Genomic DNA, 61,217 nt, shown 5'->3' with positions numbered 1-61,217 from the left:
CCATGAGAATCATAATACTGATGAAAATAGCATGTTGTTATACAGAATAAATTTCAAGAGAGGAGGAAAGTGTCTATAATTACCTTGTTCTAGAATAAGTACCACAAAAATAATTCTTTACATGTTATATCATAATAGGTTTGGATATCATAAATACACATAATAATGGCCAACACTGGTGTTTAGCCATTACTTCATGATCCTAAACTACAACAATTTATTATAAAAAAAATAAGGATAAGGAGCTTAACTATAACATATAACAGCTTCCCCAAAATAATTCCAATTCTTGGTTTGATTGCAATAATCATGGTCCCCAAAACTAATAGCTAATATTTAGGCTATGGTACTGAAAATAATTAGGTATCTGATTATGCCACGCAACATTGAAATTATGTTCCTAAATTTATTCTCAAAAGTGGTAGCGATCCAAATGAGAGAATAGGGTGATTCAATAAATCTGATTGGGACATCAGATAGAAATAGATAGTGGTAAGAATGAGTCTTGAAAACATGTCATTAAAATTAAGCAAATAACAGATCAGATTTTGATGTAAAAAGCTATAAGTATATACAATAAAAGGAAGCAAATGAAGGAATGTTTGGATTCAAGGATAATTGTGCGATTAAAGGTGGGGAATTTGGCAAAAACTGACATTTTTGCCAAAGAAGAAAAGAATTTTCTTTTCTTCTCTTCTTAAAATTTTGCTCAACTCTTCTACGCTGCTGTAAGTTGCAGTCCTAAAACTTTTTAAGGTCATTGGAATTCATTGTAAAAAAATAAGTCTTTTTATTCACTTTTCAAGTATTTCTTGGAATGCCAGCTTCCATGAAATAATATTTTGACATAAAAAACAAAAAGGAATGAATGGATGGATGAATGGATATCAGTCAAAAACCATGTGATATCAGTTGGCTGTTTTACCTGATACCTTATAATACAAAAGTGTGTTCTTTGTTAAAAGAAGCCTCCTTCATTCAAAAGAAGCCGTAAGGAACAGGGGGACTGAGCAACTTCTGGAAAAATCTCCACAATCAAGGCACCTCCTTATGAATTCTCATAAGTTCTTAAAGAGAATTTTATAAAGGCATCTGAACTGGGAATAGCAAAAACCAAGTCACTTTAAATAGTCTCTATGGAATTAAAAACTGTCTCTTAAAACCTAGATTGCAGCATTTTAAATCAAACCTCTTCCTCTTTTTAGTCCAAGCTGTCCATTTTCAAAACGTTGTATGTTAAGTCTTCTGCAAATCTGGGGAGAAAGAGCCAGGAGTGGAAGGCCCATCAATTCCCAACATAATGGATTTGTGGGCATTTGCACAGCTCTCTTGAAATCCTGCCACAGCGTTTCAGTTTAGTTGAGGTCTGGACTTTTACTGGGTCATTTCAACACCTTGATTATTTTCTTTTTTCAGCCATTCTGTTGTAGATTTGCTGTTGTGCTTGGGATCACGGTCCTGTTGCATGACCTAATGTCGGTCAAGCTTTAACTGTGGGACGGTTGGCCTCACATTTCACTTTAGAAAACTTTGGTATACAGTGGAGTTCTTGGTTGACTCAATGACTGCAAGGCGCCCAAGACCTGTGACTGCAAAACAAGCCCAAATCAGCCCTCCACAACCATGCTTGACATTTGGTCTGAGATGTTTGGGCTAATGCAGGGGTGAAATCCAGCAGGTTCTGGAGAACTTGTAGCGGTTATGGAGAACCAGTAGTGGAGTAGTTCGGAGAACCGGTAGCAGAAATTTTGAATAGTTTGGAGAACCGGCAAATGCCACCTCTGGCTGGCCCCAGAGTGGGGTGAGAATGGAGATTTTGCAGTATCCTTCCCCTGCCACGCCCACCAAGCCACACCCATCAAGCCACACCATGCCCACCAAGCCCTGCCCACAGAATGGGTAGTAAAAAAAAAAATTCACCACTGGGCTAATGTGCTGGGTATGATTTTCATCGAAAGTGGCACTGTGTATTATGGCCAAACATCGCCCCTATGATCTCATTTGTCCAAAGGACAATGTTACAGAAGTCTTGTGATTTGTTCAGATGCACTTTTGCAAACCTAAGCTGTGCTGCCATGTTATGTTTAGAGAAAAGAGGCTTTCTCCTGGCCACCCTTCCAAACAAACCACACTTGTTCAGTCTTTTGTACAGTTGTGAATGTCAACATTTAACGTGCTAACTGAGGCCTGTAGAGTCTGAGATGTAACTCTTGGATTTTTGCAACTACTTTTTTTGTACTAATATTTAGTTTATTCAAGGAAAGTTAAAATACAAATACCAAAATATTAAAAAAAGAGAAAAAATAATAAACAAGACATTAAAAGGGGAAAAAAATCTTAAAATAGATTAACATATACACACATAACATCCTCTCTAATTGAATGCTGGTTAATACAACAATAATAACTTCCTACCCCTTACAACACAGGTCAAAATAATTTTAAATTATTCAGCTACTGTATCTGTTTACAAATTGTTAGCCTGTCATCTACATACTATATTAACAACAAAATAATTAACAGGAAAAACAAAAATATGTAACAGTATAAGAAAATAAAAGTTAATAATATGGAAAAAAAATTGAAATTCCAAAATCTTTTGTTAACAAACTTATAATTAACTGGTAGAAAGTTTACTAAATTTCAATCTGAGATCATCCCAAAAAATTAACTCTAATTGGTCGCAGATCAAGTATCCACATTTGTTTCTTAATGCCATCCCTTGTCAATTGCCGATTGATGAAATACAATAAGTCTAATCTCCAAAGCCAATCTATTTCCCCCCAAAAAGTCAGATGGAATTGTTCCCCAATTAAATGAAAGGAATTGTTCCCCAATCCCCCACTTTCCTGATTTTTTTTTGCAATTTCTCAGCATTGTAGTTTGATCTCAGGGTAAATTTGCTGGGACATCCACTTCTGGGAAGATAGCTAATTGTCCTGAATGCTTTCCACTTATGAATAATCTTCCTCACTGTAGATCAATGTCCAGCCCCACTTAGACTGAATGGATGGTGTATAATTTTAACAATTGTATTTTTTATTTTTAAATTTTTAAATGCTTTTTTATCTGTCTGTAAGCTGCCCAGAGTCCCAAGGGAGTGGGCGGCATACAAATTTTATTAAATTGAAATTGAAATTCTGACCCTCATAATCGCTAAAAAAACACAGAACCTATATGGCTTCTTAGCTCAGACTGGGTTGGCAATGTATAACTCACTTTAAACCAATAGGTGATTTTCTCTAAAGATTTCAGTTAGATATTAAAGAACATAGAAGTCTCACGTGAATCAGGCAAAACAGTAGAATCCAAAGGGTATAATTGTACAAGTGAAGTTGTTGCAGGAGATGAAATTTTAGGAAACATTTCAGCTTCAAATGATATTAAATCACCCACCTTTATAAAGGTTCTTCTTCAGTATACAGTTCCACTTTTAAAATATCGATCGCCATATTTCCTTCATTTTTTGGAGCTGTGTAGTCAATATTGGGAACGGTTTTGTACCTCTCTGGATGAAAGCGATAATGTCATTGGTGTTTCACAGTAGTCACAAACATAAGCCTGTTTTGACCGAGTCTTTCCGAGAGCATGAAGCAAATTCCTGGTCCCAACAAAAAACCCTTTTATTAATTTACTGTGAATTCTGCTCATTCACACCCAGCAAAGTCTTTCACAGACCTTATCTGGTTTGGAGAGCTGCTAGGCCGATATCTGCAAAACTTGCCAATGAGTTTCGGAGAGTCACGAACCAATTAAGCGAACTAATTGTCTCCTGCAAACTCTACTCCCCGTTTGCTCCTCTTTTATTTCTTCTGAAGGACCATTCATCATCCACCTGTGGCCTTACTCCCAAGTGGACTCATGTTCTTTAGCTGTTCCCTTTGTCTGGCAATTCTATGCATGTGCACACTGGTAACAGGCTCCAGCTGTTCATCTGCCTCACTGATGTATGACTCCGAAAGCAGCTGAGAACTGCCAGTTGCCCTTGGCCCTGTCTCTGCCTCTGATGCAGAGCACTCGTCAGAGCCTTCCTCAGACTCCAGGACTGCCCATGTTCCTCCCCAACCTGCTCACTATCCGAATCTGCTGCCAGCTTCGCTGGCTGCTGGCAGGCCACAACAATGCCTCGGTCACATACCTCCAGCTGAATTCCTTAATGCTGAGCTTCAAATCTCCCCCCAAATGATTGCAGTGCCAAATCATTATTTCTGAGACTTGCTTTCCCCCTCTTTTAAGTAATTTTAAGTCATGGTTTTTTTTTATTTTTCCCATGTTTCATTGGATATGAAGACTTGAATAGTGTAATTTGCCTGAATAAAATAAAACTTTCTGTATCTTTTTGTTTTTTTAAAAAAACATATTAAATTAATAAAGTAATACTTCCAATAGTAATAGCAGTATAATGTAACTTCTAAAAAAGTGCAAGAAAGGCAGGTCTGGAAAATTAAATAATAACCAGAACAACTCTGTAAAAAAGGCTATATTGCTCTTTCTTGTTCCTTTGCTGAAAAGATTCTAATTCAAATGTAGCAAATCAGCCCACATGAAAAACGTTTTGTTTAAATAACAAATAGAGCCGTCCTTCCCATATTGTTTGATTTCCTTTAGTCAATCTTTACACCAAATGCTTAGTGCTTAATATATTGATAGATTCTGAATATTAGGGTTATAGTCAAGAAGAGCACATATCTCTTTAGCATTCAGTTCATGGTTACATGAACTGTCCTTTTGATTGCATTCCAAACTATGCGAATATTGCAATAGTCAATTCTGATATACTCATAATCAGACTGTATGCAAAATGTATTTATTAATGAGGTTAAATGTAGCATAACCATTTCTTATTCATTAACAAAACTAGAATTGTAAGCTGCCAAGAATCACTGTAGAAATTGAATAAATAAATAAAATGAAAAAACACATCTTTATTAATAGTTTTTATGTTCTCTCCCTTTACTTCATTCCCACTGTTGTCAACATTTCTAATTTTAGAAGCAGGAGGCTCTAAAGTCAAATTAGAAAAGAAAATTAAAAAGTGAAAGAAAACAAGGGCTTCTCCAAAGTTGGTGAAGGCAGTGGTCAGCCAGTAACCAATAGAACTGAGTCTGCCAAAGTAATGTCATCACCTCTGAGGTGAGTCTTGCTTTTTTAGACTCAGTTCGATCGGAACTGGCTGTGCTAATTGCTCTCTCCTCAACTTATTTACTTAAAAATACTAATTGGATACTCTAATTGGCTTTAATTGGACTTTTCTCTAAAATTTGAACTTCTAAATTACTGGAGGAAGACGGATCATCGCTGATAGCTCCCCTTGGAGCCAGGGCTCACTCCTAGCCCCAGGGCTTCTTGAGAGGGACTGCCAGGATTTCCAATATTTATACTATCATTCTGTGCTCTTTCTCGTGCTTGTATTAAAACCCACAACTCTGCCACTTGAACACTAATGCTCTTTGTATCTAATACTCCATGAATTGCATGACTAATAAATAAAGTAATTGGCTGCCTAAAAGTCAATTTATTAGTTTCCTTGATCAGAAGAACAGTTTGCAGCCTGGATTTTAAGACAATGAGGTAACCTCCCTTCTGCTAAGCTGCAGAGTGTGCCACTTCCCTTTTCTGGAGTCAGGACTCCAAGTGCTGTATTACTCCACCTACAAGTTGAAAGATTTCTCAAGGTTGGTAAGTTGAGACAATGCTTACTTTAAAATTTCAAATGCCTGTTTTTGTTCCTGCTAAATTTCTTACTTTTGCTCAAAGTTATGCCCGATGTTCTATCTCCTTAAGCACTAGATTGTTAATATCTGTCTCTGCCCTGGGGTGTTCCGTTTCTAATTTTGATCTGCCAGCAGCCCTGGCTAATTTTTAAAGGTCCAAATTCTTCTATCTTGATCCGCAGCCCGCGCTGGCATATTTTGAAAGTTCAAGATATATGGAGACTTTCATTAACACATCGTTTGCATTTGGGTGGGGCTCTTGATTCATCTGATGATGGCCAGAATCTGAGGTCCTACAGAAAGGCACCCCAAATCTTGGCACAATGTCTTTTAATACACACAAAACCAAGAGATCTCTAAATCCCAATTTCTGGGGAAATTGTGGAGAAATCTATTTGCCACCCAGCACCTGGGAGCCCTGTAGAAGGACTTCCAAAGGAAGTTTCCATCCTGTCTTTGGGTTGTTTTGTCACAACAGAGACAGGCTGGAGCAACCTGATTAACAACAGCATATGTGCCTCTAACTACCGATCCTGGCAAACAACCTCCTCGACAATTCTTCCGGCAGGTCCCCTGGCCTCCCACTCTGTCTAAGAGCCTTGGCGAGGAAAAAAATGTGTTTCCTCTCACCTTTTGAAGTTCCTTCTTCTCTGAGGTTTTGAGCCCTAAGTAATCTATGCTTTGTATGCTCATTCCACAAGTTTAGAGATGACTTTCCTTAATGTGGCCATCCTGTCTTAAAATTCTGTAGCATGCATCGTAAGGGTGTAAGGGGCACACTTCCACCACCTCCCATATTCCTCCCAGGGCACCAAACACAACAGATACGGGTTTAAACAGTCACATGTCTGACCCAGGGAGCCAGATCACTACCGCCTCCGATGGGAACTGCGAACGCCACACACACGCACACTCATCCGACCCAGGGAGCCAGATCACCACGGCCTCCAATGGGAACTGCGGACGGCACACGAACTTGCTACTGGCCCAGGGTGCTGGATCACCACGGTCACCGTAGGGAACCACAGTAGTCTCACAGTGCGCACACACACACTAGACAATCCTCCCACCAAAAAAGAAAAATATATAACCTCCCACCTAGTGAGGGAAATCTTGCCTTGCCTCCGGCTCAACAAGGAGTCCGGGCCTATTAAGGGTCCCCACAATACTCGCCTGGGGGGTGGATTTCCCTCCTGCGGTGCCGGCCGGCCTTATGGTCCTGGTCTCTGGTCCTTCTCCAGTGGTTCTTGGAGATGTTAGCTGCTGCTGCCGGAGCCCTCAATCACCAGGAAGTCCCTTGGAACAAGTGGTCTGTTGGAGCCAGGGAGGTTCCTTCTGACAAGAAGAGTTCCGACACTGGGGTGGATGTTCCAGAGGGCCCCAGGACCCTTCAACATCCCAGCGGAAATGTTGCAGCAGATTGAGGCTTTTGTCACAATGCTCAAGAAAAACGGGACATGAGACCACGAAGGTGTGAGATAGACAGGTTTATTGATGCATCGAGTTCAGCGTATTCACACACCAAAATCTGAACTGCCTGGGCTCTGCCCAGGACGTTAGTTTTATACCATGCTACAAACTGAGCTTTCTCACGGTGTTTCCATACACGAGACAAACATGGCATTTCGAAAAGGAGCAGTTCATTTTGGAATGTTATAAACAGAGAAGTACATAGGAAAAATACAAAAAGAAAAGTTCCTATAATGTCTTAAGCTATCAGCACGCTTGGCTTCCTGTGCCCCTCCTTTACAGCGTCTTGCCACACTGTTCCAGTAAGGTTTGTTGCAACTTAATAAAAATCCATATGAAGTCTATATTGATATTCAAAAGCTAGTTAGAGTCTGGGGGCTCATATACCCAGGTGATATGGTGATATTTTGGCCATTTTCTCCTGGTTGCCTCAGGAGGACACTCCTCAGAGGTGATGACATCACTTTGGTAGACTCAGTCCTATTGGTTACTGGCTGAGTTAACCCATGCATGACTATGCATGACTGCTGTCTCCACCTGCCCAGAGAAGGGGCGTATCAGGTAAGAACCAACGCCCCTATCTCTTCTATGTACTATGATATCAATGTATCAGCTGAGATTTAGGGAAAAGGAGGAACCTGTAACAATTTAAGGTATTATTTATTTGATAAAACCCAAATAAGTGAAAACCTGTTGCAAAAAACCTGACACCCCTCCCCCCAATAATGCCTATCAAAGGGTTTCTTAGTATCCAAAGTAATTATAATCATCAGTCTTATCTGATTTACAATGAGATTTAAAATTTGATATTGTAAGGAAGCTTGGTGGCTCTGTAAAAATCCACACATTGATTCCACACACTCATGAAGAATATAATTGATACCTATGGCAGTTGAAAATAAAGTTATCCCAAAGCACAAAAAATTAGTCCCAACCTCACAGTGTTAACATTCTGTAGAAATCTTGACACAAACTCAAAGCAATCCGTGGCAGATTTGAAAGGAAAGTATGTGTTTCAATAAAATACAAAGCAGAGGCAGTAAAAGTCCAGTAGAAGTCTTGGCAACTCTGCTCCCATTGGTGTTCTTTGGAAGCACTCCATCCTTCTCCTACTCTGGTCTTGGTTTTGCAGCTAGCAAGGAGAACACAGACAAATTTTTCAGAGTTGGGGAAGAAGAGTTGAGCTTACAAGGAGAATAGCCATAGGAAAAAGCAACAGAGATAGGCTGAAGCCAAATGCTAGGAATGCTGCCCTTGTAGGTCTTCTAAATGCTCACTGCTGAAGTTCCAGACCAGGGGTGGGTTCCTGCCAGTTCTAACCTCTTCTATGGAAGAGGTTCCACAAATCTATAGAGCCGTTTAGAACCGGTTCCAGCTCCCTCCCCCCACCCGTCCGCACATCATCAAGATGAAGAGCAAGACGAGGAATTCTGGGAGTTGAAGTCCACAAATCTTAAAGCTGTCAAGTTTGAACACCCCTGGTTTCTTTTCTAAAGGGTTAGGGGTGCAAGGGTCTTGTAACTTGACAGCTTTAAGATTTGCATGCTTCAAATGCCAGAGTTTCTGAGCCAGCATTTTGGTTGCTAAGCAAGAGTGTGGTTAAGTAAGTTTCACCACATTTTACAAGTTGGTCACGCCCACCCAGTCACATGGATGGCAAGCCACTCCCACTCAGTCACATAGCCAGCAAGCCACTCCCACCCGGTCACATGGCCAGCAAGCCACTTCCACAAAGCAGGCCACACCTACACAAGAGGTTCTAAAAAATTTTGAAACCCACCACTGTTCCAAACTGAGTGAAAAACAGCTTGTAATTGATTAATTTTCACACTTTCCCAAACATTAAGTACCACCATACAAACAACACACCTACAAGCCTTTCCCATCAATTTCCAATAATAAAAAGAAAAGAAAAAGATAGGACCACAGATCCGTCAACTCACATACTCTTTCCCTCAAGTCTCATCAAGCACAGCCTACTGAGCCACCTGTGGTCTTCAGCTCTTCCTTTGCAACTAGGAAATCAGACAAGCAACCCTGATCAGCAAAGAGGAAGTTTATACAAACTTACACATGTACAAGTGCAGCCCAGTCAGGATAAAATAACTTATTTCTTTTATTTTCTGTAAACCACCTTGAGTCTCTGTGAGTGAATAGGCGGCAATATAAAATTTCCAAATATAAAATTTCCAAATTTCCAAATAAAATAAAATTAAAATTAACTATCCTGAAACCAAACCAGTGGTGGGATTCAACATTTTTTACTACCGGTGCTGTGGGTGTGGCTTGGTGGGCATGGCAGGGGAAGAATACTGTAAAATCTCCATTCCCACCCCACTCCAAGGGAAGCTTACTGCAAAATCCCCATTTCCTCCCTATCAGCTGGGACTCAGGAGATAGAATAGATGGGGATGGGGCCAAACTACTCAAAATTTCCGCTACCAGTTCTCCAGAACTGTTCAGAACCTGCTGAATATCACCTCTAAACCAAATCAAGGGGAATACAAACACACATAGAGTAGAAAAATCTTTTCACATATTTAAAAGAAACCTTACACAAGAAATCAACCTTCCTTTCCCATTCCCTTCAAAGGGGGTGGGGGTGGGTCGCGAAAAAGACATTCATTTGGTATAAAACTGCATAACAAATCTCTCTTAGGCAAGGGTGTATTCAGGCGTTTACTCAAATGGACAAGTTCACTTTTCTCTCAAAACTCAATTCATTGATGATGAAAAGTCCTTTTGTTAGTGAACAAGGCTTCCTCAGTTGCACGGTTCCACCACAAAACCGCGATGCCCTTATCCGCGCCGACATAAGTGCGGAGGCAAATCTGCGGCGTCTGAAGCGCTAAGAAAAAAACGACCCTACCGCCGCGACAACAGCGCGGTGACAGAAGGGCATTCTACATGCTTCCTTCTTTGCCTCCAAAGGTAGCCCTCCTCTTCCAGCTGACAGCGGCAGCGGGCACGGGGCAAAGCGGGCTGCCCAGCAGCAGCAGCCCGCGGAAAGGGTCCAGCTCAGCCGCGGGGGGCAGCAGGAAGTGGAGGAGGATGCGGCAGCGGCGGCGGCTGAGGCTCTCCCGGGCCGGCGAAGCGGGCTTGCCCGGCGGAGGCAGGCTGCCCTCTTCTTCCTCAACAACATCTCCTTGGACGGGCGGCCTCCGCCGCCGGTGCCTCCCCCAGAGGAAGAGGCAGGGCGGGCGGCGGCTGAGGCTCTCCCAGGGCCGGCGAAGCGGGCTTGCCCGGTGGCGGTGGCCGCCCATCCAAGGAGATGTTGTTGAGGAAGAAGAGGGCGGCCTGCCTCTGCCGGGCAAGCCCGCTTCGCCGGCCCCGGGAGAGTCTCAGCCGCCGCCGCTGCTGCGTCCTCCTCCACCGCCAGCGTCGGCGGCCCTGCTCGGGCCCCCTGCGGGCTTCCTGCTGCCCCCCGTGGCTGTGCTGGACCCTTCCTGCAGGCTGCTGCTGCTGCTGGGCAGCCCGCTTTGCCCCGTGCCCGCTGCCGCTGTCAGCTGGAGGAGGAGGGCTACCTTTGGAGGCAAAGAACGCCCTTCTGTCACCGCGCTGTTGTCCCCGCAGTGATGACGCACGGTGATAACGTCGCGACTTTAGCAACGCAATTTAATCTCCGCTATTTTGCGTAGCGCGGTTTTGTCGCGCCACGCCGTTGCACTATAACCAAAGACATGGAGAGAAAAACAAGAACTGTTGCAATTTCCCACACCTTCCTTTCTGAATCACTTGCATTCATTGCCATCAATGGAGATTTAGTTAGTCGGCACTTTCTAATTCCTTTTTATTGCTGCCACAAGCAAAGGTTCTTGTAACTTTACTTTTCCTTTCTTAGATCTAATCCTCCTCATAGACCTCATCGTTGCAAACTTCTACCTACTCCAGACCTATCTTCTTATTTCAAATAAGTACTTAGTACTTAGTATTTAGTACTTAGTACTCTTCTCCATCTTTTTCTGTGAATTTTCACCTCATAAACCTTAGCCAAATTCTTAATTTTGAACACTCACCTTTTCAAGCTGTCCAAAACCAGAATGGGACACTTCGCCATGGCCAATTCACTGCAGGACAGCTTGCTTCAGGACAATTCAACAATTCAATTTAATTACAGTATTTAAAATAATTAATAAATATTTTGATTTTGTCATCTACATTTGATTTTGTTCCTTCTTTTGCATCCTTTCTTTAATGATTCTATTCCACCATTTCTTCAATATTAGTGTAACGCTTGTCCCACAGTGAGTTCTCCCATGGCAACTTGGCTGTGATGAGTTGTCCTATACTTGTCCAGAATATTAGTTTCATAATTCTGGAGACATACTGGATGAGCCCAGACTTAAATGCCCCAATAGGCAGGGGGGAAATTAAGTTGGGATCTTCTCTTGAATCATGGGCTGCTTACACCCTTCTTAAGTTTTCTAATCTGTCTTAGAACATTGTTTATCAGAAATTTCAAAATGAAGCATTCGTTTTTCAAGAGAATGATAGCTAACTTCCCTTTATCTCATCTACCTAATTGAGTCTCTGCTTCATCTCATCCACTGCGCTTTTAGTCTACAACAATTCAGTCATTCTTCAAGATTGTAAATCATGAGCAAGAACTTTTAAAATGACAAGCACTTTGCCCTAACTGGATTTCTGCGCCTTCAGTTCAGAGGTAGTTTCCTACCGGTTTGGATCGGTTCAGCTGAGTAGGTAGTAACTTAGCCTGTCATGCCCCCTAACTGGTTCTCTCGGTGGTGCCTATGGTGGCACCATCTTGTTTTTTACTTCTGCGCATGCACAGAAGCATTTTTTAGTACTGAACATGCGCCTGTAGCGTGCATCAAGCGCACACACGCAGCACATCCCTGAGCGAACCGGCAGTAGCAGCAGCCGGAAACCACCCCTGCTTCAGTTACTCTGTTGAATCAGGAATAATTCTGGTGTCTTGTTGTTCAACTGGCTTCAACAGCTACTCCCTTTGAAGTAAAGGAGGGGGGGGGAATGGCATTTTCTGCTTTCTGTGTCTTCACAGTTGGTTCTGTAATTTATTGCCATAAATAGAGCAATACCTTAAGAAAATTTCCTGCATATCTATTCAGAACTGCACTGGACTGAGTGTTTATGTTGCGATATAGGATATACTGTGTTTATGTATAAGTAAATAATTTAAGTAAATGTTTTTTTAGGATGTCCATCTCACAATAGTGATACTAGGAAACAATAGGATTAAAATGACGCTTAGCTATGTAAACCATAATGCTAAAGATAGAAACAGTAAACCCAACTGATAAACCCAACTCATAAAAATAACATTGCCAGCTGAACTTGCTTACCCACCTGGCACAAGTTCCCGCTGGAGCAGCCAAATCTTCACAGTCTTACAAAAATCTAACATAATGTGAGACAAATGGTCCCACAAATAGCCCACAAATAGCCTGGTCCAATGTATTTCTTAGCTTAGGCACCAACTAATTTACATCTCTTGTCTTCAACAATCCCTTAGCCAATAACCCATTCTACACACCACACACATCTTCATTCAATCCTCCCCAAACCCTGTTCTCACCTGGAGTAGGGGAAAAAAACCAAGCGTCTGCCCTTATAACTCTTGCTTCTTGCACAAAGGGTATGAGTAACAATATTCCAGGATAGTACTTTTTTAGAGTTCTTTTGCGTATAATTTAATTTCTCAGGTCTGGTGACCGGCGCTTATACTAGAAAAGATTGGGTCATTCTAAACTGGTCAGTTCTCTGTCAATGTAATAAGGGCAGAGAAATAACTGCATTGCTTTATCATGAAGTAATCCTGTCCGTGTTTGGTTAGATTTGTCCTTCATTTACCTCCAGTAGTACTACCGGCTTCTCTTGGGGCCATTTCATCACTGGAAAAAAATCAGGGGACCCTCTAGGATTAACAAATAGAGAGTACACATTCTGATTCAAGATCAAACTTGCCCTTTCACTCGAAGTGGTGATTAGAGTATTAAGATGAAAACCAGGAACTCCGGAGCTCTGATTAACAGGCCTTGGGACAAAGCACAGATGGTTGAAAGATGACATCAGTAATAAATACTGAGATCTCCTGCCCTCCTGCCTACCTCCAGTCACCCACCATATCACCTTTTGCCCATCACCTGCCCCTTCTTCCTAGCCAACCCAGTTTCCCTCACTTTATCTCTTCCATCCTCAAGTCAAAGGACCCGAATAGACCATCTAAGCTATCAAGCATGACATTGAGAAGCTAGCACTAGTCTTGAAGATGCTTCCGCCTTGCACTTTTTCTTTTGCTTGTAAATGAAATTTCAGTTAGGGTTAAGCACCTGGTGAAAACTGAAAACATAAGGAGCATTGTAGTCTAATCTCAGGGTAAATTTGCTAGGACATCCACTTCTGGGAAGACAGCCAATTGTTCTGAATGCTTTCCACTTATGAATAATCTTCCTCACTGTAGAATGAGGACCTTTAAATTGTTTGGAAATGGTCTTATAATTCGTCCTAGATTGATGGACAGCAAAAATTGCTTCACTAAAATCTTTGCTAATCTCGTTCATCTTTGGCATTGTGTTGACACACACCTCAATGCTGGAGATGAGCAAATTCCTCAATCTTTGACTTTTATAGAGATAAACACACTTACTGATGATCAAGAGCACTTGATTAGTTGCGCCTGGCTGCTACTTAGCCTCTTCAAATCTTTGGATGGTAAGGGTGTACTTAGGTGTACACAGAAGTATCTATGTCACTACTTCTGAATGCTTTTCAAGGGTAACAACCACCACCACCCCACGGAGAGGGCATTATCATAATCCATAAGGGAATTGACCAGGGCATGAGTGACCAAATGAAAAGCCTCAAAATCCAGAAACAGGCATGGCTGATACACAATCCAAAGTTGTGCAAAGACCTTTGTAATTGTAACTGCCACCCGCTGTAGGCGAATCCCCAGATTGTTCACCAGTTCTGTTTGAGGCAATGCAACCCCCATCCAGAACTAAAGATGGTAACTTTACACATCCTGGTTGTCCAAAACCCAAAGGCACTCAGTCTTTATCAGGGTTGATCCAAAGTCTGTAGGTTCCCTTCCCTAGGAAAACCCCTACAGCTTCCAGGACATCAGCTGCATCACTTCACCAGGGATAGAGATATACAGCTGGGAATCTGATCCTACCTCATCACACAGCTACAGATGACATAGCTATGTAGATATAAAACAGAAGCAGAGAGAATTCTGAACCCTGCATCAGCCTAGGGGCCGAGGGCAAGAACTCTTGTTCCCAGGCTATACTAACTGGAACCAGCCACAGAGGGAGGAAGAGAGTGAGCACAATACAAAGCCACCCACTTACAACCCAGCAACTAGTACAGAAAGATACTATGGTCAGTGGCATTGAAAGCATCTGAGAGACCAAGTAGAGCAAGGATAGATGCATTCTCCCAATTTTGCTACCACCAGAGGTTATCCAAAAGTGTGATCAATCCTGCTTTCCAAGCCTGAAACCAAACAGAGGGATCCACATATCCCTAAGGTGACCAGACGTCCGACTTTCAGCAGGACAGTCCCTCTTTTGAACAATTTGTCCCGCGTCCCGGGTTTTTTTTAAAAAGCCCCAATTTTTTTTAAGTTATGAAAAAGCCTCCAGCCGCCGAGGTGCTCCTAGCAACTGGGAGCGTATATTCTTCTTTGAGCCAAGTGCATTCCCGCCCACATGTCCCTGGGAGCTGTTGCCAATGGCTGAGGGAGGAGAAGACTTTACTCCATGTGGAGACCGCGGGCTTCCCTCACAGATTTTTTCTTCTTCTTTTGCTTTGAGCAGCCCCTCCCTCCCCCCTCTCTCTTTCTATCTCTCTCGGAGCTGGCGGGCTGCCTCCGAGGTTGTCCAAGCTCAGCCCCTCCTCCGCCCCCGCCCCGGACTGCTGCTTCACCTCGGCTGCTCAGGGCTTCTAAATTGGCATTGTGTGTTGTTTGAGGAGGGGCTCTACATGGGGCAGCCCTTGAAGAGTGTTCGGAGACTCCAGCTGGTCCAGAATGCATCCGCGTGAGCAATTGTGTAGCTTATGATTCTTGATGAATGTATTCTATTTTATTTTTCTTTATGTACACTGAGAGCATATTCACCAAAGACAAATTCCTTGTGTGTCCAATCACATTTGGCTAATAAACTATTCTACTCTACTCTACTCTACTCTACTCTACTCTACTCTACTCTACTCTACTCTACTCTACTCATTTCTATTTCAATTCTAATAAGGAGTTTAGCTTCTCTCTCTTGAAAATGTAAGCTAGCATAAGGCATTATAATGCAAGCTAGCTTTAGCTTTCAAACAGTTCATTTAGTGACCAAAGTTGCAATGGCATTGAAAAAAGTGACTGATGACCATTTTTCACACTTAGCAACCATTGCAGCATCCTCATGGTCACGTGATCAAAATTTTGATGTTTGGCAACAGATTCATATTTATGATGGTTTCAGTGTCCTGGGGTCATGTAATCGTCTTGTGTGACCTTTTGACAAAATATAAAATTTTTAATCAAGCCCCCCCCGCCCCGCCCTCGGTCAACGGTGTCCCTCTTTACCAACTGAAAATCTGGTCACCTTACATAGCCTGCTTCATCCAGGATCTTTGGAAGCTGTTTTAAAATAAATAACCATCAGTTTGAATTGTACCAGGAAACAATGTTTGCGTTGGCAAACATTAAGAATTGGTGGCATAGTGTATTATGGAAAGATATTTATTGCTACCATACAGGTAAACATTAAGAACCAGTATGTCAGGCACCTGTTTTTCTGCTTTCTGCTGATGGTGCATCTCTGTATATTTGCGAGGTGCCAAATGAGGAAGGGAGGAAAGGGTACACCAGTGCACAAAGAGGTTAAAACATGTGAGGAAAGTATTATTAGGAGTAGTCAAGCAAAAAAAGACAAGAAGGTTTGTAAGATATTTTAAGAAATGAACTTATATATTTATTACATTTATAAACTACCCATCTCCTCACAAAGTGAGTTTACTTAGCACTTGGATGAAAACCATACTCAAAGCACTACAGTGCATTCAATATTCTGTTCATAGTATCAATTGGTATCAATTAAACTGAAAGATACCAATGAAGCACAGTGGTGGTGCAGCCTGTAGCCTTAGAGCTGCATTTGCCATCCAAATCTTTTTTTGAAAAGTTCCGGAATGGTCTTGGCCAATTTCAGTGGCAAAATTGCTGAAAAATTGTTCAGCTCTTTGGTTCCACCACAAAACCACGGTGGACTAAAGCGCGCTCGACGAAAGCGCGTACGTGACGTCATCACAGCGCGATGAAAACAGCACGCTGTGAGCAGTAAATTTAAAATTAACGCGTAAATCTAAACCTAACCCCCCCAAACCTAACTCTAAACTTAACCCTAAGCCTAACCCTTAACCTAACCCTAACCCTAACCCTAAACCTAACCCTTAACCTAACCCTAAACCTAACCTCAGTGCCGACTGACAACTACGCGGAGGAGAGCCTTCTCAGTCGCAGCTCCGACGCTATGGAACAATCTCCCCGTGGAGATCCGCACCCTCACCACCGCCCAGGCCTTCCGCACGGCCCTTAAGATCTGGCTATCCCATCAGGCCTGGGGATAAAAATCTTAGTTTGTCCCCTCCCGAATGATGAATGAATGTTGTGCTCTATTTTTAATATTATGTATTGTCTTATGTCTTTTGTCTTTGTACCCCCCTCCGCGTGTTTTGTAAGCCGCCCTGAGTCCCCTCAGGGAAAAGGGCGGCCTATAAATTATAATAAACACTCTAAACACTCTAAACACTCTAACGCTAACCCTTAACCTATCCCTAAACCTAACCCTAACACTTAATGTAACCCTAAACCTAACCCTAACCCTAACCCTAAACCTAAACCTAACCCTTACCTTTATGTGAATCGGCTTGCTTTAATTTTATTTTAATTTAATTTTAATTTATTTTTAATTTTATTTGTCGCGCTGCTGATGACGTCAGGTACGCTCTTTAATCGGGCGCGCTTTAGTGACCGCGGTTTTGTCGTGCCACGCAGCTCTTTTTCTAAAATTTTGAGGCAGAACACATGCAAGACCAGTAATTAAGTTCTAAAATAAATGTAAACCCTGGAAAGACAAATAGTCCAATGAAGCACACCAAATCCAGATCCTCAAAATCTAGAAAATAGTGAGTCCCCACTCACTTTGTATAATTTCCTCACGCGTTGTGACCATTGGACTCTCCCTGAAATGCTAAATACAGAAAACCCGTCCTGGGTGCCCAAGGCTACTCTAGGATGTATCTGCACTTAAATTGGCTGAGGAATATTACATCTCCCGGAAATTCAGATATGTGGAATCATTAGCTTATCGAGTTTCTACCTACAACAAAATGAAATGGCACAAAGTCACATTCTCTTGAAATGTGCACAATAATGTGCTGTTATTTTTTCAAATTTGGCCACTGTTTTGTTTCTGGTGTGAAGCAGTAAATTTTGCCGGTCTTTCAAAAACCTGAAGGAAGGATGCTTTCTACATATTTCCTTATACATAGGTATATGAAAACCCAAACTTTCTTGTGCAGGCCACAAGGAAGCTAAGCTGATCTAATCTGCAGAAGGTTTAATTGTGGTAACTCCTCCTTTTTTTATGAATTGTACATTTGTACACGCCCAGGTACTTCAGTTTTAATAGGAATATATGTAATACCAGAAGGAGACTTTGAATTAGGGGACGATTTTGTGAAAGCAGAAGAAGGAGAAGGTTTGGTAATGGTGAAGCTGCTGCCTAAGTAAAGTAATGTTATTATTATCATGGGCTTGTGTCAATGTAAAATTTGATTGCTGCTTTGGATTTGATCACATTTTTAAAATATTTCTTAATGATCCAGATAGGCGAAAGGATGGTTTGTGGGTGTTAATGAATGGAAGGCCCTTGTGGAACATGATATGCTATTTCCCTGTCTGAGGAAGAAGGTTGATACAGCTGTCTTTAGGAGAGAGAATTAGAGGCTTGGAAGAAAACTTCAAAGCTGCAGGTAACTACATTCTAGTGATCCTTTATGAGGCAATGTGTCTGCTGTTTTGTTTTGGGGTTTTTTGTTGTTGTTTTGCTTATCTTTTTGTAGGAATTCAGCCACTTTTTATTTTATTGTACTTATTTGTTTTTGGTTAGGTTTGTATCTTCCCTTTCTTTTAGGAGCTCAAGCTGGCCTACATAGAATCTCCTCCTTCAATTTTCCCCCAATTTTAACCTTATATGAAAAATTTTAGGGAAGCAATAAGAGTAACGATAGACAAAAGCCAGCTTTGCTGTCTGGGGAATTCTGGGAGTTGAAGTCCGCCAAGCTTGAAGTTGCCAAGGTTGGAGATCCCTGAGCTTGAGAATTCTGATAGGAACTTCCAGCTCTCATTCATAAGCTCATTAATAAGCCATTAATGAGTTCATTAATGCAGAATCTCTTTAAACATTCTCCATCTTTTCCTTCCAAGCTGTTTGTAAGCTGGATTGTTCTACCTTTATGATAAGCAATAGCCAAACACCTATCCTATCGGTTGGTTGCTTATATTTCACCTGTTATTTTGCTAGGCTTCCTACTACAGACTGACATTCTGTGAGATGGGTTAACACTGGTGGAGAATGGCTGGCCCAAAATCACTCAGTGACATTCAGGGGATGATGGTGGCCTGGAATCTGGGTGTTCCCTATCTGAGTTCAATACCTTAAGCCCTATACCAAACTGGCTCATTGTGCAAATATAGTCGATTGTGCTTTATTCAGTAAACCATTATTAAATGAATGTCTTTGCACAATGTGTAAGTTTTGGTCTATTTATCTTGGCAGAATCCAAACTTGGAGTAGTGCTATGGAATATTGTTTCCTTTTCCATCATGCTACTTTTCTTACTAAGATAGAGAAAAGTCGATTAAGTTATCAATTGCCACCTCTTGCTTTTGTTGCACCTACCTTTCTACATATATTTTCATGTGCCGACCATATGGGAAAATTGGATCTGCAAAATAATAGTAACTCTTACATTTTAGGTAATCAGGGAGAGAAGCAACTCAGAACTAAGGAGAAATTTCCTGACAGTTATAACAATTAATCAGTGGAACAACTTGCCTTCAAAAGTTGTGAATGATCCAACACTGGAAGTTTTAAAGAAGACGTTGATAACCATTTGTCTGAAGTAGTGTAGGGTTTCCTGCCTAATCAGGAGGTTGGACTAGAACACTTCTAAGGTCCCTTCCAACTCTGTATTCTGTAAACCGCTCAGAGAGGGCTGTAAAACACTGTGAAGCGGTATATAGTATAAGTCTAAGTGCTATTTCTATTTCTATTTCTATTTCTATTTCTATTGCTATTGCTATTGCTATTGCTATTGCTATTGCTATTGCTATTGCTATTGCTATTGCTATTTCTATTTCTATTTCTATTTCTATTTCTATTTCTATTATTGCTATTGCTATTGCTATTCTATTCCAGTGTTTTTCAACCACTGTGCCGCGGCACACTAGTGTGCCGTGACATAGTGTAAGGTGTGCCGTGGGAAAAACACTTTATATATAGTCAATATAGGCACAGAGTTAAATTTTTTTAACATTTTCTAATGGTGGTGTGCCTCGTGATTTTTTTCATGAAAAAAGTGTGCCTTTGCACAAAAAAGGTTGAAAAACACTGTTCTATTCTATTCTATTTATGTATACTTAAAGATACCCATTTCAGTAATGTAGAAATAGAAGTACAAGATTTAGTCCACCTGCCATCATTTCTTCTTACAATGCCATTTCTATACATGGCATTGTATATTTTTGTTTGTTCTCTAATCCAGGTGCAGGTCTTTCTATCTTGTCTTGTGATGCCGAGCATGTATCTTTTCATGGCTCTTGGCAACAGTCATAGCTTTTGTATCAATTGTGAGGTCAGCGTTGATGTTTCACTGTCATTACATGATTATTCTACAGGAAACGCATGGAAAAAATCAATTAGTTGATGGGTATTTTAATCAGCAGTTTTTGGCACAAGGATGCCAAATCAGGGGGAATAGCTATTCTTCTGAAAGATGGCATTAATCTTAAGGCTCAAAAGATTCTAAAAATAGGGGATGTAGATGTGCCCTCCCACCTGCGCATGCCCGAGCGACCCCTGCGCGGGGTGGGAATTTTCACCCTTCTCAGGCAATAACATGCGTACACACAGTTTTGGCACACCTTTAGAAAATGGTTAGCCCTAATACTGTATTAGGGTATTACATGTCTTAACAGCAGCAAGGATTATCTTTGCATAGTATTGGAAAGATGAAGAAATGTCTCAAGATGAAAAAATTAATTAAGAAGATATTAGACTGTACAGAAGTGTACAGACTTACACTGAAAACCAAACAGAAAGAAGACACAGAATATTATCAAACTTGGAATCTATTTTACCAGAGGCTGGAAAAAAAGGATGGCATTTGTATTGTTAAGCAAATTACTGGTAAATACTAAGACAACACAATGTTTATTAAGCACTAAGGAATGCAATTAATAGAAAATTAATAAAATTTATTTTTAAAATGTTTTTATGAAACGGATGCTTCAAGTTTGGAAGAATAAGTACATAGCTTAAATGATCCTTCTCCTTTAATAACATGTGTAGATTAAGATAATCATTACAGTTTGGCTAAAATGAAAGTTTTGACAAAGTACAATTTTTATAGTCCCAAAGATGCTTTTTTTCGAACTGCAACTTAAAAAAAAAAATTCTTGAAAATGTTTCAAGAGAGCTCCTTGGTGCTCTCTGAGCTCACTTGTTTTCTTGCAGATGTTTTATTAACCAAACTAGGTCACATCATCTGTGTAAGATGTTTCAAGAAAAATGTTCAGCCATTGGAAGTTAATCTTGTGTTTTTATAGTCACCTGAATCAGAATGGAAACAAATGTGGAATCTTCATAGGGTTACTGAGAGACCATACTGTAAACAGGAGGCACCACTTCAGAGATGGGTTGCTACCGGTTCGCACCGGTTCGGACAAACTGGTAGTGGAAATTGTGACTGGGTCACCGAATAGGTAGGGATGGCAGGCTGGTCATGCCTGGTTCACCAGTCAACCATGCCATTGCCAGCATGTTTTTTAGTCCTTTTTTAAACGTTCTGCACATGCGCAGAACAATTTATCGGCAACTGTACATGCACAGCGAACCGGCAGTAATGCTGGCAGCAACCCACCCATGCACCACTTACATTAAGTTGTTAACATTATGTTAACATTAACCCCCAGGTGGCTTCAACGACCACAGGGTATTGACGACTGGCAGACTAACAAAAGTATAAGTGCTTTCCTTTCCCACCAGTTAGAACTGAAGAAGTTTGTTGAATGAGAAGTGAAATGTCTTTAAGAAAAAAAAAATAAGAAAATCCAGTTGCAGTTTGAATAAAGCCCCTTTGGGATAATCATGGCCTGAATGACTGAGAATCTCCAGAGACACTTACAATCCTTATAGACTAAAAGATCAGCTCCTGAGCTCCTGGTGGATGTCTTTCCTTAGCAAGGAGCCACACCAGTGGTGGGTTCTGGGCGGTACGGCCTGGTATGCGCGTACCAGTGGTAGCTGGGAGCAGCGGCTACCGTACTAGAACAGTGGGCCGTTTGACCCAACCCGTTCCTTACTGCTTTCTGAGGCAAACAGGCCAATTGCGCAAGCATGCACAGCATGCGGCATCTGCGCAACCTCCGCTGAGCAGCTGAGTGTCGCTGGGCAGTGGCCTGAGCATGCATACCGGTTGCAACAGGATCCAGAACCCATTACTGAGCCACACCTATTTCTTCTGACACTACAAGCATTCCTAAGGGCTGCTAGTTGTAAACTTCTACAGCAAGTACTCTTTGACACATTTGGAAGTGATACAGCCAGGATCTGTTGTTTTCTCTGCTGATACTAAGGCTCATTTATGTAGTTTCTTGGTTGGCAAATTTCCTGGCTTGCTTTGGAAGATGATGTAACCTAATGGACCCTCAAAAGAAATCTGTAAATTTGTATAAAACAACAATGAAATTTGAGGACAGAGTTCAAGAAACCACAGAGACATATGAAAGTGATAAGAAAATTGTTGACACTGACAGCATATCGAGAGTGGAGGGAAATGATAAGTGTGAAATACGGAAAGGAGAGATCGATGAACTAGAACTCTATCAAAATATAGATGAAGAAAGGGGAGAAAAGTTGGCAGAAACAATGAATTTTGGCAGAAGCACCAGCCATAACAAAAGTCAAGCTGATGAAAGGAACAGATAGAGGGTTTCGAATCTTTATAAGATATGCAATGAATAACAAGTTGTCAAAAGAAGTCCACATAAGACTTATCAAGAAAATACTTAGAATACAAATTCTACAAATGGCAAGAGATATTGGACTGCATTATTTCTGAAAGGATACAGGATGATTAAATGAAATGTCACAATAAAATTTAGTTAAATGTAGTTAAATTTTGAGTACTATGTATAAGACAAAGTAATAATAGCTATAGTCAACTAAATGATAAATAATGATAATAAAGCATTTATATGTACTAGATTGATAATATGAAGTTTTATACAAACTGTAAGTGAGGATGATGGAGATGATGTTGAAAAACCTTTTTATAAAAGATAAATAATTATATATAGAATAGAATATAAAGATGTAATATCATTGGATGATTTCAGGATGGTGTGATGAAATGCCATAATATAAATTTACTTCAAATTTAATACGTTTCATATAAAAAGGATGTAATAATAGCTATGCTTAATGGATGTTTAACAATTATAACAATTTGTATACATGTATATTAGATTGATGACTAATAATGGAAAAAACATGGAATTGAAAATTATTAGAGAATGTTATCAATGCTAAAATAATTAGAATAGGATATAAACATTCTTTATTTTTGGATATATTGAAGATGATATAATGTATCATTATAATATAAATGGATACATATTTAGAATACCTTGTTTAAAATGGATAAACAATAGTGATAATCAAATAAATGAAGTATAATAATAATGTATACAAAAATATTTGATTGACAATATGTGATTTTTGATAAAGCTCAAGTGATGACTATGGAAAGGACGCAGAAAGACCTTGTAACCAATCTACACACTGTATGCAGTTGAAGAGGTTTTTATGTTATATGTTTTGTGTGTTTGTGTTTGTTTGAAAATAAAAATTTTATTTAAAAAAAATCTGTAAATTGGTCAAATCGATACTAAAATAATATAAACTCACATCTACTTGTTCTAAGCATGCAAAGCTACATGAATTAAGGAACTGGTTTATTTCTCCCAAATGAAACAACACCGTTTTTAGAAATAAAGAAATTTCTGGAACTTGGAAGAGCATGCAGACCTGTGAGGAACTGAGGGGAAAGAACGAAGAGCTTAGGTGAAATTCAGACGATCCTCCTTCATTGGTCTTCAAGCTACCCATCCAAAAGAAAAGAGACCAGATCCTCTTTGCTACCTCCCTGAAATTTGATGAAATATCAGATATTGCCTGAGCAAACAAAGTCTGCTGAAACTAGCAAGCTGACTGATTAACTCAACTAATTGTTTCAAGGACAGAAGCTTCTTGGAATGCCATGTGCAATTCTTTGTCTCCCTGATGGATTTCCCAATAAAAAACAAAAACAAAAACAGAAAAAGCAAGAAAACACCAGTAAGGCATAAACGGCAAACTGTGTTGCCTGGACTCCCTATAAAATTCCGTAGAGGAAGCAAAGTGATGACATACTTTATGCTTTGTCCAGCGGCAACATAGGGGATAGATGGAATCAAGGGACTATTTGTGCATTAAAATCCATATTCCCTCTATCACTTTTTAAGAGGTTTATCGTGCAAAGTAAATAGGCTGCCTCAGTTTTGCCCCACATTAGAACTTTTAGCTATAGGAAGTGTTGTAGTTTTACATATATAACAGATGTGACTACAGGTTTCTGATTTTCATGCTGGAAGGAGGAGAGGCCCTGATTTAGCAGATGGATCATGTGCTGAATCAAAGTGGCAGGATCCTCAACTTGTGGAACTAACTAGTGGTTGATGGGGATCACTTTGCTTATACTACTGAGATGTGATGCTCTGATCCAGATTTCATTTTTCTTGTTTCTCCTAGCTCTGGACAGAATCCAGAGCAGAGTCATACAACCTGTGCCTGTAGAAAAGGCTTAGGGTAGCCTTAGAGTGCCTCAGGGACTGCTACAAGGTTGTAAGATGTATAATATGGCTGAATTATTAAATACATTGATTCAATACAACTCTAATGAATTGTACTATTTAATTTCGCTTAAGTCAAATGTAGTTTTTGTCTTCATTGTGCCCCTTTCTTTTGTTCTGTATCCCACATTTTTTGGAGTGCTGCCTGAGATATTGCACTGAGAGGTCAGGGATAGAATCCCGAAGATTGCGTTCCCTAATGTGCTTTATCATATCAAATATTGTTTATGTGTATATAGCAATAGCAAAAGCACTTAGACTTATATACCGCTTCACAGTGTTTTACAGCAGTCTCTAACCATTTTATAGAGTCAGCATACTGCCCTCAACAATCTGGGTCCTCATTTACCAACTTCAGAAGGATGGAAGGCTGAGTCAACCTTGAGCCTGGTGAGACTTGAACTGCCGAACTGCTGGCAGCCGACAACCAGCAGAAGTAGCCTGCAGCACCGCATTCTAACCAGTGCGCCACCACGGTTCTTAATATACATATACAGCACGTATGTAAAATGATGAAAACCTCCTTCGACAAATTGCAAAGTTCATCTTGTGTGATGTAACATTTTTGAAGCCCTATTAACAACATGCCTATTATATTTCTCATTGTTTAGAATCTAACCCAAAAAGGTTACAGCATTTGGCCTGTTAAGAAACCGTAATGACTCACCTGCTTGAAAAGTTGTTCATTTTTCTCCTACTTAGTGCACTGCTTGGATTCTTTTTTCCTATTCAATGGCATGTAGAAATGACAGGTAAGGCAATGGAACATCAATTAACTGAATGTGTGTGTGTGTGTGTGTGTGTGTGTGTGTGAATCACATTTATTTTCCAGTAAAGTAGATATATAAAAGTAGGTAACTATGACAAAGGAAGTGGAACTGTGTATAAATATTACACTCAGAAGGCAGAATAAGGACATAAGACTAAGAGTAAAAGAGAAGGATGGGAAACAAATGTGTTGAAATCTATGTCAAAATGCATTCAGAAACAATGAGCTGTATTGTGTCTTGTAGTTCTGGACATGGGTTGATCTAACATTAAATTATCTAACATCTAACTCTAAAACATAAAAAGTTAAAATCAAACCCTAAAATCAGTGGTGGGTTCTAGCCGGTGTTACTGTCGGTTTGCTCATGGGCACGCTTAGCGCCTGTGCTTTGTGCACATGCATGTGCTGGATGCATGCTGCAAGCACATGCATAGTTCAGTAGAAATTGTTCTGCGCATGTGCAGAACTCAAAAACAAGATGGCGATGGCGATTGTGGCGAACGGGGAGCCGGTTCGGAGACGTGGCCAGCCTGGGTTGCTGCTGGTTCTGCGACCCAGGCCGGCATGCCACTACTGGTTCAGCTGAACCAGGCTGAAGTGATAGGAACCCACCATTGCTTAAAACCAAAGACACATGGGGAGCGCGGGGGTACGGAGGTTTCCTACCCAGATGTAGAATTTTACATTTCTTCCTGTTAATTCCCATCTTGTTCACTGGAACTCACTGCTCCGGGCTGTCTAAAGTTTTCTGAAATTTATCTCATTGATCCAAAGTGTTAATTACCCCTCCCCCCAGCTTTATGCCATCTGCAAACCCTTAAATTATCATTTCAGGTCTCTCATTCAAGTCATCAATAATAAATGTGAAATAAGTGACCTCTTATTTCTCCAAGAAATTAAACTGTCTACTGTTATGGTCTGGGCCAGTCCTGGAGTCTGGGGAAGGCTCGGATGAGGGCTCTGCATTGGAGACAGAGAGGGGGCCAGGGCCATCTGGTAATTATGTGCTGCCTCCGGAGAAGGGATGGGTTCCTGTACTGGTTGGTACTGGTTTGCTTCATGCATGCTTTGTTTGTGAGGATGTGAACTTGGGACTGCTGCCTATACTAGATAAAAGCACTTTAATCAAGCAGAAATACTTCCCACTCCACATCTCAAGGCACAACAAACACAGCTCATGATTCCACTCCCCCCCGCCAGGCCAAAATCTTAGGGGGTCGTGTACAGATGTGTGCATTCAGCTATTCATTCACACGTTTACTTTGAAGCATCCATGTTGGGTTTCCAGCTGGTTGGCTAATTGATCCATACCCTAATACTTTCAAGGATGTACAGATGTCTGTAAGCAGCCTCATCCCACCCAGGCCCTTGCTTACAAAAATAACCACTAAGACAGTGGTGGGATTCAAACTTTTTTACTACTGGTTCTGTGGGCATGGCTTGGTGGGTATGGCAGCAGAAGGATAATGTAAAATCTCCATTCCCTCCTGACTCGGGACTCGGGAGGCAGAGAATAGATGGGGGTGGGGCCAGAGATGGTATTTACTGGTTCTTCAAACTACTCAAAGTTTCTGCTACCTGTTCTCCAGAACTGGTCAGAACCTGCTGAATACCACCTCTGCACTAAGAGTGTCTATTGGTGTGTAGGAGTAGAGGAGATAGCAAACAATTGAGAGAAGCAGAGAAACAATGTTTGGAGATTGACAGCTATTGCAGGCAGGTGGGTTATCAATCATTTGTCAGACCAGAAGCTATAGTAAATGGCATATCCTGATGGGATTCTTGCCTGGAATTTGGATTCGGAGCTCAGTTGGAGTGCTCAAAAGCAACAATGCTTAAGATCTGAGTTTGGAGCATGGCAGCAACCACAAAAGAGGCAACCGCATTAAGGCAGCACTTCATCGCAACTAGCACAGGAATTTTTAGAAGGAGGCAAAGGTTGTATTAACTTTGAGACTTTTGTTTGAACTGAGTATAAAGGGCTGTGCATTAAATATGTATTTATATGACAACATCAACTTGCAAAGCTTAGAAGGGTAGAGGTAACCCATAGTGACATCCTGTGGTTGAAGACTGTGTGTGCTGCAATACAGCATTGTGTGTAGATCTGCTACACTCAGGTGTGTTCAGTCCTGGAAAAGCAAAGAACCCTTAGAAATTGGAATGATTGGAAACATCCCCATGATTTCACTTCTGTCTCAGAGGAAAAAGTAATTAATTAATCCTATAACAATTACTTCCCACAACACAGTTCACCAGATGTAATTAAAATATTGCTGACCTAAAATTCACCTAATTCCCATCCCAACAGGGCACACAGGATTGCATATCTGATTTTTTTTAAGCTGTTACTTTTTTAAAAAAATGTCTCGAAAATGTTTGAATTTTTCTTCTAGTTCACAAAGAAGATTGGTTGAAAATACAAAATGATCGTAAAACCAGATTGGATTCCATCTGCCACAGCAAGAATTTAAGAAATTTAAAAAGAAAGCTGAATGTACGCGTGGCTAGACAACTCTATGTGGATGAGAACTACAAATTTATCTATTGTGAGGTGCCAAAAGTGGGCTGTTCTAATTGGAAAAAAATTGTTTTGCTACTCACACTCAACCTGAGCAGGGAGGTCTTTGAAGTAAACTCGGAGGAGGTCCATAAAACAAACCTTCTAAAGCGGTTGAGTTCTTATCCACCTGAACAACAAGAAGAACTTTTGAACTCCTTTACAAAAGTGATGTTTACCAGACATCCTCTAGAAAGATTGGTCTCCGCTTACAGAGACAAATTCTTGCATAATGAAACTTACTATAGTAGCAAAGTGGCAAATGAGGTTAAAGCCTTGTTTAGAAAGGACAAAAATTTTACAGGGGTTGTGACTTTTCAAGAGTTTGTAAACTATGTTGTGAGAAGGAATCCTGAGCATTTGGATATACATTGGAAACCAATGTTCCACTTGTGTGATTCCCTGCAATATTCAGTATGACATTCTGGGAAAGTATGAGACGCTGGAGGAGGATGCCACTCACACTCTCAGCAGAATCGGAGCTCCAGAGATTGTCCGTTACCCAGACAGTAAATTTTATACACAAAGAACAAACAAGAACCTCAGTACCCAATATTTAAGAAAACTGGACAGGAACCAAATAGAGAAACTCATGAAACTTTATCAGATAGATTTCTCTTTATTTAATTACACTTTCACTGTTGAAATGGAAATGTCATTTTCAGGCTAAGTGTTATACCTCTATTTTCTGGATACCTACCTTTGGGAGTAAGGCAAGAATTTGCTAGGTTTTGCATCTTGGAGCGAAGGGAAGGGGACGCGACAAGCGGGTATGCAACAGCAACCTTTATTGAGAACAGAGTGACTACGATTCAACGTGGCGTGGTTCGCGCCAAACATTTATACCCCCGGGTTTGAACGAGGAGCCAATGGGGCGTCGATTAGCTCGACCAATCGGGGCGAGGATTGAACCGGCTCCGCCCGGGAACCAATCAGAAGGGGAGTCCTTTATCCCCGCGCTTGTATTTCCCGCGCTAGTATTCAACACCCCTCCCCCCCTAGTCAAAGAGTTCCCTTAGGAAGGGCAAACATAGTCTTGTAAATAGGTGGGACGGCGACGTTCTCGTCCCGACCTTCGTAGCTCCCCGGCGGTTGTCGTCGGGGGGGGGGGGCGCCGGCGGAGGTGTGTCTGTGGCGGGGCGGTGAATCTGCGATGCGGCCTCGTGAGATGGCGCTGGCCCCGGGCCCCGTGCCCAATGTCCATTTGTCCGGGGTGGCGTCTCCGTGGCAACAGGAGTGTCCGACAGCGGCCCCGCGCAGTCTGGTTGGGGTGTAGGTTCAGAGTCTCGATAAGGGCTTCGAGGAAGGGAGTAGCCGGGTGAGGCGCGTCTGTCCGAAAGGTTCGTATCGGCTGGTCCCCCGTTCCCCGGATGGAGGCGGTCCGTTGGGGGGGGGGTCATCGAGGGTGGCTCGTGCTGAGAGTGGGTGTCTGAGAGGCTCGGGCCGTCTGTTTCCGTGGGGAGGCGTCGCCTTAATTGGTCCACGTGGCGCCTCCATTGTGTTCCGTCGGCCAGACCGACCCTGAAGGAACAGGGGCCGGTCAGAGCTGTGATGGTTGCGGGAACCCACCGTGGATCCCCAGAAAAGGAGCGGGCCCATACAGGATCCCCTAACTTAAACGCGTGGGAAGGGAGGGCCCCCAGGTTGCTCGGCAGATCCCCTGCGTAAAGTGGATGGAGCCTGTCTAGGGAGGTACGCAATCTCTTACCCATCAAGAGCTCCGCGGGACTTTCATTAGTCGTTGGGCAGGGTATGGAGTGCTGGCTCAAGAGGTAAGCTGCCACTCTTTCTTGCCAGTCGCCCTGGTCCATGCGGCCCAAGGCTTCTTTGGCTGAGTGAACTGCGCGCTCCGCCCGGCCGTTACTAGCTGGGTGATAAGGGGCTGTGGCTGCGTGTCTGATTCCTTGTTCGGCCAGGAATTCTTGGAACGTGGTGGAGGTAAACTGGGGCCCATTATCTGAGACTATCACATCCGGTAACCCATGGGTGGCGAACATCTTACGAAGGGCCCTCACTGTACTCTCTGCTGTGGTGGAGGTCATGATTACCAGCTCCACCCACTTGGAGTAAGCATCGACTACTATCATGAAGTTTCGGCCGTGGAAGGGGCCGGCGAAGTCAATGTGTAAACGGGACCATGGGCCTCTAGGGATTTCCCACTCCCGGGGGGCGGCTGTGGGGGGATTCGGCCTAGAGTTTTGGCAGATCCTGCAGCGGCTTACGTAGTCTGCAATTTCTGAATCTAGCAAGGGCCACCACACATAGCTACGGGCTAAGGCTTTCATTCGCGCTATGCCTGGGTGGTTTTTGTGGAGTGCGGGCAGGATTCGTGCCCGCAGGGCTGTGGGGATCACTACCCTGTCCCCCCAGACAAGACAACCCCCGTGTAGGGCGAGTTCTGCTTGTCGTGCTTTAAATGGTCGGAATCCTTCCGCTACCTTTTCCGTGGGCCAACCCCTCAAGACCCATGAAGCTACTTGGGATAGGACGGGGTCGGCCTTTGTGCAAGCTGCGACGTCCGCGGCAGAGACGGGGAGGTCGGATTCGGCGATGGACAAAATAGAGAGAGCGGGCACGTGGGCTGTGTCCGTCTCTGGCAAGGGGCAACGGCTCAGGGCGTCTGCGTGCCCTAGCTGCTTACCCGGACGGTATAACAGCGTATACGAATACGCCGTTAGGAACTCCGTCCAGCGTGTCATGCGGGGAGACAAAATGGGGGGGGTTGGCTTGTCGCCTGCCAGTAGCCCCAGGAGTGGCTTGTGATCCGTGACAAGGGTGAAATTCCTACCATAGAGGTAGTCATGGAACCGCTTAATGCCGGACACTGCAGCCAGGGCTTCTTTATCGATTTGGCTGTAGTTCCGCTCCGTGGAGGAGAGTGTCCGGGAATAGAAGGCTATGGGGGCCTCTGAGCCGTTCGGGAGGGCATGGCTCAGGACCGCCCCTATGCCATAGGGAGAGGCGTCGCAAGTCAGAACTAGGGGCATCCTGTCGCTATATTGAATTAGGACTGCCGACGAGGTCAAAATGTCTTTTATAGCCGCGAACGCGTGCGCTTCACGGCTACCCCATTGCCAGGCCGCTGACCGGTCAAGCAGTCGGTGTAGCGGCTCAGCTAGCGACGCCTTGTGGGGAATAAACGGGGCGTAGAAATTTAAAAGCCCCAGGAACGCCTGCAATTCCGCCCTAGAGGTGGGTGCAGGTGCGTTTTTGATGGCGGCAACTTTGGAAGGAGTGGGGTGGATGCCTTGGGCATCAATGAGGAAACCCAAAAATTCTACTTTGGGAACAGCAATTTCGCATTTGCTGCGCTTTAGTTTCAGTCCTGCCTCCCTAAAACGTGTGAGGACCTCCCGCAGTATTTTCAGGAGTTCTGGGACCAGGACGTCGTCGAAGTAGGGAACGACGCCTGGGAGCCCGTGGAGCAACCGCTCCATGAGGCTCTGAAAAATCCCCGGGGCAACCGAAACGCCGAATTGGAGGCGGCGGCAACGGAAGGCCCCGCGGTGGGTGACGATGGTCTGGGCTGTAGCCGCATCGTCGTCTACGGGAAGCTGCTGGTAGGCCTGTGCCATATCTAGCTTGGCGAAAATGCGGCCTTGCCCTAAGGAGTGGAGTAGGTGTTGCACTACGGGGACCGGATATGGATTTGCCTGCAGGGCCAAATTGATGGTCGACTTATAGTCGGCACATATTCTCACCGATCCGTCGGGTTTGACCGGGAGGACTATGGGGGTTTCCCAACGGGCGTGATCTACGGGCTCGATTACCCCCTGCTCTATAAGCTTATCAAGTTCAGCGTCTACCTTTGCTCTCAATGCGAAGGGGACCCTGCGTGCCTTCAGCCTAATGGGAGCGACCTGGGGATCGAGGCAGAGGGAAATGGGGGTGCCCTTATAACAGCCCAATTTCCCATCGAACACATCTGCGAACTCGTCTAGAACGCTATCTACGGTGAGGGGAACTACTCTGTGCACCCCCTCTATGGTGAGGCCCAAGGCGGGAAACCAATCCAACCCAAGGAGAGCGGGCAGATCGTTCCTGACGATTAGAACTGGGAGTTTCCCCTTAAAGTCTCCGTATTCCACTCGGATGTGGAATATTCCTGCCGTGGGAATCCCCTTTCCCTGGTAGTCTAGGAGGGAGACCCCGACGGGGCGCAATTTGCTCTGGGGAACCCCGGGACAAAGGCGGGAAAACAGGGCCCAAGATAGGAGAGAACGGGAAGACCCGGAGTCCACCTCCATTCGACAAAGCTGACCTTCGAGACGGACGGCGGTGCTGATTTTGCGATCGCCGGCGGGAACGTGGGAAGCCTGGTAGACCACGCAGTCGGTGCTGGAGGGCTGGTAGGTTGAGTGGCAGTCCTCAGCTCGCCTCGCAGGACGTGGCTGTTGGCGGCGTTGCGGTGCCTGGCGCTGGTCGCTGGGCTGCATGAACGATGGGGCTGGCACGAGAGCCCGGCAGACCCTGGCGAGGTGTCCTTCTCCTCGGCAGCGGCGGCAGACGGCAGAACGGAACGGGCAGGATGTGCGGCTGTGGCGGCCGCCGCATCCGCGGCAAGGTGCGTTTGAGGCTGGCTGAGCTGGCGTCGGTGGTTGCTGGTGTGGCCTCCGCTTCGGCTGCGTCCTCATTTGTCCGACGGTTTCCTCCTCCTCGTCTTCAGCAGGAGAGAGGTCGTCGACGAGGTTCGTCTGGGTGGAAGGCCCCGCGGCGGTTTGCGCGGGGGTTTTCAGCTGGAGGCGTTCGATGTCGGCCGTGGATTGTTCGGAGAGCTCCGCTGCTCGCGCGGTCTCCACGGCTTGCACCAAGGTGATTTTGTGGTTCCGGAGCATTCGGCTGCGCAAATGCGCGTCGCGGACCCCGCATACAAACTGCTCTACGAGGTTCTCCTCCAGGTCTGCAAAATCGCACTGGGCGGCCACGGTGCGCAAAGCCTCTAGAAACTGGCTGATGGATTCGTTGGGCTTCTGCACTCGGCGGCGGAAGGTGAAGCGGCGTGCGATCAGAGAGGGTGAGGGAGCGTAGTGGTTCCTCAGCCTGGACATCAGCTCGTCCCACCCGAGTTTGTAGGCTGGCCTCGGGGCGGCCAGGGCTCTCGCAGAGGCGAACATGGAGGGCTCACAGCAAGACAAGAAGAAACTGCATTTCTCCTCGTCGGTCTGTGCCTGGTTCCTCGATGCGATTAAGTAGCACTCGAAACGCTCCATGAAGCCGTCCCATGATTCTCCGGCGGATCCGAATGGCGTGAAAGGAGGAAGCGCCGATGCCATCGTGGTGTGGAGCCAGAGAGGGGGGAGGAAGAGGGCGGAGAAAATTTTGCGTTCGCTGCCGGAGTTCTCAGCCTGAGATAACGTTCGTGCTGATTCAGACGCGGTGGCAGCTGGCTTGTTCTACTCCGTGGTCGCGGGAATCGGAATCCCATCCTCGTCGCCAGTTTTTCATCTTGGAGCGAAGGGAAGGGGACGCGACAAGCGGGTATGCAACAGCAACCTTTATTGAGAACAGAGTGACTACGATTCAACGTGGCGTGGTTCGCGCCAAACATTTATACCCCCGGGTTTGAACGAGGAGCCAATGGGGCGTCGATTAGCTCGACCAATCGGGGCGAGGATTGAACCGGCTCCGCCCGGGAACCAATCAGAAGGGGAGTCCTTTATCCCCGCGCTTGTATTTCCCGCGCTAGTATTCAACACTAGGAAAAAAAACATTTTCTTAAGTTATATATACATGCATGCATGCACGCACACACACATACACACACACACACTGTATATATTAGAAAAAATACATTTCTTCAAGTGGCTATCTGTTTCTAAGTTGCCTCCTTAAAGATGTTTACTTGGTTCCTTCACTGACTTCATTTAGATGTCAAACATTTTATTTCATTATTCTGTAAATTTGATTTTGATAACTTGTCTTATTTTAGCACAGCTAAACCATACTTCACTATTTATTTATGCATCATGCTGTGCTTTGCAACAAAGTGTCTGGATCTATCCATTGCATTAGATAACAAGCAAGCAAATCACAGTTTAAACAGCTGCGTGAACCTTGACACCAAGCACTTGAAATTTCTTTCCAGTTTATGTCTTGCGTATTGAATATGACTAGCATGCAAGAACATGTTGCTTATATGCTTTCACAAGCATTCACCAGATTCTGTCTCTGTGTGCATTTGATATTTTGTTTTCACCTGTCCATCATTGGTATATGAATTTTGTGCTTCTGAAAAATAAATTCACCTTGAAATGCATCTTGGCATGTTGAGTGGGCTTTGCATGGAAGATGCATTGTAGAAATTTGCATTTAGGGTATGATGGTATTAATAGGATATTATTAGGGTATTAATATCCTATTACATACATTTTTCTTTGCGCTTCTCCCTTTTCATCCATCGCTTGTCGCTCTTAACTTCCATAAAAGAGTTTCCAATTTTCAGGGAGAATTTTGGAGGACACAGCTGAAGCTGCAAGGAGAAGGGAATTTATTCTAGTAGTAGTCTATATAATACTAAATCTCTAGTTGTCATCACCATTAATTAGGTTAAACATTGCATCATAGGGTAACAATTTCAGAACAAAAGTACTTCAAATGGGCTCACGTACAGAATGTATCCAAAATCCAGGGATCCATGACTCTTATGGATATTAAATTTGGGAAAGTTTGGGCTGCTTCAATGCTACTGGCTGCTGTTGCACTGCTGGGCTGTTGCTGCAGTCACAGGATGCTCATTCTGAATGTTTCATGACAGTTTCCCAGCCACTTTCACACTCCTTTGTTCCCTACCTTGCCCAGCAGCAAGGAATTGATTCAGCATGTAGCTTTTAAAGAAGCAACAATTTAAAGTGCGTGAAGAAAGGCCTGGTTATTTTTATTACTTTATGATCCCCTTCTTTGGTATACAAACATGCTCATGTATGTATATCCCATCTTTGTTCAGGAACTTAAGGCACATCCATCCTCCTATATTCAGGGGTGGGCTGCTACATTTTCTCCCTGGTTTGGGAGAACCCATAGCTAATGTTATGGCCAATTTGGAGAACCTCCTAATCCCACCCCTGGCTGGCCCTGCCCATCCCACCCCACCTTACCCCTCCCACGGCCCATTTTGAATGCAACGTAAGTGCAGGACCAATGTGGAGGCTCAGGGAAGGGGGAAAATGGGCCTCCTGGAAGTTCCAGAAGGCCAGAAACGGGCCTGTTTCCGGCCTCTGGAGGATCTCGGGAGCCCATGGGGAGGCAGTTTTTGCCCTCCCAGTGGCTCAAGTAAAGCCTCTGGAGCCTGGGTAAGGCGAAAATGTCCCCTCCCCCACAGTGGTGCAAGAGGCCAACTAGGGCACATCCACCATGGCCATGCCCACCCAGCAACTGGGCAGAGAACCCATTGCTGAATTTTAAAAAAAATATTTTTATTTTTTTGTATAATCACAAACATCTTAAAATCATCTTCCATTTCAAATTGTAGAAAGTGTGTCAATTGGTTACAAAAAACTTTCGTGTATCCCTTCCACAGTCATCACCTATGATTCATATTGTTATATATTTTACATCACATATATTTATATATATTGCTATCATCATACCTCATCCTTCATTTGACTATAGTTGTTTTAATGTCCCTTTATAACAAACATTCCAAAATTTAAAACAAAACCACATAGTGGCATTCCCTTATCTATTTTCAACATCATCCAGCCACATTATACCTTTATAACGCATTCAAAATAAAAATTAATTATGTTTAATAACAAAAATTTTAGACCTCTTTTCTTAATCATCATTTACAATTTATATCCAATTTCACTTTTATCATGTCAATACAAATTATTGCATTATTATCATTATCAGTCATTTATTTAACAATAGTTTGACTAGGTTTAACTTACTTTCTCCCCTTTTTCACCATTTAAAATTTATACCAAATTTCTTCTTATCAAAACAATACATATGTATACATTGTTATCATTATCAATTATTTATCTAACTTTATCCATTATCACTACATTTTAACATAATGCTCTAATTTTAACTAAATTTAACTAGTGTTTTATTATTAATTTTCATATCTCAACCTGTGTCTTTCCAGTAATACTGTAGTCCTATTTCTTTTGCCATTTGTGGAATTAGTCTTCTGGTTATTTCCTGAATCAAATTTATTTGGACTTCTCTTCGCAACTTGTTGCTTGTTACATATCTTGTAAAATCTCGAAACCCTCCATCAGCTTCTTTAATCAGCTTATCTTTGGTTATCAGTAGTTTTGGTCAAAGTTTCTCTCCTTAAGTCCATCAATTCTTCTCTTTTTTCTTCTTCTATACCTTGAAATCTGGAGTAAAGCACCTTTCCATCTATCTTCCCTTTCCTTGTTCCACTCTTTCCATCTCCAACCACACTCAGTTCACTGTCAATATCCACGGTTATCTTGCCTCTTTGTTCATTTTTCCTTGGATTTTTAGGACTCTACTTCTTCCATTTGCTGGATATCTTCCATTTTTCCATCAGGTTTTACCATATTACAATTTATATTTTCAATATTTTCCCATCTCTTGTCAATTCTCTCTGTTGTTTCTAATAATTTTTGAATTCCAACCATAATCTGTTGTAATGTTATGGTTTCTTTTTGATGTTGTGCCATCCTTCCAATTAGTAAACACTGCCACTCTAGTTTAAAAACAAATATTTGTTTTCACTTCTTTTCAGCTACCAACAAGCATCCAGAGAGCACCTGCGTAAACAACCCATGCTCTTCTCTATAAACAAGCTGAAGCATTTGAACTGCAAGGTCAAAATGATCAAAGGGGGAAAAAAGCAATGTTTCCAGGTCTCAACCTCCAACCTCCAAGTGGCAGTGTAACTTCTTTTCCCTCTAAGATTACTACCCTTTTTATATTCCTTTTATATCTTCTTTATGTGTCAGGCTTAGAAGAAACAAAATTCTTAAATGAAACAAAATAAAAAGAAAGAATCCATCCCAACCAGTATTGTAAAAATAAAGGAAAAGATTTAATCCATAGGTAAAAAAAGAAATAGAAGAAGAAAGTCCGATACTTTCACTTTAAAAAAATAAAAAATGTTTACAAAACTTCCATCCATAGGAAAAAAAAAATATAACACATTATCCAACAATGCTTAATTTTGCCGCTTATTTCCTTTTCTTTACCAGTTTAATTTAACTTCAATCCTTTTTGGGCAGTCTTTTATAAAAATAAGATTTCCTCACCAGATGGACACACTTTCTCTTTCCGCTTTCCTCCCATTGCGGAGCTGTCCCGATTTCAGCAGCTTGAGGCTGTGCTTATTGTCACCGGCAAGAAGAGATTCTCTTGGATCAATCAGGGACTTTGCGGTGTCCCTGTGATCAGCAAGACGTACTCTTCCCTATCACCGTCTCTTGGTTGGTTTAGGTCCAAATGGACCGTCCAGCGCCCAAAGTGTCGACTGCGATATCGGAGTTCCGAGATCGCACGTCATACCATTGTGACATCAGCTCCTTTCTCCCCATTGCTGAAGTTTTTGAAGCCCACCCCTGCCTATAGTTCTTCACAACAACCCTATGAGGTAGGATAAGCTAAAAAATCACCAGGGAGTTGCTGTGGCTGCAGATGGAGCAGAAACTGTATCTCTCTGATATCTGTCAACTACATCGGCCATTATGTCTTAGTCCTTGCCTATCCTGTTTCACTTTTCAACTACCCTACTCTGAGGCTGAAAGTAGACCAGCCCCTCATTCAACCATAGAAATCACATAGACCAGTCCTACCCTCATGTGTTCCTTTTCTCTGGAGAAAATTGCCACGTTTTGTTGTATGGCTCCCTCTTCTGGGAAACGGAGATGAACTCTGCCCCCTTGTGTGAGACACGGCTGGATAGCAGAGGGAAACCTTTGCCTTCCCCTTTTTTGCTGTATAAAGAGAAAGATCAGGAATGGCAATTTGTAACCTCTACCAAATGAACTCCTCAATTTATATAGCAACAATGTGAACCTATTGCAAATGGGTTCAGGTCAATACAACTGTTGAAACACACACACCCCCATTTGCAAAAATGGCCGTGCATAGCCTTTAGGAAGTTTCCAGAGTGCGCCTGGGGCCTGGGGAGGACAAACATGAGCAAAAACCAGGCCATTTTCAGGTCTTTGCTGCACATGCACGGGGGGGGGGCGCATGCAGGAGGTGCGTGCACATGTGCAGGGGTGGGGGAGTGCAGGGAGGGTCACACGCATGAGGGTTGCATGTGCATGATTGGTGGGGCGGGGCGCAGAGGTCGTGAATACATTGTATTATGGGTGCATGTGTGCATGCTTTCAGCACACAGCGATTAAAAGGTTAGCCATCACTGCCCTAGAGTCAGATACAACTGACAGGGAAACCTTTACCTTTTTGGTGTGGTATGCTATCCTTACAAACAACAGAATTCTGCAGCAACGGTTTTCCCTGTGGCATTCTTTGGAGGTGGAAGTGGGACTCTGAAGAAGTAGGATAGAAATTCAGGGAAGGAAATCAAGTCCTCCCTTCATACATTCCTCTTTTTGTAATTCAAAATCGCAGTCAAAATAGGCGCTAGACAAAGATAAAAATGCAACAGGAAACACAAATGTAAATAGGTGCAATCTCACTCTGCAAGCAGTGTTCCATAAACAACTTCTATATACTGTGCAAAAGAGACAACTAATCAACAAACAAAAAGGCAACAAAAAAGATCGAAACGCCTCCCTACCAGCAATCAATATTCAGACAGTCAGAGATTGACACCAAGATAAACAATCAAGAAGTAAACAACACCCCAATCAAAAACTGCCAAACAAGCTAACAATAAGCAACAGCCCAACCAAAGAGCCATCTAGACCCTCTGACAAGGCAAGCCACTAGAATATAAACTAAGAACAAGCCTCACTCCCTATTGAATATTCAAAGGTTCATTAATATGTATAAGCCATGCAAATGGCCTCGTTGTTTTAAGTACTTCAGCACCTTGTGCTGGTCAGCAACAGCCTCCTCCGTCCTGATTGGTTAGGACGCGAGGGAGGCTGTTGCCGGCTGAAAGTCAGTTCTGATTGGCTGAAGCCCCAGTATATAATGTTTGGCGCGCTAGTTTTCTGACTGAATCGCTGTCATACTTATCTTAGTAATAAAGTCTGTTCTTCGTTCACCCTGTGGTCGCGTCCCTCCTTGCGAACCTCAAAACTGGCGACGAGGATGGGATGTGCGATTCCGCGACGCTAGGGTGAAAAGAGAGAGACAGGCAGTTAGCTGCCGCCGTCCAGACCGGCAACGAACGCTGCCTGAAGAGGAAAAAAAAATTTTTTTTGTGGCCTCTCAGTGTCTCTCCCTTCACGACTGTCAAGATGACATCTGCTCTACCTCCCTTTGCCCCTTTCGGTTCGGCCGGAGAATCATGGGAGGGGTTTATGGAGAGGTTTGAGTGTTACCTGATCGCTTCCAAAAACCAAGCTCAAACCGAAGAGGAAAAATGCAGCTTTTTCCTCTCATGCTGCGAACCATCTATGTTCGCGTCAGCGAGAGCCCTGGCAGCCCCACGGCCAGCATACAAGCTAGGGTGGGACGAACTCATGGCCAGATTGAAGAACCACTACGCACCCACCCCTTCTGTCATCGCTCGCCGTTTTGCTTTCCGCAGGCGAGTCCAAAAACAAAATGAATCAATCAGCCAATTTTTGGAGGCTTTGCGAATGGTGGCTGCCCAGTGTGAGTTCTCAAACCTTGAGGAAAATTTGGTGGAACAGTTTGTGTGCGGGGTCCGCGATGTCAACCTGCGGAGCCGCATGTTCCGAAATCACCGAATTACCCTACTTCAGGCCGTGGAAACTGCCTGAGCGGCTGAACTATCTGAGCAATCCACGGCCGATATTGAGCGGTTGCAGATTGCCACACCGGAGCGACCGCCGCCTGAAGCATCGCCCCAAGCCCACATGGTCGAGGACGACCTGGCTTATGAGGACCCAGAAGAGGAGGTGGTGGCCCAGATGAGGACTGTGCCTAAGAGAAAGCCAAAACCGCAGCCTGCAGCGCAACAGGCGTCCGCAGTGCCCTGCCGGGGTTGTGGAGGCCGTCATAAACGCCAGGCCTGCCCATTTTTAAATGCCATTTGTAACCGATGCAAAGGGGAAGGCCACCTGGCTAAGGTCTGCAGAGCCCTATTGCCGGCACCCTCGTTCCTTCAACCTCCCAGCCGTTCCCAGGCGCAACCGCGCCGCCAGCAGCAGTGGCCACCGAAGCGGGTGGAAGATTGCTACCAGTCCACCAGTCAACCATCTAATTTTGACAGTACGGCGAGCCAAGCCGTTGCAGGGGCCCGGAAGGTCTCAACCTCCGTCCAGCTGGAAGGTCAGCCGTGCCGGATGGAGGTGGACTCTGGCTCTTCTCGGTCCCTCCTGCCCTGGTCTCTCTTCGCCAAGCTATGCCCTAAAGTGCCCCAGAAACGCCTAAGGCAATCTGAGGTTTCCCTAAGGGATTACCAAGGGAGGTTGATTCCCACTTTAGGATCCTTCCCTATCTTAGTACGTTATGGCCAATTCCAGGGAAAGTTACCCATTCTCATAGTCAGGGATGACCTGCCGGCCCTTTTGGGCCTGGACTGGTTCCCGGCCCTGGGATTATCTATTGGGGGGGTCCACCGGGTGGTTCCTAGCAACCTCGAGGACACATTAAGGGAATTTTCGGACGTTTTCGACGGCCAGTTGGGATGTTACAAGGGGACCCCCATATCTTTAAGTTTAGACCCTCAGGTTGCTCCCATTAGGCTGAAAGCCCGTAGGGTGCCTTTTGCCTTAAGGGCCAAGGTTGACGCCGAACTGGATAAGTTGTTGGCGCAGGGAGTCATCGAGCCCGTTGATCATTCCCCTTGGGAGACACCCATTGTTCTCCCAATTAAACCAGACGGGTCAGTGAGGATCTGTGCCGACTACAAGTCGACGATCAACTTGGCCCTTCAGGCAAACCCCTATCCAGTCCCTGTAGTGCAACACCTGCTCCATTCCCTGGGGCAGGGTTGCACATTCGCCAAACTGGATATGGCGCAGGCCTATCAACAGCTCCCGGTGGATGACGATGCGGCGGCTGCCCAGACCATCGTCACCCATCGTGGGGCTTTCCGTTGTCGCCGCCTGCAATTCGGTGTTTCCGTGGCCCCGGGGATCTTCCAAAGCCTAATGGAGCGGCTGCTCCATGGGTTGCTGGGCGTGGTTCCGTATTTCGATGACGTTCTGATCGCTGCTTCCAGCCGCTCAGAACTCATCGAAGGACTGCGGAAGGTCCTCAGTCGTTTCAGGGGCGCGGGCTTAAAACTGAAACGCAGCAAATGTTCATTTGCTGTTCCGAGGGTGGAATTCTTGGGCTTCATGATTGACGCCCAAGGCATCCACCCCACACCTTCTAAGGTCGCTGCCATTAGGAACGCCCCTGCACCCACCTCCAGGGCGGAGCTGCAGGCGTTCCTAGGGCTCCTGAACTTTTACGCCCCTTTTATACCGCACAAGGCGTCACTAGCCGAGCCGCTGCATCGGTTGCTCGACCGATCTGCTGCCTGGCGCTGGGGGAGCCGCGAAGCGCATGCGTTCGCGGCTGTCAAAGAAACTCTGACGTCAGCGGCAGTCCTGGTCCAGTACAATGACAGGATTCCACTGACGTTGGCATGTGACGCCTCCCCCTATGGAGTCGGGGCCGTCCTAAGCCATGTCCTCCCAAATGGCTTAGAGGCCCCTGTGTCCTATTACTCCCGGACACTCTCCTCGGCGGAGCGCAATTACAGCCAGATAGACAAGGAGGCTCTGGCTGCAGTGTCCGGGATTAAGAGGTTCCATGACTACCTCTATGGTCGGCCTTTCACCCTTGTCACTGACCACAAGCCACTCCTTGGGCTTTTGGCAGGTGACAAGCCGACCCCCCCCATCCTCTCCCCCCGCATGACTAGATGGACGGAGTTCCTTGCAGCGTATTCTTATACGCTGCAGTACCGTCCGGGCAAGCAGCTGGGGCACACCGATGCCTTAAGCCGCTGCCCGTTACCGGAGACCGATACCGCCCTAGTGCCCTGTCTCTCCATCCTGTCCATCGCGTCTTCCGGTTTCCCTATTTCGGCCGCGGATGTCGCGGCCTGCACCAAGGCCGATCCGATCCTCTCCCAGGTCGCTTCCTGGGTCTTGAGGGGATGGCCATTGGACAAAGTGGCAGAGGGCTTCAAGCCCTTTAAAATCCGGCAGGCGGAGCTCTCCCTCCACGGGGGGTGCCTCGTTTGGGGGGATCGAGTGGTGATCCCCACCGCGCTACGGCCACAAGTCCTGTCCCTGCTCCATAAGGATCATCCGGGCATAGCACGAATGAAGGCATTAGCCCGTAGCTATGTTTGGTGGCCCTTACTGGACTCAGAGATAGCGGCCTATGTTGGCCGCTGCAACCCCTGTCAACAATCTAGGCCAAATCCCCCAGCCGGGCCGGCTCGTGAGTGGGAGGCTCCGAGAGGCCCATGGTCACGCCTCCACACAGATTTTGCCGGTCCCTTTCACGGTCAGAATTTCCTGGTCGTGGTGGATGCTTACTCCCGCTGGGTGGAGCTGGTCCTGATGGGCTCCACCACAGCTGAGAGTACGGTCCGGGCCTTGAGAAGGCTGTTCGCGACCCATGGGTTGCCGGACCTGATTGTTTCAGATAATGGGGCCCAATTTATGTCCACCACGTTCCAGGAGTTTCTGGCCGGGCAAGGGATTCGACATGCGCCCATAGCCCCGTACCACCCGGCCAGCAATGGCCGGGCGGAGCGGGCGGTCCGCTCAGCAAAGGAGGCACTGGGCCGCATGGACCGGGGCGACTGGCAGGAGAAAGTGGCGGCTTACCTGCTAAGCCAACATTCCACTCCCTGCCCAACGACCAACCGAAGCCCCTCGGAGCTCTTGATGGGCCGGCGCCTGCGGACTCCCCTGGACCGGCTACATCCGTTGTATTCAGGGGATCAGCCGAGCAACCTGGGGGTTATCCCTCCCCGTTCATTTAAATTAGGGGACGCGGTATGGGCCCAGGCATTTTCGGGGCCTACTAGATGGGTGCCAGCCACTGTGACTGCCCTGACAGGCCCGTGTTCTTTTAGAGTCGGATTGGCTGACGGATCCCAATGGAGGCGTCACCTGGATCAATTGAGGAGATGCCTCCCACCGCCAGCCGGCAGCCCAGGCCCAACCGATGCCGGCACCGCCTGCCCGGGAGAGCAGCTCGAGGCCTTCGCCACTCCAGGCCTCTCCTGTCAACAACCGGGAACTCAATCCGGAGAAACAACGCCTTGGGCCTTCGCCACACCAGGCCCAACCTGCCCGAGTGCCCCCTGCTGGGAACTTCCACCAACATCTCAAGCCGCCGCAGAACGGTCCCCACCTAGGCCAAGGTTCCTCCCTCCAGACACGCCGTCCAAACATGACACTGTCGCCGTTGACACGCCACCTCGCCCCTACTCACCAGTATCGTTGAGCCCTCTTTCTGGGCCATCCCAAGAAGGCGTGCCTTGGAGCTACACCCCCTTCCGGGAGGAGCTACCACAAGGAGGTCCGCCTCCGCCGACGACTAGTGTAGAACTGCGTAGATCAGGGCGGGTCCGGCACCGCCCCGCCTACTTACAGGACTACGCATGCTCCACCCGCGGAGCATGCGCGGAACTGGGGGGAAGGGGTATTGAATATTCAAAGGTTCATTAATATGTATAAGCCATGCAAATGGCCTCGTTGTTTTAAGTACTTCAGCACCTTGTGCTGGTCAGCAACAGCCTCCTCCGTCCTGATTGGTTAGGACGCGAGGGAGGCTGTTGCCGGCTGAAAGTCAGTTCTGATTGGCTGAAGCCCCAGTATATAATGTTTGGCGCGCTAGTTTTCTGACTGAATCGCTGTCATACTTATCTTAGTAATAAAGTCTGTTCTTCGTTCACCCTGTGGTCGCGTCCCTCCTTGCGAACCTCAAAACTCCCTACTAGCACTGATGTTATCTACTGTAGGAAGTTAGCACCCACCCTTGTCCTAGGAAAATGAGATATTTTAGGAAATATTAAAAGAGCAGAATTCTTCCCCCTAAAAGGGAGACAGAAACTCAGCCTCCCCCATCTTTGTCAATGGGCAATTAAGGTCCGGGTCAGTCTATTCTACATAACAAAGATCTACCTCCTTCAGGCAGGAGTATTGCCCAAAGCCCTTTCATTACATCATCACCCAGCTGAATGCAGAATGAATTCAGAACAGCCTACAGAGTTGTCCCTGCATGGCCCCCATGTGACTTTGACAACCAATCAGAATACAAGCTCAAATTCAAATCCCATCAGAGGATATAAATCTCTCTCTCTCTTTCCACTCCATGTGCCTTTTTGCCCAGGACCTCAACCCATGTGGTCCTGTCCACCATTAAACCTTCTTTCCAAGCAACTTCCATGAATATAGTGTTTTTTTCCCCACTTGGAACTGAACCCAGAAGGACATTTCTTCCAACACTACCCTGGATAGGGAAATGTCTTCAAGAAAACAACCAAGTTCAGAATGCACTGAGGACCCCTCAAAACTCTGGGGGAGGATGGGGATTGGTGATCTGAGAATTATGGTCCACTAGAGGGCAGAATTGGACCATTCTATGTATAATAGAAAGAATTTGTTTAAACTACCTTAAATCATCCGACTACCCAGTGCTCTTTGCTAAAGCAAAACTTCATATCCCTTCCTCCAATTTTGCAGAACTATTTCCCCCCCTGCAAAATGGAAGGGGGTGGCAAGTGACCTTGAGATTCTCTTAGCATCAAACACTTGGGCTGTTCTGCATGATAATTACTGTTCTCCGGCATGCCAGCTGGCAGCAAAATATGACATCTTAAAAACCTGCTATCTGCACATCTGCATTTCAGCAGTGAAGGTAGAATAGGACTCTATCTGCAATAGAAACACAAGGAAAGAGGGAGGCAGGGTGAGGAATATCTCTTTTGATGTGGGTATTGGTGGCTGAAGGATTCCCTTACCACTGACAGCAACAGAAGTGGAAAGGGGGACAGGAGGGGCTGGGGGCAAGATACTAACTTCATTTCAGCTGTCACCTCTCTATCAAAAATTTCAGAAACGTGTTCTCTGCCCGGTTACTGGGTGGGTGTGGCCTAGTCGGCCTCCTGCACCACAGTGTGTGTGTGGGGGGAGTTTTCGCCTTTCCCAGGCTCCTCAAGCCTCTGGGAGGCCAAAAACTGCCTCCCCTGGGTTCCAGAGGCCTTCCATGAGGCCCATTTTTCCTCTCCCTGAGCCTCCACGCGGTCCCCGCACTTACCCCGCATCCAAAATGGACCACGTGGAGACTCCTGGGATGGGCAGGGTGGGGTGGGTGGGGCCAGCCAGGGGTGGGATATGGAGGTTCTCCTAACCAGCCATAACGTTAGCTATGGGTCCTCTCGAACTTGGTAAACCCGTAGCAGCCCACACCTGGAAGAGGCCCAATCCACGGTGGGAGGCAGCTTTAGGGGGGGGTGGATGTCGGCTGAAGACCTCCTTCTATTTCACTTTCTTTATCATGTGAATGCAAGTGTGTGCATGTGTGTGTGTGTGTGTGTGTGTGTGTACACATAGTGTGTGGGGTGCAATAGATGGGGATAATCTTTTTTATACCAAGATTATAACCTCCTCTTTGCTTTTCTTTCTTCACCCTTCTCTGCTTTGGGCACCATGTCTCTGAACCCACTAGGGAGAAAGAACTGATAGCAGACTCACTTCTTGTGTAAAGCTCCTCCCCCCTCCATTAGTACAGGTAGTCCTTGACTTACAACAGTTCACTTAGTGACCATTTAAACTTAGAATGGCATTGAAAAAAGTGACTTATGACCATTATTCATGCTTATGACCACTATAGCATCCCCATCATCCTGGATACGCTTCAGATTCAGATGCTTGGCAACTGACTCATATTTATGACTGTCGTGGTGTCCCGGGATCCCCTTTTGTGACCGTCTGACAAGCGAAGGTAATGGGGAAGCCAGATTCACTGAACAGCTGTGTTACTAATTTAACAGCTGCAGTGATTCACTTAACAACTGTGGCAAGAAAGTTTGTTAAGTGGAGCTTAACAAATTTGTTCACTTAACAAATGTCTTGCTTAGCAACAGACATTTTAGACTCAATTGTGGTCATAAGTTGAAGACTACATGTACCTAATCCATGCTTAGAAATATACTTTGGGCACATATTGAGAAGTCACTGGGAAGGCATGTCTGAAAGTATTCAGTCCTGTACAACAGGCCTTTCTTCTGATCCCATGGAGCACCTTAATAGTAGTAACTGTGAGAGGGATCTTGGAGTCCTAGTGGACAACCATTTGAATATGAGCCAGCAGTGTGCAGCAGCTGCCAAAAAAGCCAACACAGTTCTAGGCTACATAAACAGAGGGATAGAATCAAGATCACATGAAGTGTTAATACCACTTCATAATGCCTTGGTAAGGCCACACTTGGAATACTGCATTCAGTTTTGGTCACCACGATGTAGAAAAGATGTGGAAACTCTAGAAAGAATGCAGAGAAGAGCAAGAAAGATGATTAGGAGACTGGAGACTAAAACATATGAAGAACGGTTGCAGGAACTGGGTATGTCTAGTTTAATTTAAAGAAGGACTAGGGGAGACATGATAGCAGTGTTCCAATATCTCAGAGGTTGCGACAAAGAAGAGGGAGTCAAACTATTCTCCAAAGCACCTGAGGGCAGAACAAGAAGCAATGGGTAGAAACTAATCAAGGGAAGAAGCAACTTAGAACTAAGGAGAAATTTCCTGACAGTTAAAACAATTAATCAATGGAACAACTTACGGTACCTCCAGAAGTTGTGAATGCTCCAACACTGGAAGTTTTAAAGAAGATGTTGGATAACCATTTGTCTGAAGTGGTGTTGGATTTCCTACCTAGGCAAGGGGTTTAGTATTTTAGTATTTAGCATTTAGTATTTTATTGGGATTTATAGGCCGCCCTTTTCCCTAAGGGGACTCAGGGCGGCTTACAATCATTAGGGAGGGGGTGCAATTCAAAATAAACAATATGTGAGCAAAATAAAATAATAAAAACACAACTTGCATTCAACATTCAACACTCGGGTGGGGCAAATTAGAGGCTTATCCCCAGGCCTGTTGGGATAGCCAGGTCTTGAGGGCTGCGCGGAAGACCTGGACGGTGGTGAGGGTGCGTATCTCGACGGGGAGATCGTTCCACAGGGTCGGAGCTGCAACAGAAAAGGCTCTCCTCCGTGTAGTCGCCAGTCGACATTGACTGGCGGATGGAATTCGGAGGAGGCCCAGTCTGTGCGATCTTATCGGTCAGAGGGAGGTAATCAGCAGAAGGCGGTCTCTCAAGTACTCAGATCCACTACCATGAAAGGCTTTAAAGATGGTCAACAGCACCCTGAAGCACCTTGAACTAGAGGACCTCCAAGGTTCCTTCCAACTCTGTTATTCTTTATTCTAAGATCTCTGTGGGACAGGAAAATTTGTGGCTAGACAATGCCAATTCTCCAAGGTCTAGCAGATCTTATCTAGGTTGGCAAGAAAAATGATAGGGTTGATTCTTGGGCTTGTGGGGAGACCCTTATTTCTTTTTTTAAAAAAACAACAACCTTTTTTGCAAAACAATGGCCAGGAATCAGGGTGGAATGGGGCTTGCATGTCTACAGCAGCCTGAGATGGCCAGTAGCAGGTGGGAAAATTCCCTGTCCTAAACACACATTGATAGGAGACATTGCAGACTGTCCAAACTGGTAGGTTTGTGTTGGCAGAAAATGGAAAATGGCATTTTATTTTATTTTTTATTTTTTAATGTTTTATTAACAAACATGTAAAATACACACACACAAAACCTAGATGTACACCACATTTACACAATACAATACAAACAGGAGCTTTCTGTTCTTTCTAATAGCAATTGCCAATCGATATCGCTCACCTTATATTGTTTCCGCTTTTATTATATTTCATTTGTATTTCACCATTCTTAATCCTCTTATTTTACTCATAACTATTATTTTTTGAGTTTTGTTATATTCCTTCATTGATTCTTGTTTCTTTCCTCCATCCACCCATACCATTTATTCCATATCTGGTATAATTCTGATTCTTCTCCCTGGATTTCTTTAGTTAGTTTGTCCATTTCAGCACAATCCATAACCTTTCTTATTATTTCATCTTTGCTTGGAATTAATTTGTTTTTCCATTTCTGGGCAAAGGCAATCCTTACCGCCGTAATTATATGTAGTATTAATTACTGGATTTCTTTTTTGTATTTCACAGACATTATTCCTAATTAAAAAAACTTCAGGTTTCCATTCTATTTTAACCCCTGTTATTGCCTCCAGCCAATTTTTGATCTTTTTCCAAAAAAATTTAGCCTCCTCACAGGTCCACCATAAATGGTAATATGTTCCGTGTATTGATTTGCATTCCCAACATTTTGGGGAGGTATTTGTTAAGATTTTAGCTAACCTTGTTGGTGTCAGGTGCCATCTGTAAAACATTTTGTACTGGTTTTCCTTATATGCAACTGATAGTGTTATTTTTAAGTTTGTTCCCCAAAATTTTTCCCATTTGTCTAATTCAATATTATAGCCAAAGTTCTGCACCCATTTTATCATTTGTTCTTTCACAATTTCCTCTTCCATTTTATACTTCAGGAGGAATTTATATATTCTCCCTGTCATCTTTCTATCTGAGCTTTGAATAATTTTATCCAATTCATGTGGTTCTGTTTTGATGTCAAATAATTTAGTATCTTTATTGTACTTAGTATTGATTTGGAGGTAAGTTAGCCAGTCAACTTTCATGTTCTGATCTGCCAATTTGTCAATTGTTTTTAAATTTCCCTGTCTATCAATTAAGTCTCTGTATCTTAGCATTAGCATTTTGTTCAAATCTATAAAATTTGGGTGTCGTCCTTTCTGTCAGTGATAGCCAATTTGGGATTTTCACATAATGGGTTTTTTTTGTTTTGAGCCATTTTTACAATAACGCTCTTCTGATTAAATGATTTTGAAAGTATTTGTGCATTTTATTTTTATTTTACTTAGGAATGTATGCCAGCCTGCTTGCAAATCATGGCCTTCTAAGGTCAAAATTCTTTTATTCTTTAGCTCTATCCAATCTTTCACCGATGTTATTGTTACTGCTGATGCGTATAAATCCCAATTTGGTAATGCGAAGCTTCCCCTCTCCTTGCTGTCTTGCATTGACTTTAGTTTAATCCTCGCTTTTCGTCCCTGCCAAATGAACCTAACGGTTATTTTGTTTAATTCTTGAAATAATTTTTTACCCGGATTAATAGGTGTGGCTTGCAACAGGAATAGGATTCTTGGTAAAATATTCATTTTAATTGTTGCTATACGTCCCATGAGTGATAACTGAATATTTTTCCAATTTTCTAAATCTTTTTTTATTTGTATCACTAATTTATTATAATTATTGCCTTTAATTGTGGAACATTTTGCCGACACCCAGATCGTCAAGTATTTCACTTTCTAAATTATTTGCATTCTGGTTGCTACTTCCAGTTCCTCTTCTTGCTTTTTTGTCATGTTCTTGGTTATCATTTTCGTTTTGTCTTTATTGATCTTTAGTCCTGCCACTTCGCTATATTCTTCTAATTTTTGAATTAATTTCAGGCTGGATTCTAATGGGTCTTCTAGAACAAATGCTAAGTCATCGGCATAGGCTTGGGCCTTATATTCTTCAATTTTGAGTGGGGGCTTCCTGGGCGGGACTTACTGATGGTAGCAGCTAAACACAGCTGCTCCCATATTACCAGTGACATTACCTGTTAAGATGATAATCCATCAGACATCTGACAGACACCTTCCTCTTCGGGAAAAGAAGGGAAAGGAGAATAGTTTTGTCAAGCAATGCCTTTCTGATCTTTGCAGCTTTTGTGTCTGTGAAGAGAAGGGGGGCCAGCTGAAGGCAGAACTGCTCCGCACTGGAAATCTCCGGCTGCCTTGCAGCCCCAAGTAAGCTTCCCTCCCACTCAGTTCAAAGATTGAATTACCTGATTCCAAAACGAGCAGAATTCATATGCGAGATCATTAATTGTCTATTTAAATCTAGCTTCTTTGCTACAAAATCCTCTTCCGTTACTTTACCTATTTAAAGAAGTGTCTAAAATGGTGACAAGCCAGTTGAATTGCTGACTAACATTGTTTATCTAATTATACGGAGTCTCAAAACTTCAAAGAAAGGGAGGGAATTTCATCTCACAGTCGCCCAACAGATCTTTACTAATTAGTTTCACTTTCAAAGTTTTAAAAGACTCTTTGCTAATATAGAGACATTCCAAACAGAGGTGAATATGCTGAACTGTTTCGTTACAATGCTAATTTCTTGAAACCTTCTGCAAACTTTCTGCAAAAAGGGAGGAACAGCCGGCTAGCAGTATCTTATTAATTAGTTTCACTTCTCTGAAGAGTTTACAAGACTTTCCTCTTATCAACTTTGCTAATATATATTTCTGATATAGAGAAGTCCAAAATGGCGCTGAATATGCCGAGCTGCTTTGTTACAATGCCCTTTTCTGAAACCTTTTGAAAAATCCTAAAGAACTAACAAAGGGCTGACTTAATACTTTTTTTCTTGTAAGCTGCACAGCGGGCCAGTAGAGTTTGATTAATTGCTTGAAGATAAGACATAATGGCATCAAAATTAAATCTTGGGCCGAAACCTCCTCCTAGAAGCACATCCCCCATACCTGACACAAAGTTGCAGCTTCCACTCTCTATGCCCCCTACTGGAGATTTGCTAACGAAAGAACTTTTTTGGGAAACTTTTAGAGAATTTAGAGAGCAGAATTTAGAAACTTTTAGAGAATTCATAGAGGAGATAAAGAACTAGATAAAAGAGTTTAAGGCAAACTTATATGATAAACTTGATACTAGGATTGCCAAAATAAATGATGATATGCTGGGACTTGTAACTGTATTGACAGAACATGTTTCTGGAATTGAAGATAATCTAGAGGTTCTTAATGAAGCTAACACCAATTTAACATCCAAAACTGAGGTGGTGCAACAAAAAGTTGAAAACGCTGAAAAACAAATTATTATGATACAGTACAGGCAGATGGAGCTCGCATTAAGAGTCAGGGGGCTGCGTGAGGACAAACAGGAGAACTTGAAACAGATTTTTTCAGAGGCTTTTGACCATCTGGTGGGAAGACCGGGGTCCAACTTTGACTGGCAGATCGATAAAATTTATCGCGTTAATTCTTGGGCGGCAAAACAGAAGCAACTCCCCCGAGATGTAGTTATATACTTCGCCACAAGAGAGTTCAGAAACATGATACTACAAGAGTCCTATAACACCAGGCTTCAAATTGGTTGACAGGATTTGATTGTCTTGAAAGAAATACCACCTCAAATGCTAAGAGCCAGGAGAGATTATGCTTTTCTAGTGGAAGAACTCAGAAACCGTCAGATACAGTATAGATGGGATGTGCCATTTGGTATTATAATTACATTTGACAAGCAAAGATATCGTCTCAACTCTGTATGGAAAGCTCGAGATTTCTATCACAATATTCTGAAGGTGGGACACCCTGCACCATCTGGATCTGGAGAAAGACCACAAGAAGGACAAGATAGACAGCAAACTACACAACTACTAGACAAGACGCACCACCTCCCCTTCCTGGAAGGGCAAGGTGTCATGGAACAAAGACCTAGCCGTATGATTACCAGACGAATAGAAAAACAAGCCACAATGCAACAACCTCAACAATCACCGGCCATTGATCAAGGAGTCACAGCAACAAGCTCAGAAGCCATGGGAGAAGCTAGGCCAAAGGTTAAACAGGCCATGCAGGAGGCTCTTAAAAAGCTTCAGGCAACCAGAGATGACAACTAAGATTTTGACATGGAATGTCAATGGACTGAATTCTCCACAGAAGAGAAAGAAAATATTTCACTATCTTAAACTGTTCAAGAATGATATAATTTGTCTGCAAGAAACTCATATCAAATCAACTGATCAAAAATATTTGTTTAACCCCAAACTTGGTCAACATTTTGCGACCTCTGCTACGGAAAAGAAAAATTGTATAGTTGTATACTTAAGAAAAGACATTAAGGCTGAACTAATTGAAGCAGATCCCTTTGGAAGATATATCGCGCTAGACCTAATCTTAGAAGGGAAAAAGACATTACTTTTGGGAATTTATGCTCCTAATCAACAGCAAGATGGATTCTATAGAAATCTTCATGCTAAATTAGTACAGTGGGACTATAAGTCTTGTATACTATTGGGTGACTGGAACAGCGTGATTGACACTAAAAGAGATAAGAAGACCTCTCGCCCAAATACTAAAATGCGAGCTAAGTTACCCAAACCTTTTTTTGACATGATGGACGACTTTGAATTGAGAGATATTTGGCGAGAAAGAAACGCAGAGGAATATGATTTCACCTTCTTTTCCGATAGACATCAATCCTTTTCGAGGATTGACTTTATATTAATCACTAATGATTTACTTTCTAGGGTGAAGAAGACAAAGATTGCGGCGAGGGTCCTTTCAGATCATAACCCAGTTTGGATGGAATTGGGAAGGACAGTGCAGGCAAGAAGGTCTTGGAGGCTGAATGAAAATTTATTCAGATATGAAAAGTACATTAATGATTGTAAAAAATTGTTATCTGAATACTTTGTTTTGAATATGAATAAGGGTACACCTATGGAATTTGTATGGGATGCAAGCAAAGCGTATATGAGAGGAGTACTGATGAATATAAACAAAATACATAGACATAAACAAGGGCTATAACGAAAAGAATTGGAAGAGGAAATTAAAGGGAAAGAGTTGGAGTTAACATTGAATCCAGGCGATACAAAGGTTAAGGAAGCAATTACCATATTAAAATCCCAATTTGATATGTTGATCTCTGACCAGGTAGCCACTAGTTTATTATATGCAAAACACAACACTTTTTGTAATGCAAATAAACCGGGCAGATGGTTAGCTTATCAGATTAGGAAAAAAAGGAAAATTCAAAATGTAACCAAATTGATTTATAGAGGGAAGGAGGTGTTTCAACAGGAGGAGATTCAAAAGGCATTTTGGGAATTTTTTACAGAATTGTATAAAGGGGATAAAATTAAGGGTTTAGATATAGACAAATACTTAGATAAGAGAAAATACCCCTAATTAGAGAAGAGTACAGGCAAAAGTTGAACCAACCAATAACCTCAGGGGAAATCTTGCAGGTAATTAAGCAACTAAAGTTAGGGAAAGCGCCAGGCACAGATGGCTTGACAGTGGTTTACTATAAAAATCTACAGTTAGAAATGGTAGAACCTCTTAGAGAACTATTTAATAAAATTCTGGTATATGGTTGACATGCTTACTTGTTATTCAACAAAAAATTGCATAAGAATTTTAAAAGTCATATCTTAAGAAATGCTTTACTGCGGGTTTGGAAAAAATATCAATATAAACTAAATGACAAGTTACCCATGTGGGCAATTCCTAGACATGCAATTGAAAATATGAATATAGCACAAAAACAGGATAGAACCACCTACAGACAACTTCTCACTTTGGAAAGGGGGGTTCTACAACTAAAATCTTTAGACGTATTGAAAGAGGAGAAGGTAGTTCAAACATGGTTCCAGTATGGCCAATTATAGGCCAGGTGGAAAATAGACCAAAAAACTGGTTTTATCCAAGTTGAGGATAATTTGTTTAAACAAATAAGAGATCAAAGTTTAATGCATATAAAGAGGATATATAATGTACTAATACAGATGGATTCGGAAACAGAACTAGTTAAAGATTGTATGATAAAGTGGGCTCAAAATATTGAAGAACCAATAATGTTGGACACATGGGAAAGAATATGGGTAAGAAATGTGAAATTCACACAAGCACAAAACCTGAGAGAAAATTTTTATAAGATGTTTTATAGATGGCATTTAGATCCTAAAAAGCTGGCTTCTATGTACCCGAATGTACAGCCTAAATGTTGGAGATGTGGTTCTCTCAATGCTACATATTTTCATATATGGTGGACTTGTCAAAAGGTTAAGGGATTTTGGATAAAAATGTGGTGGATTATGCAAAATATTTTTAAAAGAAGGATAAAGTTTACTCCTCAGTTATTTTTACTAGGTATATGTACTGAATTTACAGTGGTAGAGACTAATTTGGTTCTGCACTTAATAACGGCAGCAAGACTGTTGGTGGAGCAATACTGGAAGAAGGAAGACTTGCCTACAACTCAAGAATGGACATTGAAAGTTACAAACCTAGCTGAGATGGCTAAAATATCGGCATATCTTAAAAACCATTCAAATGAGAGATATAAACGAGACTGGAAAAAATGGATTGACTATATACAAAACAAATACGGGACTAAGACATTACAGATAGCCTATGCTTAAGATTAGAAATAATCTAAACTGCTTAAAGTTAGTGCAACAGGAAGAAGCTGAGTTTAATGCAGAGATGTTATTAACTTCTTTTTTTATTTCCTTTGTCTTAATATATTTTAGACTGTATTTGTTAAAAACCTATACCGTGTATGGGCTCTGGGAAGTCGGGGGGGGGGGAAGGGAGGTGGGGTGTTAGGGGGGAGGGGGGGAGGGGGGATATATAGTATGTGTTAGATTTTAAAGTAACGTGACTGCACTTGTATACTGTTGCTCTTTAATTTCACTGTAAAAATAGGACAAGCTGAATATATTAATAGATAGTAGAAATACACTGAAGGGAGGAGTAGAGGGATAGAAGAAAGAGGGGGAGAGAGGGTGGGAGAGAGGATGGGAGGGAGGGTGAGAAGGAAGTGAGGGAGTGTACTGGGAGGGAGGAGTGGTAGAGGGGGAGGGGAAGTAGGGTAGAGGGGAATGTTGGAGGGAAGATGGAAAGTTGGAGGGGGGTGAAAGAAAGGGTGTATGGAGGGTCGAAGAGGTACATTGGGTTTCTATTTTGGGGGGTATTGTTGACAAGAGGAATGGCTGTGTTTATTGTTTAATGTTATATGGCCCCAGTTATGCACAGTACATATGTGACTGTACGAAATGAAAATGGAAAATAAAAAAAAAGATTTACAACAATTTTGAGTCTTAAAACTTTTATTCCCTGGTCCTTCCGAATTTCATTTAATAAAATTGCCAAAGTTAATATAAACAGAAAAGGAGAGAGGGGGCATCCCTGTCTGACTCCTTTTTTATTTCAATCTTCTCTGTTAGATCTCCATTCATCAGAACTTTGGCTGTCTGACTGTTATAAAATCCTTCTATCATCTTTATAAAACATTTTCTGAATTTCATCTTGTCCAATAGTGTTATTATAAATTTCCAGATTACGTTGTCAAATGCTTTTTGTGCATCAAGGAAAACCAGTACCATTTGTTTTTCTGGATGCGCCTCATAATACTCTATTATGTCTAGGATGACTCACATTTTTAATGTGTCTGTGAGGTAAAAATCCGTTTTGGTCTGGGTGTATTCATTCATTTAAAACCTGTTTAATTCTTCCTGCCATAATTGCTGCAAATATTTTATAATCGGAGTTTAGTAATGAAATTGGCCTGTAATTTTGAATTTCTTGTAGGTTGGTTTCTTCTTTTGGGATTAGAGATATTATTACTTCTGTCCATGATTCAGGTATCTTGGCTTTTCCTAAAACTTCGTTAAACATTTCCACTCCTAGCTCTTCCAATATTATTTTGTTATATTTGTATAACTCCACCGGTATTCCTTCTGGTCCTGGAGTTTTATTATTTTTCTGGATTTTCAGGACTAATTCCACTTCGGCTAACATTATTGGCCTGTTTGTCGCCTCCCTTTGTTCTTTTGGTGTTATCTTTTCTGTGTTTAAATAATGTTTTATTTTGATTTCCTCCATACTATCTTGCGTGTATAATTTTGTGAAGTTTTTATGAATAATATGCTTCTTTTCTTCCGCTTTGTATTGAATTCTTTCCTCATCATCTTTTAGTTGATATATCATCCTTTTTTCTCTTTCATTCTTCAATCTGTATGCCAGCCATTGTTCAGGTTTGTTGGCTTGTTCAAAGTAATTTTATCTGGCTGCTTTAATTTTCTGTGCTAATTCCTTTTGAGTTACTAAGTTGATCTTATGTTTTATCATCTCTCTTTTTTCTTTTTAAATTTTATTTAAATTCTATGTAATCAGTTAGACGAAATTGAAATAGAAGCAAATGAATGGACAGATCATAATCCAATAAAATTAAGATGGAAAGGTCAAAGAAGAAGAAAAAGATGGATGATGAATTCAAATATTGTAAATGAAATAGAATACACTCAAATGCTGGAGAAAGAATTAAAACTATTCTTTAAAATAAATAAAAAAGAAGAAACCTCAATTCAAAATCTCTGGGATACTATGAAAGCATACACAAGAGGCCTTACAATTGCCTACATGGCGAGAAAAACTAGAAAACAAAAAGAGCAACAAGAATGTATGCAAAAAGAACTTAGGTAAGCCGAAGATGAACTACAGAAAGACCCAAAGAATAAAATGAGATCCAAGCCATGTCAATTCTTGATAGGGACTGATGGGGGTTCAAATAAAAGGTATATTGCTTTCTTGTTTTGTGCCTTTCTCTCCAAATATCATGTAGTTTATATTCCATTGCCATCTCAAAAAAGGATTTGGGTAATGTATTTTTTTTTGTTTTATTTTTCTTTTTGCTTTCATAGTCCATTTTTTTTATCCACTATTGCATTATAATCCGCAATTAAGCAAATATTTTCATATTATAATTCGTTTATTTTGTTGTATATTTTCCTATAGAATTCCTCTTGTTTCTGATTTGGTGCATATGTGACTATTAATAATATTGGTTTTTCTGTTGTCTCTAATTCAATCATTAGCATCCTGCCTTCTTCATCAGAGTAGTCTTCTTTGGAGTTTATTTTTTTCCTTTATATAGGTTGCTATACCTCTTTTTTCTTTTTATCTGCCAGTGCTGTATATAATTTCCCTAGTTTTTTGTTTTCCAGCAAGTTACTATGTTCCCTTTTAATATGCACTTCCTGTATACAGGTTCTATCTACCTTCAGTTTCTTAAGTTTATTAAACATCTGCGCTCTTTTTTTGGTGCATTTAGTCCATTCAAGTTTATTGAAATAATTGCTGTTTCCTGGTCCATCTTTAGATGGGGTGTTTTTTGTTGCTTCTGGTTTGTATCTGACTTTTCCCTCTCACACCTTCCTTTTCCGCTCTCTCTCTTTCTTGCCTCTGTTCTTCTCTCCTGTTTCTTTCCTTGTCTTCCTCTTGACTTCTACTTTCTAGGTCCTCTTTACTTCCTTGTTCTTCTTCCACTTTGCAGTATTCTTCCTAGAATTTCTGTGTTTCTTCTATATTCTCTATCTTTTATCTTTTTCCTTGCCAAGATACCAGTAACCCCTTCTGGTATCAACCATCTGTACATTATTCTGTTTTTATTTAACTGATTTGTTAAAAATTGGTATTGTCTATGTTGTTCACGAATTCTCCGAAAATGGCATTTTAAAGCTAGACCACTAAAGACTAATTCAGAAGAGTTACCTTCAGAATGTTCGGGGGAAACTTGAAGACAACATAATCCATTTATATCTTCCTGAAACTGTTTACAAGCATCTTCCTGCTGTGGTTAGCTGATGATGCAGAAGATCCCTGGAGTATATCATTCTGCCTCTGGGACAGCACTGAGTTAATTTATTCTTTGCAGTTATAATTCAAGCTTTTTTCTTCTTCATAAAAGAAAAGGAAGGATAAAGAAGAAAGGAAGATTATTACTCTGGAAATCTACAGAATTTTAATCACAATCAAACATTAATTAAATCATCAGGAAATGTGTTGCCCTTCAAATATTCTTTGCTAGCCAAATTTCCACTTTTAAAAGACGAGGGAGGGTTGAATGTATCAATGTGAGTTTCTTGGTTTTGCAAATATATCAAATGTGGCTTCTCCTTGGTTTTTTTTTTTTTTCATTTTTTCATTTTTGAGAACACGTCAACATTGGTTTGTTGCATTTGAGATTTAATCATTTTGTGCCAAGGTCTGTGTGTATTTTGGAACATGTTTCCCCAAACATGCATTTTTGTTTTCAATTTTGTCTAATGTAATGTACAAAACATTTGCAACGTATAATACAAATGTATGCACATTTCCTTCTTTGGAGCCCATTTCCTTTGCACATACTGTCATACTTAGCAGTGTGGCTAATTAATTAACATGTAGTCATGAGATAATATAAGGAGCTTTTGTACGTGTTTTCTGGGTAGAGTGGAAGAAATATTCAGTGAGTCAAGATACAGCAACCATCCTAAAGTAGCAAAAGTTAGGATCTCAAAGAGTGAAAATAGAGGATGAATATATTTTTTCTTCAAATTTGAATAAATGATCTTTTGTTTCATTAAATTAAGTCCTGAGTATTAACTGGCTCCAGTTTCCAAGATACAGTATGCTTCAATTGTATCAAAATAGTTTCAAAATTACAAGGGGTGTGTGCGATTATGCTCCATAACTTTTCTGCAAAATGTGATATAGCAATTGAGAATGGTGCCACACCAATCATTATAAATTTATTTTTTTATTGGTACCAATAACTTAACTTGCCATTCATTAACTGATCTTTTTTGTAACATTTGCATTCTTTTTGCATGAAAAACTGACAAGCTCTAACATCAGATTAAACAACATGGTTCCATCTTTATTCGGTATCTAAACTGCGTGTTTTGGCTTTTTTCTCCTGAACTGCAGTAGGATCATCTCTGGGGAGATTTCAGAAGTCATTGACAAGCATTTCCCTTGGTATCTTTTCTCCTTGCCTGCAATATCCTGGTGGAATCTCATTCCGTGCTTATCACTCACTGCCCCACAGTTCAAAGGGAAATAGTCTGCAAGAGTGAGTGTAAGAAGTGAATTTTCAGTGACATGTTTGCACCAAGTGCCTTATAGGACTTAAGCAAAATTCCCATGTGTTTTTCATAGTCATCTGCCTTGCTGTTCTCAAAGTGAAGATACATTTATATACTTCCATGTGGTGCCATTTTCATTGTTCTACCGTACTTAGTCGAGAGGTTACGAGACATTATGATCATTAAACCCCTCCCTCCCTTGTAGGCAAATATACTCACCTGTGTATAAATATTTATTGTGAAATATCTTGAAAACTTTATCACCTTTATCATCTGTTTTCTAATTCATCTAATTGAAATATGTAAAATTAACACATTTTATCTTGGAAATTGATAATTTCCCAAAATTTGTAGACCAGTGTATTGGTTTCTAAAATTTTATAGACGAGATCCAGAAATAATATGACCTGACCTGAATTTGGCTGAGGAATTATAATTGGATCATCTCAAAGGTTGTTGATGAATAAAATCAACAATTTTTGTGTTTCCTTAACTGCACAGAGAGAGGCAGGCTTGTGAGGCATCGAGTTTAGTTAAATCACTGGTGATACAACAGATTTGGTAGTCTGAGCACTGCTTAGGAAGGTAGGCAGTGTAAATGCTTAAGGAATGGTGCATTTGCACTACTCAGGTGACCCTGATGACACAGATAAACCTCCAGGTGACCTTAATGACTTGCTAAAAGAATGCAAATGACCAACTGTCTGCAAGGATTATAAATCCTTCCATTCCCCACCATCCAGTTAGAGCTGAAGAAGCGAAACTTCTTCAAAGAATAACCAGAAAGTCCAATTGACTCTTGAAAAAGCACCTTTGGGACAACCATGATCTGGATGACTTGAGAATCTCTATAGACATAGATAGACAGATGGTAGGTAGATGATAGACATACTGACAGATAGATGATAATGAAGAATGTCTGAATCAGATGGAAAGGAGGAGGAAGTTCTTAAATTTCTTGAGGTTATGGTTGGATGGGTTGATGAGATCTCAAAATGACAGAGGTGATGTTTAAAGAGATAAGCTTGGATGTGATATATGTATAATGTGGGCTTTTTTTGTCTACTTCTGTCAAATAAGGAATTGCCTTCCTTTGCCATTAGTCTCTTTGAATCATAGAGTTGCTAAAGTGTTATTTCAAAAGTACACTTGTAATCTTCCATTGGGCACTTCAGATACCGTGTAATTGTAAAGCTGAGTTGCATCTCGGCACTGTGAGGGAGTAAAGTTGAGGTTACTGTCTACAATTTGGAATAGCAGCTGCAGTCAGGCAGAAACAGTTCCCACTCCCACTTCCCTCTTTCATACATATATTTACTCATGACTTTACTCACAAACATCCGAACTGGCATTCCAGTTGCCTGTGATAATTGAACCCCACTCTGGTGTTTTCAAGGATGTGCAGGCATCCAGAGGCAGCCTCATCCACCCAGCCTTTAGCTTACAGCAGCAACTATAAGGCAGTGGAAACAGGTGTAGAGGAAACAGTGATAAAAGGAGAGTGTGTGTGGAGAATGGCAGCTATTGCTAACAAGCAAGAGGACTATCATTCAGCCGCCAGGACCACAAGCTAAGGTGAGCAACATAACCTGTTGGGAGTCCTGCTGGAGCTTGGATTAGAGCTCAACAGCAAATAGAAAAGGAACAATCACGCTGAAGCAGCACATCATCTTAACTAGTGCAGCAACTTCTGGAAAAAGACAAAGGTTGAACTGAGCATTAAAAGGCTAAGCATAAAGGACCGAGTATTAAAAGACACAATTATATGGCAAAATCACCTTGCAAAGCGTAAAAAGGTGGATTTGACCCAGAGCAATAGCCTGTTGTTGGGGAACCCAAAGGTGCTTTTTCAAGAGGCAACTGGACTTTCTGGTTTTTCTTTGAAGACATTTTACTTCTTATCCACAAAGCTTCTTCAGCTCTTCTTCAGCATTGGGAGAAGCAGCAGCTTCTTCAAAGCCGAAGAAGCTTCTTGGATGAGAAGTGAAATGTCTTGAAAGAAAAACCAGAAAGTACAGTTGCCTCTTGAAAAAGCACATTTGGTACAACCATGACCTGGATGACTGAGAAGCTCCATAGACATGTTGTTGGGGAAGGTGTGTGTTACAACAAATCACTGTGTACAAATTTGCTATGCTGCGATATGTCCAGTCCTTGGAAAGCAAAGAAACCTCACAGGCACCAAGGACAATGGACAAAGGATGCCTAGAGAGGACCAATTTCCAAAACTCTTTCTAGGAGCTGGTCTCACCAATATGCAGTGACTCCCCAGTAACCTGTTTTGATTATATAACTGATTGCAGAATAGTTACTGTAATTCCAAAGAAAAGTAGGGATATTTAGGACTGTACTGTAATACGCTTTGTGCTTGTTAACTGAATTGGTTGCTTGGGCTGGACTAGAGTATTTGGACTTATTAACCCACCTATGATTCTTCCTGCTTATGTCTGAGGAAGGGAAAAGAACAGGTGTAGCTGTTACGTGTGAAGAACATTTCAAATAATGGGTTTTTTGCTCTGCTTTGGAGGTGTGAAATATATTACTAGGAGGTAGTGATGATAGTTGTTGGAAACAAAGTTGTGCTGGAAACCACAG

At 42.7% G+C, this 61,217-nt stretch overlaps 1 protein-coding gene across 1 annotated transcript; it reads left to right on the top strand.

Moving 5' to 3' along the window:
- Nucleotides 1–25,060: 25,060 nt before the first annotated feature.
- Nucleotides 25,061–28,401, top strand: LOC116505984 (carbohydrate sulfotransferase 14-like). Its single transcript, XM_032213519.1, is given in 3 exon segments — nucleotides 25,061–25,154; nucleotides 27,568–28,130; nucleotides 28,132–28,401. Coding segments are annotated over 3 exon segments (927 nt in total).
- The last annotated feature ends 32,816 nt before the right edge of the window (nucleotides 28,402–61,217 follow it).

The sequence above is a fragment of the Thamnophis elegans genome, chromosome 1, assembly GCF_009769535.1.
Source record: "Thamnophis elegans isolate rThaEle1 chromosome 1, rThaEle1.pri, whole genome shotgun sequence".
Classification (NCBI taxonomy): Eukaryota; Metazoa; Chordata; class Lepidosauria; order Squamata; family Colubridae; genus Thamnophis; species Thamnophis elegans.
Note: the sequence above shows the minus strand (reverse complement) of the source record. Positions and strands in the feature narration are given on the sequence as shown.